The sequence below is a fragment of the Dasypus novemcinctus genome, chromosome 13 (assembly GCF_030445035.2).
Source record: "Dasypus novemcinctus isolate mDasNov1 chromosome 13, mDasNov1.1.hap2, whole genome shotgun sequence".
In the NCBI taxonomy this organism is placed as follows: Eukaryota; Metazoa; Chordata; class Mammalia; order Cingulata; family Dasypodidae; genus Dasypus; species Dasypus novemcinctus.
The window spans coordinates 46,661,747-46,727,574 of record NC_080685.1 but is presented as its reverse complement, the minus strand read 5'-3'; the positions used below and the strand labels follow the sequence as shown (position 1 = coordinate 46,727,574).

Below are 65,828 nucleotides of genomic sequence, written 5' to 3'. Positions count from 1 at the left end.
AGATAAAATTTTAAAATCCTGAAAGAAAATAAGCCTTCTCAGAAGTTCTCATTTAGGCTTTCTGCTTGTTTTTCTGCAATGTAAACAAAGGTCTTCCATCAGAGGCAGTACTAGGAAAAGGGGCTTGTTAGGCAGAATTTAGCCCCCCACTCAACTGGATGAAAAGATTCTAGAGCTCCAAACTGCACCTTAGACTATGCACCTGCAGGAAGAGTGGGTGCTAATTAGTCGAGATGATAAACATAAGCAAAAATAGAGGGAAAAAAGTATAGGCAAACTGGGTCCCAAATTAAAATATACCTGCAGTTCAATAGTCATAAACCACACTCCATTCTGACTCTACCCCCCTGAGTGGAGGAAGAGGGCTTAGAACTCATCAGCAGGAAAGAGGAATTTAATTTGGAAGGCAGTGGTAAGGAGCTCTTGTTGTGGACGTAACATTGAAAGGAATGGGGAAATGAAGGAAAAAGATGATCCTTGGAGAACTAGTAAAAGTCTCTTATGTTTAATTAAACCTCAGTGGGAGAGCTGGTTTTTCAGAAGCTTTCTATCTTCCTCACTGACCTCAATTAGGGCACTTCACAGAAGGCTCTGGCTCTAGAGGGTACTCTTCCTCTGCTTGTGTCCAAATGTAAGGAAGATTATCCATGGCCCACACTCATTTCTGCCTAGTTTCAGATTAACAACAATAAAAAGCCTTTGTCTAAACTGTCTGGATTATTATCTCAATTCTTCCATTCTGTCGTGAAGCCCCCTCTTAAACAATACTTTTAAACTCTTTCCTCTAAGGTGAACGACCAGCCTACCACATGCTTAGGGGAAGAGGGAGGGAGGGAAGAGTAAGAGAAAGTATTTCTTGGGAAGCTGCGAGCAGAATCTTGGTGAACAAAGAAGATTATGGCAAGTTTAGAGTCAGGTGGGGAAGGAGGAAGGGAGCAGTCTCACAATGTGTATTCATCTACAAGATGATGGTTTCCATCTTTTGGGAGCAGAAGGACATCTTTGTACCATAACATTACCAGTGGTCCCAGTTTGCCCAGGACTGTTTGGTTTTAACACTGAAAGTCCCTTATCTCTGGAAACCTTTTTCCAGGATGCAAAAAACACTTCAATTATGTTGGGTGTGGAAGGTTGGCAAGAAGGTACAAAACCCATGCAGTGACCCCCAAAATAAGGACTGAAAGCACCACTGTTTTTAGCGCCAAGTGGATCCATCATAGAATATCCATCCTCCTTCTGGAGTTTTTGTTACTATTTTTTTCCCTGACCACTGATATTCATAGCCACTATTTGAGGTTCGCAATAATGGATCATCCATTGTTGCATTAATTTCGGTGATAAGGTATAAGTGTGCAACTTAAATGCATTGTAATTATGAGCTCGAATATAGTCCATTTCTTCATTTTTGCCTGTGGATTAACTATTGTGCCTTGTATCAAGATAGTACTAGTTTGGGAAGTGGATGTGACTCAAGTGATTGAGCTCCCACTTACCACATGGGAGGTCCCTGGTTTGATTCCTCCTAGAAGAGGCAGTGAGCTGGCACCACAGGCAGGTGCAGCAAGCTGGCACAACAAGAGACACAAGAAGAAAAACACAGTGAGAAACACAATAAAGCAGGGAGCAGATGTAGCTCAAGCAATTAGGCACCTCCCTCCCATGTCAGAGTCCTTAGGTTTGGTTCCCAGTGCCTCCTAAAGAAACAAGGAAAATGAACGGACACAGCACGTACAAACAACTAAGGGATAGAGAGAAATAACTAAATAAAATAACTCTTTGAAAGAAAAGAGGTAGTACTAGCTTAATTTTTTAACATTGTGACTACTATGACCATGTTTTCTCAGAGTTCAGATACTGAAAATGAAAACTACTACAATACCTAAGCCAGCATGCCCCAGATATCACCGATAAAGAAGGTTAAATGACAGATACATACAACTGGATGAGGAAATGTAAATAACCAAAACAGAACATGCTCCAGCACAACATGCAGAGAAGAATTTGGGACTGGGGACAACGAAAAAGGGGATAGGAAAACAATGAGACTAATTTTCACAGATTGAGGATGAGATAGGCAAGTAAATAATTTAAATAGCAAAGTTTTTTCAGTTCCCAAAGAGACACCAATGCTCAGTCAAAAAGAGCAGCCACTGAATTAGCTTGGGCATAACACACAGTCAAAAAAAGCATTATCATATCATTCTCTTGATTTCTCTAAGGAACTGAGTAAAGTTGCATTTTCTCATTCAGATACTCCAAATAAAATGACAGAGCCTACCAACAATCAGGCTTTCTACAGGGGATAAGAAAGTGATAGGTAGAATCAAGGTAACAACAACGGGTTCCCCTAGCTCTATTTTGATTTGTAAAAAAGGAGTTCCAACCATCTTTTTGAAGATTTTAATGAAACCACAGAAAGCATAAAACAAAATACTGTTAATATCTTGTCCAAACACAAATCACACTTCGCTCATCTATATGCATATTTGGCAGACAGTACAAATGTAAATTTTGGCAAATTCTAATCAGTTCATAAGCTCCTTACCAAAGAAAATGAAAATATCTGACCTACTTGTCTTACACACCTTGTACACTGCACTACTGAAAGGTAGTGTGATTTGCTTATCTGTGGCGTTGAAGCTTTCATAATGAAGGCTTTTGGTCACTTTTCTGGTCCCTCAAATTATGCGGAAGCACTTATAAGATGTTTTACTTTCTAGGAATGGAAAAAGATAGTCTACAGACATGTGGCCATAAAATAATGATGGATGGTGGTGATAGATGGTGATGAAGGTAGCACAGCATTGGGAATGTAGTTAACAGCACCAAAATATGTATTTGAATGTGGTTAAATAGGGAAATACTAGGTTGTATCCATGGTAACAGAATAACATTTTTTAAAAAATCCATGGAACTGCACTACAACAGTGAATCCTAAATTAAACCATGGATTATAGTTAATAGTACAATTATAAAAATGTGCTTTAATTACTTAAAGATGATGTAGAAAGGGATTTTGGTTAGTTAAGGGAGGACTTTGGTCACCCAGGAAAGACAGTTGGCTGCACTGACAAAAAACAAAACTTCCTTTGGTGAGGTCTCTATAGTTAAACGTCTGACCTTCAAGAGAAGAGGCACATAAACTCCATCTTTTCAGTGCCCTGAAGTTGATTTAACTTAGGAATCTGATTCAAGCTAACAAAGCTCGCAATAAACCAATTTATGAAACCAGAATGTCAAGGTATTCATTTTAAATAAAAACTATGCTAAGTGTATTGAATGCTTGCATCCACCTGACCATGCCCTTCTCTCTTTTTTTTCCTCAAGGAAAACCTAATTCCCAAGAGGTTTCTTGGTGACAGTGAAATTAGAGCATGGGGAATTGAAAGACTCAAATATTCAATGGGCATCAGGCTCTGCTATCTGATGCTTCCATTTCTCCAGTAGGAATTTGCCTGTCAGAAGAAGTAAATGCTTACTTGTGGCTATCTAAGCCCCGCTTCTCAAGAAAGGGCTTGAATGACACACTGCCAATAGCTAAACCTCTTACTCAATTTCTATAGTACTAAGGCTGATGACCTTCACATACAGTCTAATTGACATATTCTTTAGACATGTTAATTTTCTTCAACCTGGTTACAGTTAATAGTCATGTTTGTCTGTATGACAATCATTTTCTTTAAGATGACCTAGTAGTCATTATATTGACCCTTTCTGAGCACATGATAAAATGACACTTCATGGCCCCTTTGAGTTTGGTGGGGCCGTGTGACTATCTGACCAATAAATTATAAGTGGAAGTGATGTCATTTATAGATCAGAATATTTAAATACAAGCATAAGGTCCTCCTGATTTCTCTTACACTGCCAAAACACCCAACAGTAGACAATGCTCCAGGTGGCAGTTGCTCTGGGTTCCAAAGGGAAGAAAAAGTAGAACATAGACTTCCAGATAACTTGCAAGGACATATAATATAAATAGGAAACAAGTCTTCATGTTTAAGTCATGACTATTTTGGAGTTGCTCTAAGCTATTGTAAAACCTACCCTATCCTAATTAGTAAAATGGCCTTCCATATTTTACCTATGCTATTTAGGTTATCTCTGGCAGCAATTTTATTTCCCCTTTTCAAAGTTTTTAGCAAATACTTGTCTCCATGTATCACCTATAAAGTCATAAGTAAATAATAAATTCTATATATGCAGTGTTTATGAAGCTAATGGGTACTATTTTTGTTTCACACCTGCTAAAATAAATATCATTCAATGGGTTGGCTTAACAATGTAAATTTATTGGCTCGTGGTTTCAGAGACAAAAGGCTTGCTTCATCCCAGGTTGGTATTTTCTGGCTGGCCAGCAATCTTGGGGGTTCCTTAACTTTTCTGTCTCATGGCAATGCATATGGCAGTGTCTTCTTTCTCTTCTGGATTCTGTTGACTTCCAGCTTCCGGCTGCCCCCTGTATATTCTCTTTCTGCATCCAATTTCTTTGCCCTTAAGGACTTCAATCATATTGGATCAAGACCCAACTTCCTTCAGTTTGGGTACACCTTGACAAATAACATCTTCAAGCTTTTATTTACAAAACCCACCAAACCAGGTGTTGACTTGCACATATCTTTTGTGGGAGACATGATTCAATCCCCAATAGCTACTTACCTCCATTTATATACCCTGACCTGCAACAAAAGACCCATTACTTCAAACATTCCAATCCAGTCATTATTGCCAAACAATTTGACGTTTTCAAACAGAATTTTATTTGCCATGGTTTTGTTGCTATTGTTGAAGAAGGGGATCTCATCAGAACTGTATCCAATGAATGCTTTATTTGTCTGATTTGGGGATAGAGAGGTCTGTAAAGCTGTTAGGTTAACTCCTCCTATTTTATACATGCCTAGTCCATAAGGTCTCCTCTAACCCCCAGACTCAACTATCAACCTAGACCCCCTAACATTGGAGGAGATGTCACACAACTTGATAATAACAAGATTCAGCCCCCTATGAAGGAAAATTCTTTCGTGCATGGCTTAATTAAGGACACCTGAATCTTTTCATCCTTCCCTCTTTCCTGATTGCATCTTTAGCATCGCCATCTTTTTCTCTTCTTTCTCTGTTTGTGGAAGAAAAGAGAACAGAGAAGATACCTTAAAGGGAACTCTCCCTACCAAATACGTCTGATTTGCTACAATTGCATCAGGAAACTGTCCTGACTCTTTTTCAAGAAAACTTCAGCTCTATGGGGACACAGAGCAAGCATTTTGGATAAAGCACTTGAGATCTGTGAGTATAATAGAAAAGTTGTCATTTTTAGGAAGAAGTAATTTTAAGTCAGATATATAATCAAGGCATACATTGTCTTTGATGTATAGTTTTCATGTGATTATAGTCATAATTATATTAGGGAAGTTAATTTCTCCTTGTAGTTTCTTTTTTTCCTCTGATAAGTTCTTTTGAGATGTGTTACTTAGCTGCTCAGAAATTAAGGCCATAAATAACAAAAGAGAGAACGACTAGACTTACAGCCTTGGAAACATTTCCACCAACTCACCAAGTCCTTCACCTCAGTGCTTCTGGTTCACATCCAGCCAATTCTGGCAGCTGGCAATAAACTCATCCCATCATCCCATTACTTCTCCTTAGCTTTGAAAAGATGAGTTAAGGATTATTTTTACCAATTGCCAGGGACTCCTATACTAAACACTAGTATTTCATGACTATAATGCAAATTTAGGGTTAGAATGGCCAAGGATCCAGAAAATCTTGAATACAAGGGAGATTAAAAGTCATCTAGACTAGTCTCTGAGCCAACAAGAAATCTGTTCCACAGAATCCCTGACAAATAATGTGTTAAAGGGATTCGGTCATTAGGTCTTACAAGCAATAGTCAATAGCTATGATGGCTATCACTTATTCAGTGCTTTCTATAAACTGGACAATGCATCCTCACCAAAATCCTCTGAGAGAAGTTCTTTCAATGTTCCCATTTTGCAAATAAGGGCCTTAAGGATTAGAACAATTAAATAATTTATCTGAGATCTCAGAATATTTGAACCCAGCTCTGTCGGTTTCCAAATTTTATGATATAATCCCTAATTTACTTTGCTCCCAACAGATAGCCGCTGAAGATTTTGAAGTTCAGAGTAATATAATGAGGCTTTTAGTTTTAAGAAGATGACTTTCACAGCATAGAAACAAAAGAATTTATAAAATGCCAGAAAAGCCCTAATAGCAAAAAGAGAGAGGAAACATAACTCAAGCATCATATTAAAGTTTTGGTGAGAAATTAGTTGGAAAGTAATATTTACACAGCATCTTAATATTCAAATTTAACAATAGGTAAAGGGGAGATATAACTGAAATACATAAAATTGATTTTTGTAATTCCCATGACTATGTAAATTAGCTTCATTCCCTTATATGACATATTCTCCATAAATAGGAGTCCTGTGCTTCTTTGGCTAGGGACTGCATTTTGTCATTCTTGTTCATCATTGTAAACTCATGGCCTGGCAAATACCTATATGAAAACACACTATAAAGAATAATTCATGGACAAATGGTTCAAAGAGTGGCATTAAGCTCCTCATTGTTCTTTGGTTGGTTGATTTTTTTAAAACAAGCATTCCATTTGCTTCAAGGATTCCTGTAGTAAAGGCTTGAACTGAACCAATATTATCCTTGCTTGTATTTGTAAAGAATATTTATATTATTTTAATCTCATAACTGCCAAAATTGCTATGTTGAAGACATTTTTAAAATTCATATTAGGGCCTTTCTCATTAATAATATTGAACGAGTTTGGAACATAGATAGATATAAGAAGACACTGAAAATTCTCATTCAAACCCTTATACAGTCTTAGCTCGCTCCAAAGGCCAGATGACTTTACTCTGTTCCTTTAAAATTGTCATTATTGGGGAAGAGATGTAGTTTAAGTGGTTGAGTGCCTGCTTCCCATGTACAAGTCCAGAGTTCAATCCCTGGTACCTCCTATAAAAGAAAAAAAAGAAAAAAGAAATAAAATAGTTGTTATCACTCACCAGCGATAATTCTCTCAAATATGTGTTTCGAAGGACAATAAGCAATATCAAATTGATCAGTTCAGAGAAACCATTCACAAATTAGAAAATTCAAAGAATATACACCTTTCACATAGGGATCAGTATTGTCCTCTCAGCTTGGTAGCAAGAAATATGGGGGGCATGATTTTTTCCCCATGATACACAATGCATTCCCATTAATAGTGAAGCAGCATAATTGACTGCATTGATGAAGTATGACAATGATTTTTCACATTGTTAGCATCCACTGTTTGGAAACAAGGGTTGGATAAATGTGAACTCTCAAGAGAAAAGTCAGGCAAAGCTTCTGGAATCACTAATAAGTTGTGAGTCACTCAACTCATCTCTAAGTAATAGTCTTAATGTCTTGTGCTGTTGTGATATTATACAAACCCAGAGAGGGGAATGGAAAATTATTAATGGAAAATTATTTCTTGGCTGGGACATAAAACACTTAGAAACATCAAGGTTTAATATGGCAACTGATGCTTTATTGTACCCATATGGCCCAAAGAAATAAATAATTGCCTCTCTAACTCACTTTCTACTGGTAGGTCACGTGTATAGGGGACCTTGTGCAACTTGATGAGTTCAGCTGGGGAACATTTGGCCTTGTTCTCCTAAATTGCTTGTTCTGTTGTCATCATGTTTTGAAGGAAAAGTTTTTTCTTCCTAAATGAACTAAAAACAAAATTGTTGATTTGACCTCACCAACCGACTAGAAAACTTAATGAAAAAACCATACCAAAAAAGGCACATGAACAGGTAATGAAAATACCTGTGACACTCTTCGGGAAGTACATGCTCCCTTGCCTTATCCACATGACACTTGATTTTGGAAGGAGTGGCCACATAAGCACAATGTAAACACACTCTCAGCCATGGCAGATTCGTCCACAGGTAAATAACTGGCCAAAGAAGATGAGTGCATTCCCCTGCATTTCTTACCGCAGAGGGTGGGAGTGGGGCAAAGTTAACCAGTCTCTTCCTGGTGATCAAAGTTGTACGGTATAAAACTAAAAATATGTACACAGCCATATTTTCTGTTCTTTAGAAAAACCAATTTGTAGGGAAAGAGGAGAAAAACGCTGACATGGGGGTGGGCAGGGGATGCGGGTGGAGAGCAGAAAGAGTGCATTCCGGTCCTAACTTCAGTTGTTCCTGAGGGTCAGCTTTAGCCAAGTCCTTGTTGTTCAACCATTTCTTGAAATCTATTATATAACCTAGTATACTTTCAATAAAATCTCCTTTTAATTTAAGGTATTTTTCACTTGGCTTCTTCTAGCCTTCATGAAGGAGTCAATTTCTGTATCAGAAGTGACAAGGAAACTTCAAATGGCCTTTAACTATAAATTTTCATTTCTTGCTCACACTCCATGGTCCAGGTGAACTAAGTGGGGGCCTCTGTTTTTCATCTACTTGCAACCCAAAGAACACTGGCAATAGGTAATGGTTATGCTGTGCCTTCTCCACTCTTTTCACCCTTAGTATCAGTATGTGTTGTTTGCATGCTAAGCACTTTAGCATGAAAACTCAAAAACTTAATTAAACAGTGCTCACTTCAGCAGGACATATACTAAAAGTGGAATGATACAGATAGCAAATGTAATAGCCACATGTAAAAAGATCATTGCTGGGGCAGGGGGAAAAAGGGAGGATGTTGGGTATAGGGGAGTCCCCTTCATTCTATATGTGTCTTTATTGTGACCTAATACTTAAAAAAAGATGTATGGCGGTGGACTTGGCCCAGTGGTTAGGGTGTCCATCTACCACATGGGAGGTCTGTGGTTCAAACCCTGGGCCTCCTCGACCCATGTGGAGCTGGCCCATGCACAGTGCTGATGCGCGCAAGGAGTGCCCTGCCACGCAGGGGTGTCCCCTGTGTAGGGGAGCCCCACGCACAAGGAGTGCACCCCATAAGGAGAGCTGCCCAGCGCAAAAGAAAGTGCAGCCTGCCCAGGAATGGTGCCGCACACATGGAGAGCTGACACAAGATGACGCAACAAAAAGAAACACAGATTTCCATGCCGCTGACAACAGAAGCGGACAAAGAAGATGCCGCAAATAGACACATTAAGCAGACAAACGGGGTGGCGGGGAGGGGAGATAAATAAATAAATAAATAAATCTTAAAAAAAAAAAAAAGATGTAAGACACCGAGGAAGAAATGGAAGTGATTGCCTTGCCACTGCATACAGGGTAACACCTATTACACTGATAAAAGGCAAAACATTTTTAAAAATTTATGATATTTTTCATTTTTTAAATACCCCAATTTATTTTTTACTTTATCTTGTTTTTCTAAATTATTATGTATTTTATTTCTATACTTTAAACCTATCATATCATTACTATTTCATTTTCCTATTAATTGAATTTGGCAATATATTAAGCTTCATTTTTGAAGAAGTTTTGGATCACAAAGGGGTTCAACTATGGCAGGGGAGGAGCATTGGTGTGGGATGTCATCAATGGGGGATGTATGGGTGGGAGGGAATTCTCAGGGCACACAAATAGGTTAGATAGATATGTTTAGATGTTCATTGGGTATTGACTTAGTGGGTAGAGTTTCAGATGACAACTGAGGGAGTGCTGGGTTCCCATCTGGGGGAGCTCTGTTACGTTCCCCAATGGAGCTCCTGAGTTCCTGAGTATGATGGACTTGGACTCAGATGTGACTTCTCTACACATACCTCTTCTGTCGCTTTTACTGAACCTGTGGTTGGTGCTGTGGTTGGTACTGGGGTTGGCGTATGCCCAGGAGACTTGAATCTCTGGACTGTCCATGTGCCAGCTAGGCCCTGAGCCTCAGCAGAGTTGCAACACCTACTCTCTAGTTCATTGGACTTACCCAGGTCAGTTAACAAGGAGGTGAGGATGGTCAACCACCACACCAAGGAACCGAGAGAGTTTACAGCTGCAAGCAGGAGAATCCCATCCATCAGCCATGTGGGATGTAATCTCCCTCTCAATTTAGAGGTGGAGTGGGCCTCACCATCCCAGGGTCCTCAGGATGGAGGAATAAAATATGGATTAGAGTGGACTTACTGGTATTCTACTATAGAATTATTGTGACTCTAGGAATGGAAGAAATTATATCAGGAGTTGCTGAGAGGGAAAAAGAGGTGTGATATGGGGGCATTTTGGGGACTTGGAGTTGTCCTGAATGATATTGCAAGGACAGATGCAGAACATTATATGTCTTGCCATAACCCACTGAATGGAGTGGGAGAGAGTGTAAACTACAACGTAAACTATAATCCATGCTATGTAGCAGTGTTCCAAAATGTATTAATCAAATTCAATGAATGTACCACATTAATGAAAAAAGTTGTTGATGTGGGAGGAGTGGGGTTATGGGGAGTGGAATATTTGGGAACCTTTCATATTTTTTAATGTAACATTTTGTGTGATTTATGTATCTTTATAAAAAGATTTAAAAATTTATTAAACAATTTATTTTCACACTTAACATTGTCATTAGCTTTATTCAACCAAGTATCTGAGCAGAAAAGAACTCACTGCTGAAACTATCTTATTTTCCTAGTTAGTAAACTCTAGCCTGAATGTGACAGCAACATTACACCACAGCTGACCTTGCTGCCTAGGGGCTGAGCCTTCGTAGCCCACAACAAAATGAGCAACACAAGAGATTTCCTGTGTTGTTGATTTCATTTTTGTTTTTGTTCTGAAAAAGCAGTATTTTCTTGTCTCCATTCCACTCAAGATTGCCTCTCCTCATTTCTTGCCGGAAAAGGCGCAGGTAGGTTAGGCAAGGCAGGAAAGATGTCATATATCCAAACTCATAGTTGAGAGGGATATAAATATTGTATTATTCAATAGCTCATATTATGATTTGAATGACTCTGAAAGAATGCAATTATTTTACATGCACTGCAGGAATATTCTCTGCTTGCCCTGGAATCTCTTAAACAGCTTATTAATGACACTTAACGTTTATTCCAAAGATAAATCAATAAAACTTGGGGCACTCCAAGGACTTTTGAGACTAATTCTTCAATTGCTCCAAAATTTCTACATGAAATTTGGGAATTTAATTCTAGGATTTTAGTCTTGGATAAAGGGAAGCTAGATGAAGTTTCAGAGGGAACAAGAAGAGTTAAAATCAAATATAAAAATGCACATTACGTTTGATCCATATAATAAGAATATAAGTTCAGTAACATTGAAGTAGGGGAGTGGTGGTGATCAAAACTATTTCCCGAATATTTCTAGCACGTCACCCTCTAGTCACATGACAGAATTACAACTCCCATTCCCCTTTGTGGTTGGGTAAGTTGTCTCTATTTCTAGCTCATAATGGTAAAGTGAGATTCTGCAGAACATTCTTTCTCTTTGCCACAGTGGTCAGCAGCATTTGAGACGGTGGATGCTCTAGCATCCTGGATTCCACAGTGAAATGGAAAGTAGAACCTCCAGCCAACTCACTTATAGTCTGAGCAAGAAATAAAACTTTGTAGTTAAAGCCATTTGCATTTTTTTTTTTTTACTTCAGCAAAACCGGACTTTCTATATGATGCAGAATTGAAACTGTTATTGGAGACTGGAAGAATGCCAACCCATGTTATTCAGTGGCAAAACATTTGATAAAAAGCTGCCTGTAATAACCTGGAAGGCAATTCAGAATCTTAACGAACCTTTATGTCTTGGGGAAAATGTTGAACAAAGGATGTCAGTAGTAGGTGTTTGTTACACTGGTTGCATTTGACAAAGTATTATTGGAAAAAAAAAAAAAGATAAGCCTAGGAGAAGTCACGAAGAGAATCTAGGATTTCGAAAATATGTAAAGTTGTAAGAGGCAACTTCTTGTTATTCAAGTCAAGAAAAGATAAAACTGAGAGGGCCTTTGAGCCTAGTAGAATTCAGCCTTGAGTTAAGGATCAAATCAAGGCTGTGGTACTTAATTTTGTGTCAAGTTGGCCAGGTTATGCTGTCTTATTGTTTGCTTGAGCTGTTGCTGGCCTGATGGTTCCTTTGAGAGTATTTCGGAGGACCCAGATTTAAATCACTAGATTGCATCCAGCGCTGAGTAAATCTACAATCCACAAAGTCTACAGCATTGCCTTCTGCAATGAGAGACACCTCCCCATCCAATCAGTAGAAGGTCTTTAAGGGAGACCTGTAATTTCAGAAGTCAGAAAGAAGAATTTCTGCCTCTATTTCAGCCTGCCAGCTTCTCCTAGGAAATTCCTTTTATCTTTATCATAGTTCCCAACTTATGTCTTCTCCTGGGAAATTCAAGGTCACCATCAAGTTTCCAACTTGTGGCCCTGCCCAACAGAATTTGGTCTGGCTGATCTCCACAATCACATGAACCAATTCCTCAATTACTAAGATAAATTTCTATATATATTTTTTTCTGGAAAACTCTGACTAATACAAAGGCCATCATACCCATTTGTTAAAACATCTGAATGGAAAAAGGTATTTCAGAGCAAAGGTTAAGCTTGTGATACGCAGTAAATACATCTAAGACAAGTGGGCAAAATATCAGAAAAGAAAGAATAAAGGTGTGTGTCTCCCACTGAAGCCTGATAAACTGAAAGGGCTTACAAATAAGGTGAAAGAAAGGCATGAGATAAAGAAAGCATACAAATATAGCAAATATAAGAAGTATGTCTAGAAAATAACAATTGGCGCCTGGGTTGTCTAGGATCAAATTGATAAGAATCCTAATGTTTTTTGCTGTCGTTGTTGTTTTAAGAAGCTATTGTCCTTTCAGATAAAATAAGAGTTTTGAGTTCTGGCAGAGGGGCAGGGTGAAAACTCACCATACCTTAGAACTCAAGTGAAGCCTAAACTACAAGAGTACATGCAAATGAGCCTCCTTTACAGAGGAGGGTGGGAGTGGCAAACAAGGGTGTGGACAAGGACTCTCACCACCTTTGTCCCTACCTCCTGGCTGTCTTGAAGCTGGCCAGAGGGGACCAGAGTTAGGGGCCTGGAGCTGGGGGAAGCCTGGAGGACATAGAACAGCCGAGCTCTTTGAGGACCCAGAGATAAACGAGGTGCTTGTGTGGATAACGTGGGCACACCGCTGCCTAAGGCTTTTTCTTTTTCTTTTTTTTAATTAGAGAAGTTGTAGATTTACAGAAAAATCCTGTAGAAAATACATAATTCCCATACAACCCCCTATTATTAACACCTTGCATTAGTGTGGGGTACATTTGTGACAACTGATGAAAGAATATTATTTTTGCAATTGTATTATTATCTATAGCCCATGGTTTACGTTAGGGCTCCCTTTGTGTGTTGCTGTTTTTTTTTTTTTTCAATTTATTCTAGTAACATATATATATATATATATAAAACCTAAAGTTTCCCCTGTGCTGCAGGGACAGATGCTTGACAATGGTCCACTGGGTGGCCCACTGGGTGGACTGGGGGAAAGTGTAAACTACAACGTAAACCATTATCCATGTGGTGCAGCAGTGCTCCAAAATGTATTCACCAAATGCAATGAATGTCCCATGATGATGAAAGAGTGGGAGGAGTGGGGTGAGGAAGGTTAGGGGTATGTGGGGACCTCTTATATTTTTTGAATGTAACATTTAAAAAAAAATAAAGAGAGAGAAAAAAATATATACTTAAAGAGGTATAGTGCCAAATATACTATGAGTATGGACTCAAAATGTTTATGTCTAAAACTTAATACTTGGACCCCACAAATCTATGGAGAGTGTGCTGGCTGAGAAAGTTGCTCAGAGTACAAGGAGGGCATGGTGATCAATCTCCATTTTGGATATGTCTATGTTGGATAATGGAAAAAGAAGAATCTAAGAAGGGGTCTGAACAGAGAAGGTCCATGGAGAACAGTGGATGAGGGAACTACTCCAAGGGAAGAGATTAATCGCCACTTCCAAAGTAGAGGGCCTCCCCAACATCACCCTCACAGGAGTTCAGAATTACTCACACTGACGACTACAGACTCTCACATTCTTTTCACTGCCAAATCAGAGTATATATTTTGGTCATCCTGTTTCTATTGGGTATAGGGATGGGGGCATAAAACTTACCTTTTTAATTCATAGGTCTTGGGTCAAGATGAGTCGCGTCCAGACTGTTGCAGATACCATTGGGTATCACCATTTGATATAGGGACCACCTCATATCACCCAGAGATGCTAAACTTTTAGCTTGATGTCATGTCTAGTAGCTTTTTTGGTTTACCTCCCATGGGAAGATATGAAAGTAACTTGCCTGTGGGAGGAGGAAATGAAACAAATAAGAGAGGTGGACCCTGGAGATCTTCAGTGCTGTTTACCAAGTATGATTTGGCTACACAGGCACATGGTAGGATTTCATTTCTTTGCCCTCTTTTGGTTGGGTGAGGCATATAAATAGTCCTGGCCAATGAGTTGGGAGCAAATGTGCCATTTGTGGTTTCAAATTGGAGCATTTAAATATTGGTATGGAACATTCCAGAACTCTCTTTCCTTTTGTGACTGCCAACATTTGAGATGGTGGCTGATCCATCAGCCTGGTTCCCAGTGGGGAAGCAGTGAGGAACAGATCTCTCAGCCTATCTGGAGTAGACATATAAATCTTTGCTGATATCCAAGTAAGTTTTGTTTTGTTGTTATTGCAACATAACAGCCTTCCTGACTGATACAATCTTAAAGATCAAGACCTCATAAAAATATGCTGAGCACTGTGAGTGGATATAAATTTAAACCTTTATAGATTAAGGCACTTAATATTTTCAAGGAATTTACAACCTGGTAAAAGAGCCAGATAGAGTGGTCAGTTCCATGTTTGACTGTACATCAGAATTAACCGTAGAGTTTGTGCGTCCCACCCAAGACCTTCTGATTCAGAGTCTTTGGGCAAGAGGATGATGGTTACAGCTGGAAATTTGTTTATTTTAACAAGCTCAATAAGATATAGCTAGGTTTGGGATCCACTGATCAAGACCAATTATCATCAAATGCTTTTAGCTAAAGAACTCCTTCAAATGGTATCCTTTTGAGAAGCCTGAGATGTAAAACAGTAAACATTAGATATGCCGAGGCTGGTGCAGTGGGATGTCCAGAACCCCAACCTCATGTTCTACTCACCTCTGCAATGAGTCCTACGTCCTACTAAGTAACCGCCAAGAGACTCTGAAGAGCACAGTTTTAAAAATAATGACCTACTGTTAGATATAATGTGATTAGACGAAAATGTAGTCTTTGGGGAATTCAGAAGAAGGTATAATCATAAAGGGCTAAATTCAAGAAGGCTTCATGGAGGAAGAGGCATTTAAGATAAGCTTTAAAAGATTGGTAAGACTTCAACAGATAACAAGGGTGTGGCCTTCTCCTCCATGACTGTTCATTAGTAGAGCTTCGTAATTAGTCACAAGCCACAAGACTCAAGCTCCACAACAGCAGAGACTTGATCTGCTATGCCCACGGTTGTAGCACCAACATGTAGAACAAAAGAATGTTTAATAAATAATTGTTAAATAAAATGATGTCTGCCAAGTATCTTTGGCCTCTAGTGGCTGTTCCTCATCAAAGCTCTACTTTTGGTTGAGTTTGGGATGGAGAATCTATGTAACTGGGCATACTTCAACTTTAAATATAAAAACAGGGCTCTAATTTGCCTTTTTCCATCTTCAACTGGAGGCAACTTCCGTCTTCAACTGGAGGCAAAGTAAATATACACCTTTACTTTAAGCTTTTGATACTTTGTTCAGCATACATTTTTTCATTAATTTTTATTCTTTAAAAAATAACATTACAATGTTTATCTTAATTACTGAGTTTGGGTTTTTTGCTTGTTTTTTGTTTGTTTGCTTGTTTGTTCTGGTGCTTTCTTCAATTTTGTACTTGAGGAGAGTGCCTCACTTGACTTACCCTACTCTTGGCCCTGGAAAGCTACTATCTACATATTTTTGCACTATGTTAAAACCGAACATCCACTAGAAGGTTGGAATCATTTAGACCAATATTAATGTGAAAAGATTTTTACCATTTACATTCCCAGATAAACTATTTATACTCTTCTAAGACCTCAGAACAGAATTCTTGAAATAAGCAGAATAAATAGCCTCCTGTCACTTCCTCCTGCCCCATGATCTTAAGCCCCCTGAGACTCAACAGGGATGGTTTTAAAACATGGGGGGTAGCACTCTAAACCAGTTTTCTCAAAACTAAGAATGCTTAAGAGCTGCTTATGAAGACGGTTGAAAATGCATAAATACAGGGCCCCCCTCCCACTAATTCATAGTTTCATGAATCTGGGATATGGTACCAGATTCTGCAGAAACCCAAGGGATTCTGTTGCAGGTAGTCTATCTATTATGATTTGAGAAAGATTGCCAACTCTTTTCTGTGGTCATCTTAGCCATATTTGAGCACTAATGGAAATCACTTGGCAGTCATGGCATTGAAAGTAATTGACAGCTGATTTTAAGAGGTAAAATGCAATGAATAAGTGATTTGACACAACATAAATTTCTTTCTAATCATGTAAAAATCATGTAAAAATAAAAACAATAAAAATTTTAAAAAATTCAAAAAGACAAAACATGGTTTCTAAGGTCACCCTGGGAAACTGCATTTGGGAAATGGATCAGCTAAGAAAGATAGTATGAAGGTTTACACAAGAGGGCTTTGTATGGGCCAGGCCTACAAATGGCATACATCACTTCCACCCGAATTCCATGGGTCACATGAGCACAGGGAGCTGCAATGGAGGCTGAGAAATATAGTCTCTGGTTGGATAGCTTCTTCCCAGGAAAGACTTTACTGTAGAAAAGGGAGCCCACATCATCAGTGCTACATAAATCTATAATGGAGAATGGGGCTCAAGCTAGGGCTGTGATGACTGGGGAAAAGAGAGGATCCAGAGCGAAATATTCGCCCCAATGAGCAACTTCCATCAATCACCAACTTAGCCAGAATTAGCCTGTGACGATAGGCTAATTCAAAGTTTATAAGATTAGTTTTCTTTCAGGCCACACTGAAATTTGGAATACCTTGCAACTGAAATGAACCACGGGCTTTAAATCTGACAGCAGGAAGAGAATGCAAAGTAACATAGTTCAAATAGAGTGTTAATACAGTTAACTCATGGATGAGGCATCTGAGGCCAAGGAGGTTAAGTGACTAGGCTAAGAACTCACTACTAATGAGGAGTAGACAGGAAACTAAAACACATGTCTCCTTGCAATGTTCTTTCCAATACGTCATTTAAACTTAGGGGGATTTTTATTAGGTGTTCACGGGCTAGAGATGGAAAGGGGAGTGAGTTAGAGACAGAAGAGGAGAATATTAGAAAATATCATTTCAGTTTCCCTGCCCTCTGACATAAACACTTCGCGGCTTTTAGGACCCCATTTTCACAGTAGGAGAGCTCAGTTTCTAGGGCAGTGAACTGGCATCCACTTCTCCAGCCAAGAACATGAGTCAGCCCAGAGCAGTGAGCATCATGGGCCAAGAATGCATTATGAGCCAGCTATTCGTGTCTTTACTCTGAGTTTGCAGGTGGATCAGCAAAGTTTTCAAAAGAGGAAAGAACCTCGAGTTTGGCAGGCAAAATCTGTAGAGATTAATGGCCCTTTTAGACTTGGACCTAATTAATTGATAAAATGATGAATGTGGCTGAGTGCTGTGGTTTGCTGCTCCAAGGCTCCCAGATTCCACAGCAAGGTGCTCTTCATCCAGTCATCCAACAAAGTCACCCCAGTGGAGGGCATATTATCCTTTTCTCCCCAATTCATAAGGACTGTAGAATATGTGCCATTGAACATCTCAGAATCAAAAAGGAGTCTCTCATTGGAATCCAGAGCTTCCTATACCCAGAGTAGTCTGAGGAAATGAGAAATCAGCAGCTTGGCCTAGGGGTGACATGATGCATCTCAACAGGGGAAACACTTGAATCCCTGAGCTCCCAAAAGGCCAGATGTGCCTATCTTTAATACTTAGTCAGGAGAACTGTCTTAAGTATCAACTCTCCCCAAACTAGTTTGATAATTTACTTGACACCCGTGGACTTCAACTTTTTTTACCTTATAAAAGAGTACATGGGGATAGGTTGTGTAGCTGGGGCATTTCTTTTTCTTGTCTGACTTTTTGTAGTTTTTGTTCTAATTGTAATATAATTGATGGAGTGAAGCTGCAGAGAAGACAGAAGAGAGAGAATCCAATATGTTAAGCAGGGAAAGGGAAATGTCCTCCACTGAAATGGATAGGCAGAAGGAAGACAGAGGCAGAAGCAGATGAAAAGAAGATGGGCTTGTTGGGGTGGAGATTGAAGGAAGCTGAGCATATCATTTCTCAACAGCCACAGTGTCCTCCAAGACATGAAGAGTAAGGTTTCTGGGGGAGGTGAGGGCTGGATGCTTGAGGAGACTTATAAATGTGCAAAAAATTGTTATGAGAACAACTCAAAGAAAATAAGTTTGTTCATTTGTCCCAAGGAAGTTCACGAGGAGCACATAAAAGGTTTTCCAGGTAACACAAATTCATATATGAATTTTTAGAGCACAAATCCATAAAGTTGAAAACTTTTCGCCAGCAGATCTCAGCCTCCAATTTTAGGTACATAGAATGTGGGCCTTCTGATGCTTCAGGAATGGAGTTTTGCTGAGTGATTGAAGTAAAATGATATTGTTGATACCATTAATATTGCAAGTAACATGTTTACTCCATGCCAGGCTCTGTGCTAAGTGCTTTACATTCATTATCTCATTTAATCTTTACAGTGAGTCTATGTATTATGTTCTTATTAACCATCTTCATTTCATATGTAAGGAAACTGAAGCTCAGAGATAAAATAATTTATTTAGAATAATACACCTAGTATGTTGCAAAGCCAGGATTTGTATTTGGCATATTGGTTTACAAAACACATGCTTTTTTTTTCTTTAAAGAAATTGTAAAAATATCATGGAGAAAGTATAGTGTTCTCATATACCATATCTACCATATCCACAGTTTTCCTTAATATTAACCTTTTGTTACAATTGATGAACCAATAGTAATATATATATATCATTGACTATAGTCCATAGTTTACATTAGGGTTCATCATTTGTGTTTATAAATTTCCTGTTAGCCATGTTTAAATATACAATTCAGTGGTGTTAATTACATTTACAAAAAACACACACTCTTAACCTCTATATTGTTGTGTAGTGTAGGTCAAGGAACTTGAAGTCTTTGGTAAAACAATGGTTGGATTGACAGGAAAAGTGCCTAGACTTGATTGGAGAATTTATAGTTTTAAATAACAAGTCAAGGGCCCAGAAATCTGGAAGAGGCTGAAGAGACGTGTGATGTGGATAAAAGTAGCAGGAAGTACAGAAGTTTGTGATCAGAGAGTGTGCCTAAGTTTCAGCAGAAGAGTGGTTTTGGATGCTGCTTAAGTCCAGGGATCTGGGTGACTGAAATAAAGAGAAGATGAAGTTCACTGGGAGTTAGTGAATACAGTGAAAATTGGACATCATGTGGATAATGTGCTAACCCAGAATGATAATGGGAAATGAGGAGGAAAGGAAGACCACACATCAAATATTAAAGTCTTTCATTATTGCTGGGAAGTATCTTAGTTTTGTGTGCTTGGACAAATTATTCTATTTCAGTCTTGGATTACTCATCTAAGAAAAGAGGAATTATGTCTATATCACATATTTGTTTGGAGGATGTAAAAATTATTTATAGTTTTGTAACAAACCACTCTGAACTTATAAGCACAAAACAACAATTATTTATTTGTTCACAATTCTGTGGGTTTACAATGTTGGTTGGACTCAGCTGGACAGTTCTTTCTCTCCACATAGTATTTTCAGCTGGGCTAACTCATATGTCATTAGTTGGTGAGTGAGTCAACTGGTGGCTGATGGGCTATTCCCAGATGACCCCACCAACATATCGGGGACTTCAGCTTTGATAGCTGGAATGACTGAGACAGTTGGGCGTTTCTTTCCACATGATCTTTCCATCTATGTAGTATCTCATCCTTAAAGAGGCTAGAGTTGACTTGTTCACACAGTGGCAGTGTACCAAGAGAACAAGAAGAAGGTTCAAGGCTTCTTAAGGCCTTGCTCAGAAGTCAAGTGTCAAACTTTTGCAGCTTTCTATTGGTTAACAAAAGTCACAAAGCAAATCCAGATTCAAAGGGTAAAGAAATAGATTTTATTTCTGCATGGCAGGAACTGCACAGAATTTTCAGCTGCTTTCTAATCCAGCACATGCTTTCCACGGGTCACAATTATGTACAATTCTCCCCCATGCAAAATATTTTCACCCCTGCCTTGACCTTTATATTAGTCTGTCAAAGGGGTGCTGATACAAAATAAAAGAAATTGGTTGGTTTTATAAAGGGTATTTATTTGGGGTAGGAGCTTACAGATACCAGGCCATAAAGCATAAATTACTTCCCTCACCAAAGTCTATTTGGAGCAAGATGGCTGCTGACGTCTGCAAGCGTTCAGGCTTCCTGGGTTCCTGCGTTCCTGGAGCTTGCTTTTCTCTAGGATCAAGGTTCCTTCCTTCTTGGTGCTGGCTTTTCTTTCCTCTTTGTGCTGACTTCCCAGGGTTCTAGCTTAAGTCCTCAGCATCAAACTCCAATATCAAAACTCCAACATCAGAAACCTTTAACTCTTTCTTTGCCATGCCTTTTATTTGCCCGCCCTAATCATAATTCAATCATGCCCAGGTACAGATCAGATTACAAGCATAATCTAATATCTATTTTTGGAATTCATAACCATATCAAACTGCTATAACCTTCAAAATTTTCATCCCATAATGGCATCAGGCCCAAAGTCCCTCACATGATAAGATCAACTCTGCTTTTAGAGTCCCAGGAAAATCTCGGTCCCTTTTAGTCCCAGGCGTTACCAATACAGCTTTCTTTAAAACTATGTGGGTTTCTTATAAATCTCTTTCCTATTTAGGCAATGCTCCAAAAGCCAAATACACAATTCTTGTTTTTTTTTTTATTTTATTTTGTCTTTATTCATTTTTTTAAAATATTACATTAAAAAAATGAGGTCCCAATACACCCCCCACCCCCCTCACCCCACTACTCCCCGCATAGCAACATTCTCCTCCATCATCATGAGACATTCATTGCATTTGGTGAATACATCTCTGAGCATTGCTGCACTTCATGGTCAATGGTCCACATCATAGCCCATACTCTTCCATGTTCCATCCAGTGGGCCATGGGAGGACCTACAATGTCCGGTAATTTTCCCTGCAGCACCACCCAGGACAACTCTAAGTCCAAAAACGCCTCCACATCTCATCTCTTCCTCCCATTCCCCACACCCAGCAGCCACCAATGCCACATTTTCTTCAATTACTAATCACAATAGTTCATGAATAGAATATCAGTAACTCCACTCTAATCCATATTCTATTCCTCCATCCTGTAGACCTTGGATTGGTTGTGTCCATTCCACATCTATGTCAACAGGGGGTTTAGATTCCACATGGATGCTGGGTGCAATCCTCCTGCTTTCAGTTGTAGGCACTCTTGGCTCCACGGTGTGGTGGTTGACCTTCTTCAACTCCATGTTAGCTGAGTGGGGTAAGTCCAATAATTCAGAGTGTAGGAGCTGAAGTCTGTTGAGGCTCAGGGCTGGCTATCATATGGACAGTCCAGAGATTCAGATCCCCTGGGTATATATTAAACCCCAGCACCAACTACAATTCTGGTAAAGTAACGTAAAGTAACAGGAAAGGCTTGTGAAAAGAGATTACATCTGAGTCCAGCTCCATCACCCAGAAACACCAACTCCAAAGAAGGGCCAACTAACATGGCACTGAACTCCATCTGCCATGACCATAAACCTGTGGGTCTCTGTAGCCCTCAGAAGAACCAATACCTGGGGTTATATCTACTTTATCTGTCTCTGGGACTCTGCTCAGGTGTGCATAAGGGCAACCCCTCTGATAACCTCCCAGCTCTTTTTTAGAGACTCATAGCCGTATAAACTCATTTGTCCTTTCCATTTCCCCCTTGATTCAGGTCAAAAAGCATTTTTAACTCCTGGTATTATATGTAGACAGAGATATTCTGCTGGTCCGAGTTGAACCTTTAATTCAAGGTCATTTTCTAGTTACATCATCGGCTGGTACTTGGTAGTAATTCCTCAGCACCAGGGAGGCTCATCCCGGGGAGTCATGTCCCATGCTGGGGGGAAGGCAACGAATTTACATGCTGAGTTTGGCTTTGAGACTGGCCACATTTCAACATGGAGGCTCTCAGCAGGTAACTCTTAGGCCCACTGCAGCTCTAGGCCTTGTTTTTATTTCAGTTGCACAGGCTCACAAGCATAGTCATTAGTATCAGGGGCTCATTGTTGGACCTTCTTTCTTTTTTGGTCTTTGTCATTGCACTTGGGGGATTGTTGCTGTTCCTTTAGGGACTGTGATAGAGCTCCCCTGGCTAGGAACTCAGCACTCCCTCAGTTGTTGTTTTTAGTTGTTTCCACTATGAAAATACCCAAACATTTTTATGTACCCAGGATATATGCCCTGTAGAACTCCCTGCCAACCATGTGTTCCCTGTCAATAACTTCCCACACCAGTATTCCTCCACTGCCATTGTTGAACCTCACTGTGATCCAAAACTTCCTGAAAAGTGAAGCCCAATATATTGCCAGGTTCCCTTAATAGTAAAATGAAATATAGCGATGAGTTTAAAGGTTAGATATAGAATACATATTAATTTGGAAAAATTCTACATTCTATCTTTTTCTCTTCTTTTTTCTAAAATTCTTGTTTTTACAGACCTCTCTCTGCCTAGGACAGGTTTTACAGCTGAGGAAAATGCCTTAAGATATTTAGAAGCCCTTGTGTTGAACTGAAGGGGATCTCCTCAACATTAAATATTTTTAAGGTCTTAACAAAGGAACTTACAGTCACACCTTTGGGTTTATCTTTACCTTGAAGTTATTTCTTACTTTGAGAATCTTTGTCCCACTGGGGATACTAGGGATGAAAACCAGATTTATTTTCCAATCCAGCAAATACTGGGTCTTCTATAATTCTTCTAAATTCTGCTTGCAAACTGCACACTTCTCTCTTTAGCTCATCTGTCTCTTCCTGAACCATATGTAGCTAAAAGAGTCAATTGACCCTTTAACATTCTTCATGAAAACTTCTGTTCCTAGACCCCCGAGTTACTTAAGTACACTTTCCAGCTTCCAATTTACCCCAGGAGACATTCTTCCCAATTGTTTCACCACTACATAATGCAGATTGCTAAATAACAATTTCCTTGCTGCATTTCTTGTCCCTGCCCATCACCCAGTCTGAAAGCCAGTACCACATGTTTTAGCTTTTTTGTTTCAGTAGCATTCCACTTCTAGGTACTATTGTCTGCATCGGCTTTTCCTTGCTGGATAACAAACCACCCCAAAATTTGGTGTCTTAAAACAGCAACCACTTATTTTCTCACAATTCTATGTGTTTACAATTTAGGCTAAGCTCAGCTAAGCAGTTCTGCTACATGTGTGGTCAACTGGACTTACGCAATTTCTAGTCAGTTGGCAGGTCATCTGGGGGCCAGCTTGTTATGGATGGCTTTAATAACATGCCTGGGACATCAGTTAGAATTGTTAAAACAGCTGGCTGATATGGGGTTTCTTATCAACAAGAAGGCTAAACTTGTAGTTGTTTAAATGTGGCAGTGTTGACGCAGCAAATAGACACCAAGAACAGACAACCAGGGGAGGGGGGAAATTAAAATAAATAAATAAATCTTTTAAAAAAAAAAAAAAAAAAAATGTGGCAGTGTTTTAAGAGGGCCAGAGTGGAAGGTGAAAGTCCTCTTGAGACATTTCTTGGAAGTCACTCTAATCTGCCACATATATTGATCAAAGGCAGTAATAAGGACAGCCCAGTTTCAAGATATGGAGAAATAGTTTCCACCTCTACATGGGAGGGATTGCAAAGATTTTGTACCTATTTTTAATCCATCACAGAAAACCAAATGAGATAATGGTTATGGAGGTTCTTTATAAACAGCTCCAGGTATAGGCCAAATGGAAAGTGGTGGTATCATTATTATCATCAAAATAATTTGTGTGATTGTTAATATAGTATTATTTCTATAAATGCCAAGAAAAAATGCTTTAATTCTATGTCTAGCCACAATTTGAATTACCTATATATAGGCTCTTCTTGAGGAATGAATCTAATATCCTCACTGGAAAACATGGGCTAAAACTCCTTCAGGTATGTGTTCTACAGGTAAGATACTGATTATTTTAATTATTTCTCATACAAATTTCAGCTAGTTAGTTCTCACACGACTATACCATCCTTCTCAACTGAACTTTTTCCCCACAACACACAAAATGTTAACAAGATGTTAACACAATGTTAAGGTATCTGATCAGGAACAGATTCATCCATCCAACATTGAACACTGAGCACTTTGAGAAGAGGGATTTCTGTGACTAGGAATGCCAATACAAAGATGACGAAGATGTCATCTATTCTCCCAGACTGGTGGAAAAGATCAGAGAAAAACTCAGGTAGTCACTTATTTCTTCATATTATACCCTTTGGAAAACATTTCTCCTGCTTGGACCCTAACCCAACTCAGCTGCCTGTTTCCAAGGAACCTTAGGTGAAGGATCAGTTGTTTGAACTATGGAAAAAAATCAGAACAGGACTTCATGGTGGTGATATGCCACTCCCTTAGGACATTCTGACAAAATCTGTTTCCAGTGCTACATCCTCAGACTTTTACCACTGAAGCCAAGTACACAATAAAAGCATCCATCAAATGCAATGAATGTACCATACTAATAAAAGAAGTCAATGTGGGAAGAGTGGGGACTGTATGGAGTGGGGTATATGGGAACCTCTTATATTTTTAATTGTAACGTTTTGTGTGATTTATGAATCTTTAAAAAGAAAAGATAATAAAGTAACAGGATATTCGATTCTCCAGAATTTATAGGTAGAAAGGGCATTGTGGGATCATTGTCTTTTGCTTGTGACCCTCGTATCTCTGCAAGGATGTGAATGTGAAGATGGCTGCTTCATGAGACAGATTACAAATCTGATCAAGCTGGATGGTAGGTCTACATGTGTTTGTCTTATTATTTTCTACAATTTTCCAAGTACTGAAAATAGTTCTTTGTTTAAAAAAGCCTTCGAGGATAGTACAGAGAGTCCAGTTGAAAGAGATGTCACAGAAGCAATTAAAGAAAACTGAGGCAATGAAAAGGCATTTAAGAGAGAGATATGAACAGATATTTTGTAGGCAGAGGTATGAGCATGGAGGAATCCAGGTGAATGGCCTCCATGAGGATAGGAAAGGAAACAGAAAGGCTTATTGGGGAAACAACAAGTAGTCTAGTTTGGGTGGAGTTCAGAACATGCAAGTTTAGGCAGTCACAAACAGGAATAATAGCATCAATAACAGTGAGACCATTTTTTGGTTCATCATTATTGCCACTCTAATATGCCCAAAAGTGATTTAAAAGTTAAATATGGGTTTGTATTAGCGAATTGTTTATACAGTTTAAAAACGGTATTTTTAATTTCCCTACCTTAAAACCGTTTTTCCCTCAATCTTTCCCATTCCACTTGCAGAAGCCAAAATATAAGAATCATCCTAGGTGCCTCTCTTTCTCTCACTCCTCCCTTCCACATATATTTCATCAGCCAGACTTGTTACCTCTATGCCTAAAACCAAATAGTCTTCACAATCTCTTAGACCAGGGGTTGGCAACTTTTTCTGTTAAGGTCCACATCTGGCTGCTGGGCCAGAGTTTGCTAATCCCTGTCCTAGACCAAGACTTCATTGTTTCTCACCTTTATTACATGTGTACCCTCTTAAAGTAGTGCCTTGGATTCTAAATTTGTTGTCCTCTAGCCCATTACCCTCATAGTACCTAGAGTGATCCTTTTAAAACAAAAATCAAATTATCCTGCTTAAAATCCTAAAATGGGCTTGTCTCTTCTCAGCTTCATGAGACGCCAATAGCAAAAGAACGTATGCGAGGCCCTAGTGCACAGATGAGGATGTGACAGGTTTGGAGTGACAAGCAGCCCTGGAGCCAGTAGAAGAGTCAAATGGAAACTCAGAGGAGTAGAAGGAAGCCAACACATTTAAAAACTTAATAGATGGACCGAAAAAAGATGGCAGCAACAGACCATGGTACAACTTGCAGTCTGTCTGCCAGTCTCCATAGCAACCCCTTGCTCCACAAGTTCCACCCAAGAATTCTCAGAACATCAGGAATAAGCTTTCTTGCCAATTTTCTCCCTGTAGTGACTGCCCATGCCACCTTCTTAAGGGTGATGCTAACTACTTCTCTGTAGTAAAATTTCCTGTGACACTCTCCTTCCTCTACTTCCCTATACCCCCGTCACATATAGGAAAGCAGTATTAACATTTTTTATACTGCATGTTCTATTGTATTTCTAAAATTGTTTACATGGTAAAATAAAAATATGCTCTTGACATATTTTTTAAAATTCTAAAATAGATTTTATTGTAGTTAGAAGAAAAATAATCTCCTGGCCTCTAAAGTGACCCATGATTTGGCCTAGACTTTCCACTCCCACCTCATTTCCTACCATTCTCATTTCTACTAGCTACGTACCAGCTATACCTTCTATTCATCTCGTCTTTGAACTGCCCAATCTCTGACTCAGGCCTTAGTCCATATAGTTCCTTCTACTTTAATGGCCTTCTCTGGGCAGTTTCCACCTTATCATTTATATCAAATATCACCTACTCAGAAAAATCTTTCCTGATCAACTTGGCAAAAATACTCCTTTGCATCCCCACCCTTTCCAATCACTCTTTGATCAATTAGCCTGGAGACTTTCTTCACATCACTTACCACAGTCTGGATCATTTCATTCATTTATTTGTTTACATATTAAGGTCTCCTCCATGTCTGTAAACTCCATGAGGGAAATAATTTTGATTCCTTTGTTGGTATATCTGTAGAAGAGTGCTGGCAAGTAACAGTACTCAGAAAATATCTGTTGAATGAATGAATGAATAAATGAATGATAGATATCCAATGGTTTGAGGATGAAGTTCAATGCCAAAGGCCCTCTCTCTATCCTCTTGATTCTTCCACTCTTCCATCAACAAGTGCCTGCAACCCTTCTTAAAGATATGTGGAGTTATATTGGACACAGTGAAACTTTGGTCAGGAAAAAAAATCCATGCTAATAATTTAGCTGTCTAATTGATGTTTCCCTTCCCAGTATCAGTATTATTATATCTTAATTCAGTTAAGGGATGATTCTAACTGACCAAGGTCAAACACTGGGTCGAGTAACAGTGGAGATATTTTTTGGTCCTGTGGACCTTTGAGAATCATGCAAAGTCCAACATGCATGGGGCCAGGACCATGACATCTGGAGTCAGAAAAGCTGGGGTGAAACCCTAGTCTGCCATTTACTGATGTGTGACCTCAGACAAACTACTGAGCCTCTCATGAGCCATGTCACCACTTATAAAGTGGGATAAAGAAAGAACTCCACAGATTGCTGTAAGAATTAATGCAGTTCTGTATGTAAAAGGGCTTAGTAAGTGCAAAAATGCTGTCCAATCTTAGTTGCTGTTAAAATCATGTTTTCTTTGCCTAAATGGTCTCTGCTGTGCAAATCCCATACAAGGTATGACTCATTTTGTCTTTTGAACAGAACTGGATCTTTGTGGTTTTTAATGTGAGTTTAATGTGTTTGCAATTTAACAGAAGCCTTCAATTAATAAGGAGCTTAACACAAAGGAATAAATGCTATGGTGGGAATTTCAGGTACCACCCAAAGTGGGTATGGGTGGGTGACTTTAAAAGTAGCACTGGCTTTGGAAGTAAGCGTGGCTCTAAATTCTAGTTCTGACATTTATTAGCTGAATGACCTTGGAGAAGTTACTTAGACTCTGAGTTTCAAGTAACTAATGTGTAGAGGGAAGATAATAACTCCTACTTCAGAGATCTGTTGAAAAGATAAAATGAGAAAATATGGGCAAAAATACTTGGCACTTTGCCCAGCTCATAGGAGGAACTGAGAAATTGTGTTCTATTTGCCATAATTTATATCAGGTAGCATAGCAACTGCTGCTTCTATTCTGGAGGAAAGAGAGTCTGAAAGAGAGTGCCCTTCAAGGATCTGTGAGTTCAAATGGGCTGAGGAAGGATTTGGAAGGAAAGATCAGGGCCATGAAGTGTTTCCTATGGTGGTAGAGTCACAGAGGGTAGGGTAGCTGCTAGTTGGGTTGCTAATGTGAGGATCTGGAGTCTAAGGAATAGAGGGGAGATGGACCTAGTAAAGTGGGACCAACGACAAATTGTCCATTTCTCAGATGTCCCCAAGGGTGTGCTTTTGTGCAAGCTATTTTTTCACCTTAACCAGAACAAGTTGGAAGAGCTCTTGTTCATCCTAATTCAACATTTACTGACTTACATCTACCTTTGAAGTTAGGTGTACCTCTGTGGTGAGAGGAAGTTTGCTAAACCCAGGCCTCATTCAGGCATGAACTCTACCTAAATATGTGGGATAGGAATATGCTAGGTGAAGGCATACACACTGCATGGTAAGGTATAGGCTTTGTGCCAGACTTGATGTTCCAAATTTGCTCAGCCAATTGCTTTTAATTCAGCTGCTAATTAGTGGGAAATTATTTCTAATTTAGGGAACTCTGTGTCTTTGTGCCCTTTCTTCTGAAAGGAGCACAATCTTTCCTTCTGATTAGTATCCAACTGTATAGATACTTAACAGAATTAAAAACATGCAGGTGTGCCATATAAGGAGAACTCGGATGAACTGCAACCTAAAATAACATTCTTTTTTTCAAAGACAGATTTTCAGGCTGCATAAGCAAACCTTATCTGAGTCTATAATAGGGAAGAGGATGCAGTGAAACTTGCCTTTAAAGGTTCATAAGGAATCACCATTACTGGTGACATGGAGAATGGTGTGCTTGCTCAATTTTACTTACCAAGAAACCAGGAGCATGATCAAGCAGCACATATTCTCAGTAAGAAGCAAGAGCCATGGATTGCCAGGTACCAGACTAGAGATTAAAAATGCCTTGATGTCTTGAGGTTTGAACCAGTGAACAAAATGCATCTTGTTTTATCAGTGTCAGAGACATATTACAGGTTATTCCAAGCCACGAGCAAAATTTCCCCTGGGAGGCATTTGTGTACTTAGGGCTAGCCAACTCAGGTGTGTTCCTTGTAATAGCTCTCCAAAATACCTCTGCCAGGTGAACTACTCTGGTTACATCTCCAGAAAGCTATGGAGTTCTAAGACTGAATTGTCCCAATACCTGACCCAAATAAATCTATTTAGGAAGGAGAACACAAGTGATGGTTTCGAAAGTATCTAAGTTTTTAACTGCCTTGATAAGGAACTGAGAAAAGAATTACCTATGAGGAATGGTCTTTCCTTCATTATTTACAATCCCAATCTTTATGCTGAAATAATATCTTAAAGTGGAGGGTGTCTGCTTTTTTACTGCTTCTTTGAAACCATAAAAATTCGAGTCTTGTACAGTCCTATGGTCTCTAGTCTGGCAGCCTCAAAGCATGACTTGGTTCCCTCCTTTGGTAGAATGAGAGTTGATCAAGGAGTTCTAATATTTATCTCAAAGACATTGACCTTTTGGCCGTGCCGCACAGATATCTAGATCTAATTCGCTCTTAAATCTTTAAAGTTTCTTCAGACATGTTTCTAAGGTGAAAGTACACAGGCAAAAAAACCACCAACAATGCACGTTACTTAAATGCATTTATTCTATTCATGTACTTAGATTAAATAATGATTCATACTCATGAGAACAAAATTCAAACAGTACAAAAGTCAATCCCCCTTGTACCCAAGTCTCATCTGAGAAAATAAATATACCAGCTTCTCATGCATCTTTCCAGAGAGCTGTATTAAAGCATGCTTGAAAAATGCAGAAGAAAGTATATTATACATGCTCTTCCGCACTCTGCTTTTTTCATTTAATAATATATCTTGAAGATAATTTTACCTCAAGAGATATTTATTCATTTTGATGGAAGTACTTTTTGTATGGATGAATCTGTAGTATTGATGGATCATAATTTATTTAACTAGTCACCTATTAGTGAACATTTAAGCTGTTTCTAATATTTTGTTACTACAAACTAGGCTGCCATTTTTATATTGAAGTTGACATAATTTTCAGCAAAGATAATTGTGCTCAGGATCTCAGCCCTCAAATCACTGGTCAGTTTCCTGTTGCCACAGTGTGTGCCAAGGAGAGTATCTTCAGCACAGTAGATAACCTGATGAAATGCATATACTCTGTCTATGTAATAAATTTGTTATAATTCCACCCATCCCTATATGTGTGCTCCTCTGTAAAGTGACTATGCCATTCCTCCCTTCATAAAAGGGAGCTCATTTTCCTACCCCTTCTATCTGGTCTGGCTTTGTGATTTGCTTTCTGCAATAGAATATGGCAGATGTGACACTGTAAAATTCCAGAGCCTAAGTAAGGTCTGGAGAGCTTACTCTTTTTGGCAGCCTCTCCTCTTGTCCTCTGGGAATGCTGCCTGAGACCATGTAAAGAAGCGTAGTGTGGCCTCCTGGAGGATGAGAGGCCAATGGAGAAGAGCAGAGGAATCCCAACCAACAGCCAGTGCCAACCCTCAGATGCAAACAGGGCCACCTGAGGCCCTTGAGCCCCAGGTAAGCAGCTGATGATTGCAGCTGCACAAGGGACCTCAGACAAGACCAGCAGATTCTAGCCCAACTACTGACCCATAGAATCATAACAAGAAAATGGTTAATCACTTACATTTTAGGTTGTTTGCTAAGTAACAAAAGATAAGTGATACAAGTAGCTAATGATTCGGCCCAAACCTCTATCTCAGGGTTTTTTTAATCGCCAGAACCATCTGTGTCAGATGTGGATTGCTTTTAAAATGCAGATTCTTGGCTCTAAATTAGAACTTTAGGGAGAAAGCCTAGCCAGATGATTCTTTTTTAATGTAATATTTAGACTTGACATTACATTATTTATGCTACATATAACATATGTATTATATGAGGTAATGGTGCAAAATAGGAAAATAAACATCCATGAATCTAGTGCAGTCTTTTTTTTAATGGCCAATTGATTTTTTTTAATTTTTTAAAGAAATATTTAGATTACATAAATGTTACATAAAAAACATAGGGGATTCCCATATGCCCTGCTCCCCACACTGCCCACATTTGCCCCCATTAACAACATCCCTCATGAATGTGGTACATTCACTGCAATCGATGAACACATTTTGGAGCATCGCCACTAAGTGTGGATTAAAGTTTACATTGTAGTTTATACTCTCTCCCACATAATTCTGTAGGTTATGGCAAGACATATAACAGCCTGTATCTGTCATTGCAATGTCCTTCAGGACAATTCCCAAGTCACAAAAATGCTCCCTTATCACAACTGTTTTCCCTCTCCCTGACCTCAGAACCTCCAGTGGCCACTGTCTCCACATCAATGATATAAGTTCTTCCATTGCTAGAATAACAATAAGTCTACAGCAGAATACCACTAAGTCCACTCTAGTCCATATTCCATTCCCTAATCCTGAGGGGATTACCCAAGAGGGGGCTTCAGTCCCATATGGCCGATGGATGGGACTCTCTTGCTTGCAGTTGCAGGCTTTCTCAGTTCTTGGTATGGTGGCCGTCCACCATCACATCCCTGCCAGTTGTCCTGTGTGAATCCAATGAACTGGAGAGTAGGTGTTACAGCTCTGCTGAGGCTCAGGGCCCAGCCCAAAGATTCAAGTCTCTTGGATGTACACCTACCAATTCCAGCACCAACTACAGGCTCAAATAGAAGGGACTGAAGAGCCATGGGTAGGGAAACCACTGAGTCCAACCCTGTCACACTGGAGAGCACAAACCCCAAAGTAGGGCCCAGTTACAAGGCATCAAACTCATGAACTATCTACTCTGACTATAGTGCCTGGGAGTCTCCAGAGCCCTCAGGAGCCTTGTTATTTAGGGTAGTGTCTAATTTGGCAGCCAATGAGATCCTGCTGACATGTGCATAAGCATAACCTCTGGAATGAACTCCTGGCTCACTTTGAAATCTTTTAGCCATATAAACTCATTTATCTTTACTTTTTCCGCCTTTTGGTCAAGGTCTTTTTCCAGTTGCATTGCTAGTTTGTGCTAGGCAGTAATCCCTCAGTGACAGGGAAGCTCATCCCTGGGAGTCATGTCCCACACTGGGAGGAAGTTATTGCACTAATATACAGAGTTTAACTTAGAGAAAGCCCACATTTGAGCAACAAGGAAACTCTCAGAAGGTAACCTTTAGGAACCCTGTACTACTAGGCTCAATTTCAATTTCAAGAGTAAAGTTTCATAAGCACAATCATCAATATCAAGGGCCATCCTCCTTCACTAGCCTTTGCCTCTGTACTTGGGGGATTCTTGCTGTTTCATCAGAGAATGTGGCAAAGCTCCCTAGGATGGGAATTTAATATTCTTCTGATTATTGTGTGAATCTCCACCCACTGTGACAATGCCCCATGAACATTTAAATACATTTATATGCCTTATATGTATGCCTAGGTGAACCTTCTCCCATTTATCCCCCTTTCCTGACACCCCATACAAATGATCTTCACCTGTCACAGTTGTAACCTTCTGGGATCCAAAACTTTTTCAAAAATGAAGCCAATAAAATAGCCAAATAACAATTAATAAGAAGATGACATAGTAATGATAGTTTTAAAAATAGGAAATAAAATACAAGAAAATTTTTAAATAAAAAAATTGACATAATAAAAAATAATGTAAAATACAAAAATTTTTTGACATTTTGACTTTCATCATTGTAAGATCTGTTGTCCTGTATGTACAGTAATATTTTCTACCATTTATTCCTCCAATGTCCTACTTTTTTCATTTTGTCTTCAAAGAAGTTTTAGTTTTCTCTTCACAGCAAAGTCATGTACAGAATATAGGGTACTCCCATATTTCCAATATCCCCCATTTTTCCTCCTTCCCCTATTAATAACATTTTATATATGGATGGTACATTTGTTATAACTGATGTACAAATATTGAAACATATCTACCAACCATGGTCAGTGGTTTTCATTATGGTTTACATTTGGACCATACACTTGTATAAATTTCGATGAAACTTAACATGGCCTATCTCCATCACTGCATGTAGAACACTTCCATCACCCTCAAAATGCCACCTGTTCCATCTATTCTATTCTTCCCTTCCCTCCCATGGCAACCACAAGGCTTCACACTTTGCAGGACCAGATTCATAGTTACTTGCAACAACCCTGAGGGCTTGACACACTGGTCTGTCCTCCCCTATTGGGCACCACCCATGCTCTCAAGAGACTCTTGCCCTTCTATTTGAGAACATAGCAGGCTTTCCCAGGATGGGAGTCCAGCACCTTTCTGTTCTTTATGTGGGTCTCCACCCATTGATATAGCACACTATGTCAAGACAAACTTTCGCACACTCCCTAGAAGCCTGCCCCGGTGCACCCTGTCCTGAATGCCCTAAACCAGTAACCCTACCTTGTCCTATTACCAAGAGAGCATTCCCAACATTGTAGTTTCAACCTCATGCCCTATAATACTATTCCAGTGTTCATCTGCTCCATCCCCAACCCCCCAGTTCCATGGAAAGTCCAACCCCCACTCCACACCCTAGTACCCTAAAATACCTGCACTAACCCAAAATTACCCAAAAATACCACTGCACCACCGACACGTCCCTCCACTGCATAACTACACATTTCCACCTTATCATAGATTTTGCCCATATGGACATTGGCTAACAGCCTTCTTCTCCTTTTCTATTTCCTGAAAACCAATCTTCCAGACTCTGGCTCAGTGAATCTGCTCAATTTGCTTAATTCGTATCAGTGAAGTCATGTATTATTTGTCCTTCAATGCCTGGCTTGCTTCACTCAATGTAAGGTTGTCGAGATTCATCCATGTTATTCTGTGTGTTAATACTATATTCCTCCTTACAGCTGAGTAATATTCCATTGTAAGTATACACCATATATAGTTTATCCATTCATCTGTCAATGGACATTTGGGTTGATTCCAACTTTTGGCAATAGTGAATTGCACCCCTATGAACATTAGTGTGCATTCCATAGATGCTTCCCTACATTATCTTCCAAGGTCTTTATGGTCTTGGCTCTTATATTTAGATCTTTGATCCATCTTGAGTTAATTTTTATAGAAGGTGAGAGATGGTGTTCCTCTCTCATTCTTTTGGATATAGATATCCAGTTCTCCAAGCACAATTTGTTGAAGTGGTCATTCTCACCCAGTTGAATGGGCTTGGTGGCCTTGTTGAATATCAGTTGATGGTATATGTAATGATCTACATCAGAACTCTCAATTTGGTTCCACTGGCCAGTAGGGCCATCCTTGTGCCAAAACCATGCAGTTTTGACCACTGTAGCTTTGTAGTATGCCTTAAAATCAGGTAGTATGATAGCTCTGATTTTGTTTTTCTTTTTCAGTATGTCTTGGGCTATTCAGGGCCTCTTGCCCTTCCAGATAAATTTCATAGCTAGTTTTCCCAATTCAGTAAAAGATGCTATGGTGATTTTTATTGAGATTGCATTAAATCTATAGATCAGTTTGGGTAGGATAAACTTCTTAATGATGTTAGTCTTCCTATCCATGAGCAGGGAATATTCTTCCATTTATTTAAATCTTCTTTGATTTCCTTTAACAGTGTTGTGTAGTTTTCTACATATAAGTTATTTACATCTTTAGGTAAATTTATTCCTAGGTATTTGATTCTTGTAGTAGCTATTGTAAATAGGATTTTTAAAATTTCCTCCACAGATTGTTCATTGTTGGTGGACAGAAATACTACTGATTTTTGCACATAGATCTTATAATCTTGACTTTACTAGACTCATTTATAAGCTCTAGAAGATTTGCTGTAGATTTCCCAGAGAATTCTATGAATAGGATCATTGACTGCAAATAGTGACATTTTGACTTCTTCCTTTCCAATTTAGATGCCTTTTGTATCTTTTTCTTCTCTAAGTGCCCAAGCAAGTACTTCTAACACAATGTTAAATAGTAGTGGTGAAACTGGGTGTCCTTGTCTTGTTTCCAATCTTAAAGTGAAAGCCTTTAGGATTTGTCTATTGAATATGATGTTAGCTGTGGGTTTTTCATATATACATTTTATCATATTGAGGAAGTTTCCTTCTATTCCTTTTTTTTTTTTTAGTAGTGTTTTTATCCAGAAAAGGTGTTGTATTTCATCAAATGCTTTTCCTGCATCTATAGAGATGATCATGTGATTTTTTTTTTCTTTCAATCTGTTAATGTGGTGTATTACATTGATTGATTTTCTTAGGTTGAGCCATCCTTGCATGTTGGGGATGAAACACACTTGGTCATGGTGTATAACTTGTTTGATGTGTTGATGCATATGATTAACAGGTATTTTGTTGAGGATTTTAGCATCTAGGTTCATTAGAGAGATTGGTCTTTAGTTTTTCTTTCTTGTGACATCTTTGTTTGGCTTTGGTATTAGGGTGATGCTGGCATCATAGAAATAATTAGGCCATGTTCCCTCCACTTCTATTTTTTAGAAGAGTTTAAGCAGGATTGGTGTTAGTTCTTCCAGAATGTTTGGTAGAATTCACCTGTGAAGCCATTTGATCCTGGGCCCTTCTTAGTTGGGAAGTTATTGATAATTAATTCTATCTCATTGCTTGTGGTTTGTCTGTTGAGTTCATCAATTTCTTCTTTCATCAATGTAGGCTGCTTGTGTGTTTCTAGGAATTTGCCCATTTCCTCTAAATTGCCTATCTTGTTGGCATACAACTTTTCAAAATATCCTCTTATGATACTTTTTATTTCTGTGGGGACAGTGGTGATATCTCTTTTCTAATTTCTTATTTTATGTATTTGCATCTTCTCTCTTTTTTTCTTTGTTAGTCCAGCTAAGGGTTTGTCAATTTTATTGATCTTCTCAAAGAGCCAGCTCTTGTTTTTTTTTTTTCTTCTAGTTTCTACCTTTTGTTTTGTTTTCTATTTAATTTAGTTCTGCTCTTATCTTTGTTATTTCCTTCTTTCTATTTCCTTTAGGGTTTGTTGTTCTTTTTCTAATTCCTGCAGGTGTGAAGTTAGGACTTTGATTTTAGTGCTTTCTTCTTTTTCTAATGTAGGCATTTATGGATATGAACTTTTTACTCAGTACAGCTTTGCTGAACCTCATAGGTTTTGATATATTGGGTTATCATTTTCATCCATTTCAAGGTAATTACTGATTTCTTTTGTGATTTCCTCCTTGACCCACTCTTCATCCAAGAGTATGTTGTTCAAATTCCGTTTCTTTGTGCCTAATCTGGTTCTCTGTCTCTTACTTATTTCCAGCTTCATTCCATTGTGGTCAGAGAAACTATATTGTATAATTCTAATCTTTCTGAATTCATTGAGAGTTGTTCTGTGGCCTAGCCTGTGTTCTATCCTGGAGAATGATCCATGAGCACTTGAGAAGAATGTGTATCCCACTGTATTTGGGTGTATTGTTCTGTATATGTCTATTAGGTCCAGGTCCTCTAATATATTATTCAAAGTCTTTCTTTCTGTATTGATTCTCTGTCCAGATGTTCTATCTAATGGTTATAATACTGTATTAAAGTCCCCCACTATTATTGTAGAGACATCTATTTCTCCACTTAGTTTTTCCAGTATTTTCCTCATGTATTTTGAGGAACCATGGTTAGGTGCATAAATGTTTATAATTGTTCTTTCTTTTTGATAGATCACTTCTTTTATTAATATATAGTGTCTGTTTTTGTCTCTTACAGTAGTTTTGCATTTAATGTCTATTTTGTCTGATATTAGTATACCTACTCCCACTTTTTGGGAGTTATTGTTTGCTTGTAGAATTGTTTTCCAACCATTCTCTTTCAGCCTCCCTGCATCCCTGTGTCTTGTAGATAGCATATAGATGGGTCAGATTTCCTTATCCATTTTGCCAATCTGTGTCTCTTGAATGATAAGTTTAGTCCATTAACATTTAATGTTATTACATCAAGGAATTACTTACATTAGTCATATCTTCTTTAGGTTTGTGTATACCATATCTTATCTTTTTAGTTGTTCTTACACTCTCCTCCAACTTACCCTTGCCTGTTTTTTCCTTTCAACCTACAGAACCCCTTTTAGTATTTCTTGAAGTGCAGGTTTCTTATTGACATACTCTCTTAATTTTTGTTTATCTGTGAATATTTTGAACTATCCTCATTTTTGAATGCCAGTTTTGCTAGGTAGAGAATTCTTTGCTGGAAGTTATTTTCTTTTATCTTTTTTCTTTTTTTTAAATAAAAAGAACCCCACAGCATTTATTGTGATAAATAAGGGTAATAAAAAAATGGAACAATTGTTTTAGAACTTCTAACAATTGACACCTAAAAAAATGCATTGACTTCTCAACAACTTGTCACTCCATTTCTAGTTGGAAACACTTTGTAGCAGAGTAATATTATCTCCTTTTAGCATGATCCAACCCAGTTGTTTTCTTGACTTTGTTTTAGAATGAATCTCTTCCACATCATCTAATACAAGGTTCATGTACTCATCAAAACCAATAATACACCCCTCTATCTGCATATTTACTTGCTAACAGAACCACACCTGAATCCAGGATCTATTTTGCAAATATCTGAAGATGAGGTTCTGCACCACAGTGGTTAAGAAAAAAATACACGAATAGCAGAGGCTCTGCTTCCCGAAACTGGCTGCTCCCACCCCCATCTCTTTTTTTTTTTTTTTTGATTTCCTGAAAGTGAGGCCTGGTACCTACGTGACTGAAGAGTGCCCGAAAAGGCAGTCAACAAGGGTTCCTAAAGATCCTGAAGGAATGAATCCCTTCCGTCTCCCTTACTCTCCAGGGATTTCCTCGGCACTGATATCTTCCTCCTTCCCCCAACCATAACTCACAATTTAACTCTAATAAGTTGTCTTCTCTCTGCTCACCTCTCGAATTCCTGCATTTCCCACCTCCCACCAGTTCTTCAACCGGAAATTATTTTCTTTTAGCACCTTGTCTATGTCATACTACTGCCTCTTGCCTCCATGGTTTCAGATGAGAAATCAGCACTTAATCTTATCGTGCTTCCCTTCTGTGTAATGGTCCTCTTTCCTCTTGCTGCTTTCAGTATTCTCTCTTTGTCTTGAGCATTGGACAGTTTGACAAGTATATGTCTTGGAGTAGGCCTGTTAGGATTTATACTATTTGGGGTGTGCTGTGCTTGCTGGACATGCATGTCCATGTCCTTCAATAAGGTTGGGAAGTTTTCATCCATTATTTGCTCCAACATTCCTTCTGTTCCCTTTCCCTTCTCTTCTCCCTCTGGGGTGCCTGTAATACATACGTTTGTGTATTTTATGCTAGCATTCAAATTCCTGAGTCCTTGCTGGATATTTTCTATCTTTTTATCTATTTGTTCTATCATCAGTTTGATTTTGGATGTACTGTCTTCCACATTGCTGTTTCTTCCCTCTGCCTGTTCAAATCCGCTGTTATGTGTTTTCAGTGTATTTTTGATTTCTTGTATTTTGCCATTCATCACCATCATATCCATTATCTTTTTATGTATGGTTACAATTTCTTCAGTGTGTTTTCCCAATGTCCTGAAAGTTCCTGCTCTGTGGGTTCCCAAAACAGCTCACTGGGATAGGATTTTGCACCTTCCCAGCCATTTTTTTGTGAGAGAGGTGGGGAGTACACACCTAAGCCAACACCATCTTGCCAAACCCTAGCACAGTCTTAAAACTAGAGGTCAGCCTTGCAAATGTATACCCATTACAATTTCATAACCTTATCATAATAATCATTTATTGGACACTTAATATGTACCATGCATTAACCTATAACTTGCCCAAGGTGGCAGTAGTGAGTGGTGAAGCTGGGATTTGAACCTAGAGTTCTTCGACTCTAAAAACCATGCTTTTAACTGACCCGGACCGCCCGCAGCCCGGGCCAACATGGGGGGAATCTAGAGCAAAGTAAATGACGCAAAGACAGGGACAAGAGACGCGAAGAATGGAGACAAGACAGGATTCTGATCAAGTCTCGTTTATTAAGGGTCAATCAGAGGTATTTATAACCAGGAATGAAGGAGGTAGTACATACTGACGACAGTGCATGTGTCAGTAAGTGGTTGGGTAACTAGATTTTCGATTTTCACGCCACACGCATGTGCAGATGGTTGTTTGGCAACGTCCACGGAAAAACTTTCGCACGCTTTAGGGAGTGCCCAATCGGAGCCCAGGGGAGTGGCTTAAGGAGAAATAGAAACTTAACTTACTTCAATGAGGATGGGGGAATAGAAACCTAACTGGGTTAGTATCTAAGATGGCGTTCGGTAACAAGATGGTCGATACAATACTAGCACCAGAGGCAGCTTCCAACATTTAACCACTACATGCTTTCTCCATTTATTTGCTTATAATTAGTATATGAGATAATATATATGAAGGACCTAGCCCAATGAATAGTCCATAAATATGACTATCCTCCTTGGCTCCACTGAATCATACAATAAATATATTATATGTAAACCAGATGTAAGAAGAGAAGCATCAAATCCCAAATGGTATTTTAAGGACTGAAAGAAGATGGTCACCTGGGTTAGTGAAGGTAGTAAATATTTATGTGTTGGTTTTTGTCCATACTTAGTCCAAGAATATCTTAAATACTCTGATATCAGGGAATAATTAAGAAATAAAATAAAGGAAACAGGAGTTAATAATTATTTGTTGACTATTACGTGTTCTGGATGGGTACATGAGCAACATATCTTCAAGACTAAGCTTACTCAGATTATTAACGATAACAATAATGATTAATATTAACTTTATTAAGCATCTCTTATAAGGCAAGTACTGTTTGAGATATTTTGCATACAATATCTAATTTACTCTTTATGAAAACTCAGTGGTCTCATCCAGGACAACGAACATGGACATGATGATGGACAACTATCATACCAAAGAACCAAGAGACTCTACAACTACAAGCAAGAGAGTCCCATGCATAGGCCCTATGGGAACACAGTCCCCTCTCAATTAGAAGTTGAGTGGACATCAGCATCCCAGAATCCTCAGGAATGGGGAATGAACTATGGGCTAAAGTAGACTTACTGGTATTCTAAATAGACTTATTGTGGTTCTATTAATAGCAATGGAAGAAATTATATCATTGATGTGGAAGCAGTGGCCACTGGTGGTTCTGAGGGCAGAGAGAGGGAAAAACAGGTGTAATATGGGGAGCATTTTTGGGACTTGGGAATTGTCCTGAATGACATTGCAATGATAGATACAGGCCATTATAAATCTTGTCATAACTTACAGAATTGTCTGGGAGAGAGTATAAACCACAATGTAAACTTTAATCCACACTTGGTGGCAATGCTCCAAAGTGTGTTAATCAATTGCAATAAATGTACCTTACTAATGAAAGATGATGTTCATGTGGGAAAATGTGGGAGGTGTGGGGAGTGGAGCATATGAGAACCCCCTATATTTCTATGTGACAATTGTATAATCTCAGTAACTACTAAAAATAAAATAAAATTTTTAAAAAGCTGAGCCTAAAACCAAGAAGTCAAAAAATGGCATTGCATGAATGCCAGTTCAATCAGGAAAGATTCTCATAGATGCTAAATATATTTAGTTCAAGGCCCATGTTACTAGGAATGTAAAAAAATCATAAATAAATATATATGTATGTATTATTCTTTTTAAACAATTCCAAGTACATTTTAAAATTAGCAACTATCCAAAAAGTCCATAGGTAGTTACAGCCTATCTTACTAGTCCTTAAATGGCAATTGTTTAAAAAACTTAGGGTTACAGAGATTATTCATTTTTGAGGATTTTTATACAAGATTGTTAGAGTTTGGGGCAAAAGAACAATCCTAGCAAAATTTCAAAAGAATGAAAAATAAATCCTCAAATTTAGAGAGTTGAATAGTTATTTAAGTCCTATGTAATCAAGAGTAGCTCCTGGGAAGCAGACTTGACCCAATGGATAGGGCGTCTGCCTACCACATGGGCAGTTCAAACCTGGGGCCTCCTTGACCCGTGTGGAGCTGGCCCATGCACAGTGCTGATGCGCGCAAGGAATGCCCTGCCACGCAGGGGTGTCCCCTGTGTAGGGGCCCTCACACGCAAGAAGTGTGCCCTGTGAGGAGAACTGCCCAGCGCAAAAGAAAGTGCAGCCCGCCCAAGAATGGCACCGCACACATGAAGAGCTTACACAAGAAGATGACACAACAAAAAGAAACACAGATTCCCAGTGCCGCTGATAAGGATAGAAGCCGTCATAGAAGAACACACAGCGAATGGATACAAAGAGCAGACAGACAACCGGCGTGGGAGGAAAGGGGAGAGAAATAAACAAATAATAATCTTTAAAAAAAAAAAAAAAAGAGTAGCTCCTGAAGAGTTAAGACATAAATGAAACATAAACACTATTTTTTAAAGGAAAAAAAATGTCTGTGAGCACCTCAGCCAAGATAGTGATGTAACATACTTTAGAGTGCCATTACCCCAGAGGATCTTTGAACACCTAGTAAAAACTGGCAAAGCCTCAGAATTCTGGAAAATAGTTAAAGAGTTACAGGAACTGGGCAAATGCTGAATCAAGAAAATGCAGTTTTAAAAACAGAATAAGCTTGGTGGCCCCTCCCAAACCTCTCCCCTGCCTGGTGTGGAACCAGCCTACACTCTCATTGAGGGTTCCTATCTCTGTTCTGGAGGGAGCAGAATAATGTTTATGCACATACTTGGGTGCCTGTATACTCCTGTCAATTCTGAAAGTCCGAACCAGAAAATTCATCTCTGGCTCCCCTTCCTGCAACTTGCCTGCAGGCAGAAGTAGCTTGCATACAGATAAAGCAGTAAAAGAAACAATTAAGCCAAAGCAATCTGGAGCAAAGAATTACCACTCTAAGTCATATAATAAAGCACCCAGGAATGGGAAAAAGTCTATTTCATAGGGAGTAGAGGAAGCATTCAAATTTCTATAATTGTGGGAATTCCAAAAGCCACAAGTAAGCACAATCCTAAGCAAGCAAAGACAAGACTTAGGCTCAGAAAACACGGAAAGGACCCTGTACTTCACTTTCCTCTCAGGCTGATCTACTTGATAGGAAGACTAAACTCTAAAGTGCACCAGCCAACAAAGAGCTATTTTGCAAAGATAGTGAAAGGTGAACTTTTTGCAGGTTTGTTTGCTTTTTGTTAGCTCCTGGCACTCAAGGAAACCTTTTTCATATCACTAGCTGGATACAAACATAAAGAAATCACCACTCGGGGACTAAATCTCAGAGTTAACACTTTAAAATATTAAAATGTATAGTGTGCAACAAAAGATTACAAGATAAATGAAAAATCAGGAAATGAGGGTCCACTGAAAGGAACCACATACACACTCAGAAGACATCAATAAAGAAGACCAGACCTGAAAATACTAGACCAAGGGGTAAAATAAAATGAGCCTCAGTATTCTCAAAGAGATAAAGAAAAACATGGAGAAAGAACTGTAGGATATCAGGAAAGCTATGAATGAACAATATGAGAATCTCAATAAAGAGCAGGAAATTTAAAAAGGAACCAAACAGAAATACTGGCATTAAAGACCACAATCACTGAAATGAAATGAAAATTTCCTAGAGGCTATCAACAGCATATTGGAGCTGGCAGAGAAAGGATCAGTGAATTCAAAGACAAGATAATGGAAACGATTCAGAGAAGAAGAAAGAAAAAAAAAAGAAAAAAGTAACAGAACTTCAGAGATACATGGGGAACTGTCAAGCACATCAGCATACAAACTATGAGATTCCCAGGAAGAGAAAAAAGACAGGAGCAGAAGGAATACTCAAAGAAATATTGGCAGAAAACTTCCCAAATTTAATGAGAGACATGAATATGTACACTCAAGTCCAACAAATCCTAAACCAAGTTAAACTCAAAGGTAACCATGCTCAGACACATAGTACTCAAATTGTTGAATGACAAGGTCAAGGACAGAATATTGAAAGCTGCAAGAGAAAAGTAACATGTTATGTTCCAGGGAGTTCCAATAAGGATAAGGGCTGATTTCTCATCAGAAACCATGTGAGCAGGAAGGAGGTGGGTGGAATTTTTAAAGTTCTGGAAAAAAATGTCAACCAAAAATTTTACATCTGGCAAGCAGTGTTTCAAAAGTGAGGTAGAGATTTATACATTCCCAGATAAACAAAAGCTAAGGGAGTTGCTCAACACTAGACCCTCCCTATAAGCAATGCTAAGGAAGTTCTTCAGACTGAAAGGAAAGGACATTAGGCAATGGATCAAAGTGGCATAAAGAAATGAAAACCTCTGGTAAAGGTAACCATGTGGTTAATTATAAATGCTGGTACTATTGCACTGCCTTTTTTGGGCATGAACCTCCACTTTCTACTTTTTATATGTTCTAAAGTGCAAATGCAATAAAAAAAATGATAAATCTGTGGTTTTGGACATGAACTATAAAAAGATATAATTTGGCGGCGGACTTGGCCCAGTGATCAGGGAATCCGTCTACCACATGGGAGGTCCCGGTTCAAATCCTGGACCTCCTTGACCCTTGTGGAGCTGGCCCATGCACAGAGCTGATGCACACAAGGAGTGCCCTGCCACACAGGAGGTGTCCCCTGCATAGGGGAGCCCCACGAGCAAGGAGTGCGCCCTGTAAGGAGAGCCACCCAGAGCGAAAGAAAATGCAGCCTGCCCAGGAATGGTGCCGCGCACAGGGAGAACTGACACAAGATGACGCAACAAAAAGAAACACAGATTCCCATGCCACTGACAGCAACAGAAGCGGACAAAGAAGATGCAGCAAATAAGACACAGAGAACAGACAACCAGGGAGGGGGCAGAAGGGGAGAGAAATAAATATATAAATAAATCTTTTAAAAGAAGATATAATTTGTAAAAAGTACAACAAAAAGATGGGGGGAAGGAAGAGTATAGGAATAGTGAATGTGTATGCTAGTGAAGTTAAGTTGGTTCCAAATCAAATGTGATTTTTATAGATTTAAGCCTTATATTAACCACATAGAAAATATCTGAAAAATATATACAAAAAATTAAGAAGGGACTCAAAATGATACAATACAAAAAATCAAGTAAATGTGAAAGTAAATGTTAATTGAAAACAAAAAAGGCATAACTTAAAAAGACTAAAGTACCAAATGGCAAAAGAAAGTCCTGCATTATCAGTAGTTACTTCAAATGTAAATCAATTAAACTTTTCAATGAAAGACAGAGATTGGCAGAATGGATAAGAAAGCACAATTCAACTACATGGTGTTTATTCACCTTAAATTCAAAGATACAAGCAGGTTGAAAGTAAAAAGATGGAAAAAATATACACTGCAGAAAAAATATACACCAAAAAAAAGCTGGGGTAGCTGTAATAATATCATATAAAATAGACCTTAAGTCAAAAAATGTTATAAAGGTCAAGGAAAGTCATGATATACTAAAGAAAAAACGATGTAACAAGTATAAATATATAAAGAGAGAGCTCCAAAATATATGAAGCAAAAATTGGCAGATTTGAAGGGAGAAATTGATCACTCCCATCATTTCAATATACCGCTTTCAATAATGGATAGAACATCTAGACAGAAAATCAGTAAGGACATAGAAAACTTGAATGATACTGTAAACTAGACCTAACATACATAGACCACTTCACCCAATAGAAGCAAAATATGTATTCTTCCCTAGTGTATATGGGTCATTCTATAGGATAAGACCATATGCAAGGTCACAAGAAAGTCTCAAAGAATATAAAATATTGAAATTATATAAATGTAACTTCTCTGTCCACAATGGAATGAAGCTAGAAATCAATAACAGAGAGCAACCTGGAAAATTTACATATATGTGTAAATTAAGCTACATACTCTTAAATATCCAAGTTATCAAAGAAGAAATCACAAAATAAATTAGGAAATATCTTGAGGTTATTGAAAGCAAAAAATAAAACATACCAAAATTTATGCAATGCAGTATGAGCAGAGTTGAGAGGGAAATATATAGCTTTGAAAGCTTACATTAAAAAAGAAGAAAGTTCTCAAATTAGAAACGTAACCACACAACTGGAGGATCTAAAAATAAGAAGAGCAAACTAAACCTAAATTGAGCAGAAGGAAGGAAATAACAAATATTAGAGCAGAGATAAAACAATATAGGTAATCAACAAAACCGAAAGTTGGTTCTTTAAAAGATCATTAAAATCAATAAACTTTTAGCTAGACTGATTTAAAAAAAAGAAAGGATGCAAATAAATAAAATCAGAAGTGAAAGGGGAAACATTACTACTGCCCACACAAAAATAAAAAGAATTACAAGAGGATCTGTTGTATGCTAACAAGTTATAACCTAGATGAAATGGATAAATTCTTAGAAACACACAAAGTACCTAAATGACTCAAGAAGAAATAGATCTCAACAGACCAAGAACAAGTAAAGTGATTGAATCAGTCATCAAAAATATCCCATAGCATTGCTGAGAGCAGGGAGAGGAAAGAAGAGATGTGATATGGGGGCATTTTCAGGACTTGGAGTTGTCCTGAATGATATTGCAGTGACAGATACAGGACATCATATATCCTGCCATAATCCACTGAATGGACTGGGAGAGAGTGTAAACTACAATGTAACTATAATCCATGCCGTGTAGCAGTGCTCCAAAATATATTCATCAAATGCAATGGATATGCCACATGGAAAAAAAAAAGCTCCCACAAATAAAATCCCAGGACCAGATGGCTTCACTGGTGTATTTTACCAAACATTCCACAAAGAAGTAATATCTGTCATGCTCAAACATTTCCATAAAATTGAAGAGGAAAGAAGTTAGTCTCTGAGGCCAAGATCACCCTAACATCAAAGCCAGAAAAAGATGCCACAAGGAAAGAAAATTAAAGACAAATATACCCCATGAACATAGATGCAAAAATCCTCAACAAAACACTAGCAAACTTGACCCAACAGCACACTAAAAGAATTATACACCATGATCAAGTGGGGTTTATCCAAGTATATAAGGGTAGTTCAGTGTAAGAAAATCAGTTAATTATACATCATATTCATAGAACAAAGGAAAAAAAAAAAACATGATCATCTCAATTGGTGCAGAAAGGGCATTTGACAAAATTCAACTCATCTTCTTGATTAAAACACCTTAAAAACTTAGAAGGAAACTTCGTCAATATGATGAAGGGCATATAGGAAAAACTCACAGATAACATTATACGCAATCAAACACATTCCCATAAGACCAGGAATTAAATAAGGATGCCCCTAATACCTTTTGTTATTCAACATTATTCTGGACAGTCTAGTCAAGGCAATTAGTCAAGAAAAAGAAATAAAAGGCAGCCAAATTGAAAAGGAAGAAATAAAAATTTCCTTATTTGCAAATGATATGATCTTATAAATAGAAAAAAACTCTACAACAAAGCTACTAGAGTTAAGAGCTAATACACAAATTCAGCAAAGTGGCAGAGAACAGATTAATATGCAAAAAATCAGCAATGTTTCTATACACTAGGAGTGAATAATCTGAAAGCGGAAATCAAGAGTATATGTCTTCAATTTTATGGAACAGTTGGAGCAGGATCACTATTACTTTTTCTTGGGATGTTTAGCAAAATTCACCAGTGAAGTCACCTGTTTCTGAGATTTTTCTTTGTTGGGAGATTTTTATGACGACTGATTCAATGTCTTTACTTGTTGGTCTGTTGAGATCTTCTAATTCTTCTAGCATCAGTGAAGGTACTTTGTGTGTTTCTAGGAATTTATTCATTTCATCTGCTATCTTCCTTGTTAGCATGAAACAGACCTCTTGTAATCCACACCCACCCCCCCCTTTTTTTTTTTTGAGATTCCAAGGCTGGAGATTGAATCCCCAGGACCTCATATGTGGAAAGCTAGCACTCAACCAGAGCTATATCAGCTTCTGTGAGTTGTTTTTTTTGTCATTTGTTTTGCTTGTTTGTTGTTGTTGTTTGTTTTTCACAGAGGCACTGGGAACTGATCTGGGACTTCCCATGTGGGAAACAGGTGCTCAACTGACTGAGCCACATCCACTCCCCTCTTGTTAGCCTTTTTATTTTTATGTGGCCAATAATAATGTTCTCCCTTTCATTTCTGATTTTATTTATTGCATTGTCTCTTTTTTCTTTATTAGCCTAGCTAAAGGTTTATCAGGTAAACTGCATATCCACATGCATACCATAAACAAAAATTAACTCAAAATGGAACAAAGACATAAATATAAGAATCAGGACTATAAAACTTTCAGAAGAAAAGATAGGGAAACATCATGAGGTCTTGTGGTAGGCAATGGTTTCTTAGACTTTATACCAAAAGCATGAGAAACCAAGGAAAAAATAGATAAATGGAATTTCACCAAAATTAAAACTTCTGTGCATCAAAGTTCTTCACATTGAAAGTAAAAAGACAACATATATGTGAAACAGTAGCTTTGAAAGTTTGAAATGTTAAGTAAATGTTTTTCATTTAGTGTTTTCTTGTAGCATCAACTGTGAAAAATGTTAGCCAAGTTTTAACAGTGTTTGTCTTTGGGCCATGGGATTCTCATTGTCTTTTTTGTAAATTTCATTTTTTTTAAATTTTCTTATAATAAGCATATTTTGCTATTGTAATAAAAAATAGAGAAAATTTCTACTTTAGAAATATCTACCACAATTTCTTACAATTTTTAAAAATAAAAACTGTATCATTGAAAAAAAAGAAAATAAAGAGGAGAAATTATTCTGAAACTACATTCCAAAAAGGGTTTATTATCCAGAATAAATAAAGAAATCCAAAATCTCAACAGCAAAAACACAAACAACCCAATTTAAAAATATGCAAAAGTCTTGAATGACATTTCTCCAAAGAACATATACAAATGGTTATATAGGTACATGTAAAGATGCTCAACATTTTAGCCATTAGGGAAATGGAAACCAAGACTATAATAAGGTACCATTTCACACCCACTAGAATGACCACTATGAAAAAAAAAAAACAGAAAATAAAAAGTGTTAGAGAGGATGTGGGGAAATAGGAACACTTGTTCATTGTTGGTAGGAATACAAAATAGTGTAGCAACTGTGGAAAACAGTTTGTCAGTTCTTCAGAAAATTAAATGTAGGATTAACAGAAAAACTGTCAATCCCACTTCTTTGTACATATTTCAAATAATTGAAAGCAGGTACTTACAGATTTTACACACCAGTATTCACAGAGACATTATTCACATTATTTGTTAAAGGTGGAAGCAACCCAAGTGTCCATCAACTGAAGAATGGATAAACAAAATATGGTATATACATACAATGGAATATTATCTGGCCATAGAAAAGAGTGAAAGTCTGATATATGGGACAACATGGATGAGCCTTGAAGATGTCATGTTGAGTGAAATAAGCCAGACACATAGGAAAAATATATAATTTCACTGAAATAAAATAATTAGAATAAGCAAATTCATAGAATCAGAAACTAGAGTATAGGTTACCTGGGGGTATGGAATGAGGAGATACTGGTTAATTGGTACAGAGTTTTTTGGGATGATGGAAGTTATGGTAATGAATTGCAGTGCTAGTCATAAAACAGGGTGAATGTAATTATCACCACTGAATTATATATTAGAATGTGGTAAAGGAGGGAAGTTTTGGCTTTGTGTGTGTGTATATATATATATATACACACACACACACACATATATATATAATTGTAATAAAAAATGGTTTTAAAGAAAACCAAAGGACTTCTGGGAAGATGGCAGACTAGAATGATACAGGACTCTATTCTCTCCCAGAATAATAGCTAGAGGAAAAGCAGAAATGGCCTGGGGATGGTGGTGAACTTCTAGGGTTTAGGAAACCAGGGGAAGGCTGAACACCACTGGAAGAGAGAGGGGCAAAGGAAAGAAGTATCACAGCAAAACTGTGAGTTAAAAGTGGCAGCTGCAACTGTCACCATCCTCCCCATCCTATAGACACTTTCGAATTCTCAGGCCTCCTGGACAACAGCTACAGACAAAGGGGACCCCAGGGATTCACCTCTCCAGGAAAGGGGAGAGAAAGGGCACAGCCTAAGGCTGACTCAGCTTTTGATGCACAAACTTGGTCTGCTGTATTCAACTAGCCCTTCCAGGCTGGGTGAGGTGGTGCCACTGTTGACCTTGGAAGTCAGCAAGGGATTAAATAGATCCAGTTCTCTCAATCTCACTCCCTGCTAACTGGGACTGGTGGTCGAAAACAGAGAGAGGAGTGGAATTATTGCCTACCTGGGAAAAGGGAGGGGGCTGCCAGCAAAGGTTGGAGAATTACCTCTGAGAAAGTATGAATTATGAGGCTCTTAACCTCCAGGCAGGATATGCTATCACATTGATCTGATCCATGTTGTGGCAACAAACTCCAGCCATGATTTGAACTGAGAGGGCTGCCAAAGATCACCATCTGCTGGTGAACCAAGAAAGTGCATGTGAGGAAATTAAGTGCAAGACTGTTTCTGGCCTTTACAGCCTCTTCCCCAAGGCACTTATTAGTGGGTTTGCAACCCATTACTGGGTTTAGGACCAAGATTTGAGCACCGAACAGGGACAATCCTAAAGACCCAGATCAGTTTAAGCCAAGAAACAAAGAATAACAGTAACTCTCAGCCTTCTGTCACTAAATCCCTATGAAAGAGAGAGAAATTGAGCATCTGAGTAAACTTGCCACCCTAATCAGATGCCTAGGCACCAGCAAAAAACTACAAGCTATCCTAAGAAAATGGAAGAAATAACCCAAGAAAAGAAATATATCAGTCCTAAAAAAGACACAGGATTTGAGACAACTAATCATCAAGATACACATAAATTTCCAAAATAAAATTAATAAGTTGAAAGACAATATGGCTAAATATATAAAGTACATCAAGAAGACAATGCATGAGCATAAGGAAGAATTTGAAAACCTGAGTAAAATAGTAACAGAGCTCATGGGAATGAAAGGCATGATAGGTGAGATAAAAAAACACATCAGATGCATGCAACAGCAGACTTGAAATGAAAGAAGAAAGAATAAGTGATACAGAAGACAGAACAACTGAAATTGAAAAGAGAAAAGACCTGAGAGGAAAAAAATGGAAAAAAATTGAGCAGGGGCTCAGGGAGTTGAGTGATAACATGAAGCACAACCACATACAGGTCACGGGAGTTCCAGAAAAAGAAGAGAAAAAGGGCAGAAAGAGTATGAGTAAATAATGGCTGAAAATCTACCAACTCTCATGAAAGAAATATACTTACATGTCCAAGAAGCACGATGTAGGCCAATCAGAATAATCCAAATAGTGAAGCGGACTTGACCCAGTGGTTAGGGCGTCCGTCTACCACATGGGAGGTCCACGGTTCAAACCCTGGGCCTCCTTGATCTGTGTGCAGCTGGCCCATGCGCAGTGCTGATGCACGCAAGGAGTGCCGTGCCACGCAGGGGTGTCCCCCGCGTAGGGGAGCCCCACGTGCAAGGAGTGCGCCCCTTAAGAAGAGCCACCCAGTGTGAAAGAAAGTGCAGCCTGCCCAAGAATGGTGCCACACACGTGGAGAGCTGACACAACAAGATGATAAAATGAAAAGAAACACAAATTCCCATGCCACTGACAACAACAGAAGTGGACATACAAGAAGATGTAGCAAATAGACACAGAGAACAGACAACCGGGGCAGGGGTGAAGGTGAAGGAAATAAATAAATAAATCTTTAAAAAAAAAAAAAATCATGAGCCATTCATATGCTGCCTACAAGAGACTCACCTTAGACCCAGGGATACAAACTGGCTGAAAAGTGAAAGGTTGGGAAAAGATGCTCCACACAAACAGTAACCAAATACAGCAAGGGTAGGTATCCTAATATTAGACAAAATAAACTTTAAACGCAAAAAGAGTTATTATAAGAGATATAGAAGGCCATTATATACTAATAAAATGAACAATCCACAAGGAAGAAATAACAGTCATAAATATCCTTGCACCTAACCAGGATGCCCCAAATACATGAGGTAAACTCTGGCAAAACTTAAGGGAGAAATAGTCATCTCTACAATAATTGTTAGAGACTTCAACACAACATTCGCATCATTAGATAGAACAACTAGTCAGAAGATCAACAAGGAAACAGAGAACTTGAACAGTATGATAAATGAGCTAGACCTAACAGACATACAGAACATTGTACCCACTCAGCTGGTTATACATTTTTCTCAAGTGTTAATGGATCTTTCTTGAAGATAGACCACATGTTATGTCACAAGGCAGGTCTCAATAATATAAAAAGATTGAAATTACACAAAACATCTTCTCAGATCATAATAGAATGAAACTGGAAATCAATAATTGACAGGAAAGAGGTAAAATCACAAATGTATACAGGCTAAACAATACACTCCTAAATAATCAGTGGGTCCAAGAAGAAATTGTAAGTGAAATTAGAAATTTATTGAGACAATGAAAATGAGAACACAACTTATCAAAATTAATGGGGTACATTAATCAGCAATGCTGAGAGGGAAATTTATAGCCCTAAATGCTTGTATTAAAAAAGAAGAAAGAGCTAAAGTCAAAGTTCTAACTGAAATGGAGAAACTAGAAAAAGAACAGCAAACCTTTCCCAAAGCAAGCAGAAGGAACGAAATAATATATTTGAGAATAAATAAATGAAATTGAGAACAACAACAAAATAACAATAAAGAAAATCAACAAAACCAAAAGCTCATTCTTTGAGAAGAGCAATAAAACTGACAAACCCTTAGCTAGACTAACAAAGAAAGAGAGAAGATACAAGTAAATAAAATCAGAAATAGGGAAGCAGATTTGGCTCAACTGATAGAGCCTTGTCTACCACATGTGATGATCTGGCCCACGCACAGTGCTGATGCATGCAAGGAAAGCCCTGCCAAGCAGGGATGTCCCTCGTGTAGGGGAGTCCCATGCAAGGAGAGCCACCCTGCACAAAAAGAGCACACCCTATCCAGCAGTGACACTGCACACACAGAACACTGACACAGCAAGATGACGCAATAAAAAGAGACACAGATTCCTGGTGCTGCTGACACAAATGCAAGTGGACACAGAACACACAGTGAATGGACGCAGAGAGCAGACAACAGGGTGGGGGGGCAAGGAAGAGAACAAAATAAATCTTTAATAAAAAAATTAATAAATTTAAAAAATCAGAAATGAAAAGGGTAAGTTACACTGACCCCACAGAAATAAAAAGGATCATAAGAGGATATTATTAGGAAATGTATGTCAACCAACTAGATAAACTAGATGAAATGGAAAAATTCCTAGAAATACACAAACAACCTGCACTGACACTATAAGAAATACAAGAAATTAACAAACAAATCACATTTAAAGGAATTGAATCAGTCATCAAAAATCTCCTAAGGAAGAAAAATCCAGGACCAGATGGCTTCACAGGTGAATTCTATCAAGCATTTTGAAAAGAATTAACACCAATCCTATTTAAACTCTTCCAAAAATTTGAAGAGAAGGGAAAATTACCCAATACATTTTACATAGCTAACATCATCCTAATACGAAAGCCGAATAAAGACAGCACAAGCAAAGAAAATTACAGACCAATCTCGCCAATGAACATAAATGCATATCAAAAGACTTATACACCACGACCAAGTGGAATTTATTCTGGTATGCAAGGGTGGTTCAACATAAGAAAATCAATTAATGTAATACACCACATTAACAAACTGAAGGAAAAAAACCACATGATCATCTTGATTGATGCAGAAAAGGCATATGACAAAATCCAGCACAACACAGTGAACCCTACAGTAAACTATGGGCTATATTAATAGTATAATTATAATATTGTCTCATCAATTATAACAAAGTTACTACCCTAATGTAAATTGTTAATAATAGGAAAAAGTGTGTTGTAAGAGGGTATATGGGAATTCTATATTATCTGCATGGTTTTTCTCTAAACCTACAATTTATTTATTAAAAAGAATTAATCATATTAAAACCCCAAGAGATTGGTAATGTATCTCTATTTCACACAGATAGAAATGAAGATTCAAAGTAGTTAAATATCATGGCCAGGATTACAGAGCTGGAAGATAGTAGAAAGAGATTTAGGACCCAGATCTGCCTGACTCCAAAGCCTTCTTTCTTTTATTTAACATTTATTTACTGAGTGACACACAGTTGTGAGGCTGCAGGAGTACCATACTGAAAAGGGCAGAATTGTGCCCCTCACAAATTCTTCAACAAAGGAGGGCATATCATTATTTACAAATATTTCTATAAGTTAAGCAATATAAAAGGGGCACATAGAGTATTATGGGAACTTACGACAGGGGGATCTAACTTAGTTTAGGGAGTCAAGAAAGACTTCAGTATGAAAGAAACTTTTTATTTGAAGTTTGAAGATTGAGCAAGAGAAAACCATGTGAAAAGGAATAAAGAACTATTTGGGACACAGCAAAATCATGATTAAAAGCCTGGAAACAAGACAATATGGCTCATTGGAGGAATCCTACAGTCCAACAAATCTGGAGCACAGAGCTCCATTGCAAGGAGTTTGTGAGAGCCAGGGCTCTCGGGGGCCAGAGATGAAGAATAGAAACAGACAAGGGCCAAATCCTGATGGCCATGCAAACCACCTTAAGAATCATGAACTATATACTAAGGACATACAAAAAGAACTAAGAACTTTAGGGACATCAGAATTACGTTTGGAGAAGGACAAGAGTGGTTGCCGATAATGGCTTGCTTTGGATACTTAGTGAAGTAACAAGTAGAACAGAAGACATTTTTCACAAGAGTCTTGGTTTCCAATAAGAAGATATAACAATAGGTAATATGTATGGAGAACCATGTGCTATTCTTTCATTGGACAGGTATTTATTGAACACTTATTTTGTGCCTTGCACTCTTCTAGGTGCTGAAGAGGCAGTAGTGAACAAAAATACCCGTGGTCATGGAGCTTAGATTTGAGAATTAGATGATAACCACTTATTGTACAGGAATTAATAAATTAATCATCACCATGGCCCTATAATATGGACTATGAGATTATTCTCACCTCTCAAACAAGGAAACTGAGGCACAGAGTGGTCAAGGACTGCCAAATTTGCCTGCAGGGCTATAAGTCTCCCGAGCTGGTAACTCCCTGTGGGATAAATGCAAGGGAATGGCAGGAGAACTCAAATGAGGAAGCTGAAAACACAGCACCTCAAGTGACCGCAGTGGTAGGAGAAGCTCACAGGGAACACACCCAAAAGCTCTTAATTCATTAGTGTAAATGATCCTTTTGAAGATTTAAATGAGTTTTTATTTTGTTTTTACAACAAAACCACAGTGTCCATTTAATTACAATATTTCCACTGGGTAGATTCCACTCTGCTTGGTACAGAAATTAACCATGCTCTCTGGAGGCAATACATTCATTAGGCAGTCTCCATGAGGCATTATATTGTAATATATCAGTTTGGGGTGTTCTGACAGGGAGACAATGCCTGTAGCTCCTCTACTGACTTTCCTTTAACCCAATTCTCCCTTCAGCCTATCTCATTCCTGAGTCTATAATGAAGGAAACTTTGCATTGCAGATCAGGAACCAGGCTCCCTCCCTGTTTTGCTTTCAGCATATAATTAGGCTTTCTTAGCTTCTTAGTTCTCAATACCTCTCAGGCACTAGGTTCTAGAGGCTTCTGGAAAATGTGCTTCAGGACAGCCCCTTTGAACACCTATACAGTTACTGGCAATGACCTTTGGGAGTCGGCTGCTTGGGTAGCCCTTAAATGGTCATGGCACGTCCGGGCATGGTGTTCCTCCTCTGCTTTTCCTGCCCCCCCCCCCCCCCAGCCCCCATCGTTAATCCGACTGGAGTCAATTGCAGGGGTTTACTCACAGTGTTCAGGCGCCTTAGCCAAGTCCTGAGATACCTGTGAGAGGTTTTCAGTGAGAAGGTGAGGGGAAAAAAAACATATCCCAGTGAATATATGAGATTTAGGGTGGGTGCATAAAAGGATAGCTAATTTGCCTATTACAGTTAAATTAGATAAAAGTTAATTAGGTTCTGATTTATTCCTGAACTAAATGAGAAACTTCAAATATGCCATGTTCCCTCCCACTGAAAAATATTTGCACAAAATTCCCTGTGTCAAGATTTCACCCCTCCAAATCCCACCCAAACTCCCCTTTACCAATTAACTCGTGCTTACCCATCAGTTCTCAACCCAAGATTTCAGGCTACGTGGGCTCCTCTTACATATACTACCACAGTATCGGGCACCTTTCTTCCACATTTGTAACTTTTTGAGTTTTTACACGTTTGTGAGTTTCTTTCGTTAATCCAGTGTCCCTTGTTAGACCATAATAGTGGGAGTGGTTTGGTTCTATGCATATATTTGTTGAAAGAAGAGAGAAACCAGATTGCCAAAATAGAAGACTATTTTTTTTAAAAAAAAGCCTTGAACAGTAATAGGAGACAGACTGAACTTTGGGTCAGGAAAAACTGGAGGTTTGCAGTGAGGCTCTGAGGACAGAGTGTAAGGTTGTCCTTGAACACAGTCAACCTTCCACCTGCTTTCATGGTGTCCTTGCGTACATTCTTACATTGTCCACTAATCGACCTGGGCTATCAGCTCGCTGCTGTTCCTCATAAGTCTGCAGAGGTCAGATTTGTTCCACCGAGCTCTGGATCAGTAGGTCTTTAGGTGTTTAAATGTTCAACAGTTACCTAAAGTCAGAAAAAGATTGTAGAGGAAGTACTATAAACATGGCCCTTGTCCTCAAGGCACACACACTACAGTCTATGGGCTTTAAATCTAAGTCTGATTTATTTATAACCGATTGGTTAAGGAGTATCAATTTGTCAGGTATATAAACATGAAATTGTTTTGTTTCTTCCAATTGTGGTCCTCAGCTGTGCTATGTTGAACACTCCCTTCTAACTGGGTAGAGGGTTTACACAGAATAACATGCAAAAGCTAAAACAAGTGATTTCCAACCACTTATTCGAGGACTGTGGGAACAAGGTACACATAAGAGGGTTTAAATTAACTACCTATTTGACTGAAGCAGATCTCCTTATTTCTCTCCAAATACTTATGTAAAAAATGTAGTCCCAGACAAGAGCACGCATACCATTTAGAAAGAAATTCTGTGCTTATGTTACTAGTATTTGAATTAGGTGTTTGGGAGATGATGCAAGTTGTATAAAGGCAGTTGTGAGAACTGAGTTAGATTGTATATCTTCTAGTACATGGTAGGCCTTCAAAAGCCATGTGTTAAAACCAGGTAGAGCCATAGAGCGTACTGTAGGAGATTATAAATATCATGGAAGGGAAAAGGTTCTAAAAATATGTCAAATAATGGAAAAATATATATCACTGTTTGACAAGGTTTGATTCAGTAGATATGAAATCATGCTTAGTTGAAGGTCAAAGGAATATTGTTACAACATTATTTAGTCAAATGTCAGGGATAGAACATTTGATTTGCTTCTGTCAAAGTTAGAGATGGAACCCTTGATTTATTTTAAATGTTGATTAGGAAGGCCAGAATAAAGATACTTGTTAATGATAAATTTCTTTTATCAAATCTTTTTCATCATAAATATTTGTGTCTTTAACTTTTGTTTAGTCACATTACATTAGTCAGAGGATCTAAGCATCTGAGGCAAATCTTGTGCATCCTTCAAGGCTTTCTAAAGTTTGTTCATTTACTCAACAAATATTAAATTAGTTCCATAAATAATTCTGAACATTTACTATAGACAAGACAATATGCTAGTTATTCGAGGATGCGAGGATGAATCAGACATGGATTGTTAACTCCCGCAAGGGTCTTATAAATCTATAATGCCATAACAAATGTGCTAATAAAAAGTTATAGGAATCCAGAGCAGAAGAAATTTTCATAGTATTGTACATTTTAATTTACATTCTTATGTCGCTTTGATGGAAGGGTGGGTTTTATTATCTTTATATCTGCATGGTCAGAAATTTAATGATCATTTAACAAATGTTTATTGAAGGAATGAAGGAATGAATATTCTAGCATGGTTATTTTTCAAAGCCATGCTACTATAGAACGATTCTTCACATGTATATTTTCAATGAAATAAACTATTATCTCCTTGAGGGAAAGGACCAGGACATGTCTCATTTTATATTTTTCACAGAACATAGTAGATACAGTTAATGTGCAATAAATATTTTTTGGATAAAATGAATTAATTTATCAGAACGGATGCTTTAACAATGCATAACAGAAAATCAACTCTAATATACTTGCCAAAACTCAAAAGAACTCTAAGTTAAAAAATGATATATTTTAATGTACATAAATTTATCTCAATAGTCACTTAAAGAAATTCTAAAAGGTTTAAATAATAAGAAAATTCCTTATGCCATATAGAAAAAAATCAAGAGTTTGGGTGATTCAAGGATCAGTTGATTTACAACTTGATAATAACATTGAGGATCCTGGTTCTTTCTTTCTGTTCTGCCATTTTGGATGAGTCATTCTGTCCTCAACCTTCTTCTCATAATTGCAAGAGTCTATAGTAGTTCCGACATGAATACATACAGAGGAAGGAAAAAAACATTTCCTTTCTGTGAATCATTTTAAAAACAAGTTAATTTTTGCCAGTAGCCCCCAGCAGACATCTTCTCATGTTTCAGCAGCTAAAATCATCACTTGTTCATGCCTGAGCCAAAGACCCCTAAGAGGATAGAACCAAGCTGATTGGCTTAGACCTTCAGCATCTACTCCCCACCCTCCCCATCTCCCAGAGAAGGCTCTATACTAACAAAATCAAGGAAGATTTTGGGGGAAGAGGAGGAAGTATGGATGTTAAGTAGGCAATCAACAGTAATTCTACAAGAAATGGGCTTTCCAAGCATTGAAAAATGTAATGTTCATTTGTGATGAGAACTTGAGGAGAACTTGAACCCAGGTAAAGTACATCTTTGACATTTCTCCTCATCACCTTTCACAGTGACCCTCTCCTCCCTCACAGACACCACTTCACATCCAGATGTTCTGCCCTCAAGTTAATTCCCAGTTACCCAAGGAGGACCCCCAAGGTACCTCATTTAGACCTCCACTCCCAGAGCCAGGCCTCACCCACAACTTCCCGCCATTACCTCCTCTCCCATTAAAATTTGCCTGGACTCCCTCCTGTATCTTAGGGTACTTTCCTCAGCAATCTAATAGACTATATCTTATCAACCAACCAACCCCCCACTTGCTTTTAAATTGTTTTTAGAAATGCTGGTTACACGGTGTAATCCCTACCAAGCCATGCATTTTTCACTATGGAGTAAAACTGACCTCAATTCAGAAATTAATCTCATCTCTGACAGCGGTATCTATGACCCTGTGGCAGGCTGAGGGGGAAGAACTGGGGGAAAGGGAAATTTCCCAGAGGCCCTCTATGTGTGCACAATCACCTACTGCATCATAGACCCTCTCTTTCCTAAGCTCTGTGTCATCTGTTCTGCCTGTATTAAGAGTAGGTGAAGTAAATGGAATGTCCTTTACATTTATGACAGCTGGAATGCTGTGGGACAATGGGTAAGGGATGGCAAAGGAGGGGTGTGGGAAGTAAAAAGGTCTAACTGCCTTAAATGCTACAGCTACAAGCTGTTGATTAGATGAGCTCCCCCTAGAAGACTGCATGTGACATGGCCCTTCGATTTCACCCTGTCCTGCACTATCATGGATTATGTCTAAACCCACAGTCATGAGCACCGTACCTAGCCTTCCTATAAAAAAACTTTTTCCTTGCCTTCTTTAACCTTTACAGATAGACTCAAATATCTGGGAATAAAATGTTTCCTAAATTAAAGAAATGAATTCTAAACATCCCAAGTAGGAAGGTAAAGTGAAAAACTTCCAATGTCCCCTTCCAACTCTAAGATACCATTGTCTCTTCTGCCAGATTGCAAACTGTTCACATGTGATATCCTGGCCTTAGCTCATCTATGATCTATAAAAACACACATCTGTGATTAGAGAAAACCAACTGGTGAATCTGGGACATAGGGTAGAATGTGCATTTATCACCTTTTGTCTGGAAACCTTCAGACAACCCAAGGCTAGTGACTCCTAATTGTTTATTCAAAGAATAATCTCAGTAAAAAGTAATACAAGGTTTTGCCAAGTTGTGTTTGTCATTTGTGTGTGTGTGCGCATGTGCACATGCTTGTACAAACATGAATCAAAAAGAGAAGAGTGAAAGAGAGCCAGAGGGAAGAGGATGCCGTCTGTTTTGTGTTGTACTATATTGTACTTAGAGAAAACGCAAGCAACACAGGGATGAATTCCTTATTCCAGAAACCACTTTCATTTTATTCCAACTGTTCACAATTAGGCAACTGACCAAAGCCTGACATCCTACTCCTAGATTAGTTGAGAGGTTTAGTCCAACAAGCCATTAAATGAGACTTAGCTGAGTGCCCTTATTTGATGATGAAAGCAAGCAACATCTCCAAAGAAGTTTATTATTAATTTATGTTTAAATTATATTTTCTACATTCCAAACCATTTTCACACTAAAAATCTCAAAACTCAGATCTTCTTTGTTGAACATAGGTTAAATATTGCTGAGTTATTTTTGTTAACTCAATTTCCACGAGTTTGCATTGATTTCCTTCTATTTTCTTAGGAAGACTGTCAGCAGACAATGCTATCAGCTAGGGACCTGAAGTCAACAGGTTGGCGTTACAGCCAGTTTTTGCAAATCTGCTGGGAATTTATAAAATTTTCTAACAGGGACCAGTGGTAAAATTTCATTTACTTCATTTACATTGAATAGTAAAGTGGTTCACTTAGTATTTGTTGGGAAAAAGGTAAAAAAAGCATATAAAATAAAATAGATGAATGTCATAGGCTACAGAAGATCAAAGACCTTTACTATAGACATAATCTGGAAGAGTCTAAAACCCTTATTTCATGGTGCTTTCAGATTTTTTTTTTTTTTTTTTTTTACAAAAATCCCAATTGTGGGGAATTGTGCTTGCTTCCTATAGTGCTGGCTAAAGAAAAACACTAAAAGTCAAAGAAGAAAGAACACAGAATCCCTCCAATGCACAAGTCGAATGGTGGAAAAAGCTTTTACAGACTTGAATTCAAATATTCAAACAGGCACTTTCTAGATGTTTGGGAAATTAACTTCCCTGAGCCTTTCATGACTGTGAAAAATAGCAGAAAAAATGTCTGTAGAATACCTAATATTGTGTCTTTTTCAGATAGTCTTTATTGTTATATGTAAATACTATGAAAACATCAAAGAGAAATAGAACTGTGTTATATCATCTTTCCTGGTGTCATCAAACAGTACAGACCTGGATACCTGGTAATCTGGTTATGATTTGAGTAAGGGATTTATAAGAGGGAAAAGATTCCCTATTACATTACTATTCTCTGCATCATTTGGCTTCCTAAAATAGGAATTCTGCATCTTTTAGCAGAAATAGATGTCTGAGATAGCTGTTAAACTGTTTATGAGTGTCCAAGTCATAAGTACAAGGTAAATTAACCCAAAATAGAGCCGATGAAAGAAAAGACCAAGAAATGTGACTATTCTATAAAGGAGATGGTGCTCCTATGTGGGATTTCTCCTGGCTTCTTGGGAAACAATTTGGTAAGGGGAAGTAAGACCTACTGCATGAGCTAGCCTACATTTCTCACACAGTTTTTCCATTTACTAGCTGTATGAATACAAACAAATTTACTTTCTTTGCTGCTTCATTTCCTTATTTGTAAAATGAGAATTATGCTCTTATTGCTTCACAAGGATTATTATAAAACCAAAAGAGATAATGTATCAGGAGGTCTTTTGCTAATCATAAAGTTATAGACATATGTGTTCTCCATCTCATTGATCAAGTCACTCCCATCCAGTGATGTCGGAAAGCACAATCCAGCAGTCATCTCTGAGTCCTGTCTCTCTTAATTACTTACCACATCCAATCCATCAGCACGTCCAGTCAGCTCTACTTCCTAAACATATTCTATATTATTTCTTTCTACCTCCTGGTCCCTCCCTGATCCACAGCACCATTCTCTCAGCCACTAAAATTACTTCCTAACCGACCTCCTTGTTTACACTTGGACTTCACTAAGAACCATTCTTCAAACAACAGCAAAAATTACCTTAAGGCATAAATCATGAGACAATTAAATGTCGTATACCTTATCTGGAAGTAGTCAATGACATGATGAAATATTCTTGACAAACAAGCTAAAACTGAATCTGAGTATCCTTCTGATTCCTTGAAATCCATGAGAAATATAGGGGATAGTGGAACATATTAAAGGACATCACAATAAAGCAATCAGTAAAATTCAAACTGGTAAATTCAAAAGGACAAAACACCCAATGTCATCAATGAATAAGTTGTAAGATACATAAAAGATGGAAGGACAAACAAACTGAGAGTTAAGAGGCATATCAACCAATTCCAATGTATGAAATATATTAGGATCTCAGTTGAAATAGGGATTATATAAAAAAGAGGTGTTTGGAGAAATTTAAATACTGGTGACATATTGGATGGTAGTAAGTAATTGCTGTTTTTAGGCATAATAATCATATTGTGATTATGTTTTTTTTTAAGAGAGTCCTTATAGTTTAAAGATACATACTAATATATTTATAGGTAAGATGATATGATATCAGAGATTTATTTCAAAATAATCAAATGGGGGTGGATGTTAGGGTACAGATAAAATAAATTTAGCCATGATTATAAAAAAAAGTTGAGGCTGTGTAATAGTTACATGGGGGTTCATTATACTGTTCTCCTACTTTGTATGTGTTTGAAATTTTTCATAATGGTTTTTTAAATTGTATCACATTACTCCCTTGCATTGCTATTCTATTACATATAAAATCCACATTCCTTATCCTGACTTACAAAACTCAGCAGAAGTGCTCAGCCATGGTTTGGCATTGTTTATGAATTCCAAAAATAGATATTGGATTATGTTTGTAAACTGGTCTGTTTCTCTGGGCATGATTAAACTATGATTAGGGCTTTGATTTGGCCATGTCAGTAAGACATTGATTTCTCACCCACCAAGGGGTTGGGCACTCACAGAGAAAATGAATTGGCAGAAGAGAAAGTTAGAGTTTAGTGCTGGAGCCCTGGGAAGTAAATAGAAAAGCATATATGTAAGGAAAGAGAGAAGTCTATTCGATATGGCAGAGGCCCTGGGAAGAGAGGCATGCCATTCACCTGATAGTCTACAGCTGACCTTGTAGAGAAAGCAGAACAGTTGAGCCTGGAGGGAATTGAGCCCTGGGAGAGAGACAAGACTCATCCCAGCCTGCAGCTGATATTGGAAGAAGCTAGAAATATGGAGCCTTAAGAGGAAGAAGGCTGAGGGAAGCAGACTTGGCCCGGTGGTTAGGGCATCTGTCTACCACATGGGAGGCCCGGGGTTCAAACCCCGGGCCTCCTTGACTCATGTGCAGCTGGCCCACGCACAGTGCTGATGCGTGCAAGGAGTGCCGTGCCATGCAGGGGTGTCCCCGCGTAGAGAAGCCCCACACGCAAGGAGTGCACTCCGTAAGGAGAGCTGCCCAGTGCAAAAGAAAGTGCAGCCTGCCCAAGAATGATGCCGCACACAGAGAGCTGACACAACAAGATGATGCAACAAAAAGAAACACAGATTCCCATGCCGCAGACAACAGAAGCAGACAAAGAAGAATATGCAACAAACAGACACAGAGAACAGACAACTGGGGTGGGGAGGAAGGGGAGAGAAAAAAATAAATAAATCTTCAAAAAAAAAAAAGAAGAAGAAGGCTGAACCCTTGCTGATATCAGCAGCCATCTTGCTCCAACATGTGGCAAAAGACTTCGATGAGGGAAGTAACTTACCCTTTATGGCCTGGTAACTGAAAGTTTCTACCCCAAATAAATACCCTTTATAAAAGCCAACAGATTTCTGGTATTTTGTATCAGCACCTCTTTGACTAATACAGAATTTGGTACTGGAGAGTAGGGTCATGCTTTTGTAATTACCAAAATGCTGGACATTTTTATAAATGGGTAAGGGGTATTTTTTGGAGGAATTGTGAGATACTTGCTACAAAAAACTTACAGTGCTCTGAAGAGACTGTTGATAGTAATATGGATTCTAAAGAGATTTTTATGAGGACTTAGAAGTAAATGATGAGGGAAACAGACTTGGCTGAATGGATAGAGGATCCACCTACCACATGGGAGGTCCAGGGTTCAAACCCAGGGCCTCCTGACCCATGTAGTGAGCTGGCCCATGCACAGTGCTGATGCACGCAAAGAGTGCCGTGCTATGCAGGGGTGTCCCCCGTGGAGGGAAGCCCCATGTGCAAGGAGTGTGTCCCGTAAGGAGAGCTGCCCCATGTGAAAGAAAGTCCAGCCTGCCCAGGAGTGGCACCACACATACAGAGAGCTGATGCAGCAAGATGATGCAACAAGAGACACAGACCTGGTGCCGCTGACAAGAATATAAGCAGACACAGAAGAACACACAGCAAATGGACACAGAGAGTAGACAACTGGGGGGGGGGTGGAGAAAGGGAGAGGAATAGATAATAAATCTTAAAAAAAAAAAAGAAGTAAATGATGAAACTATTATTGGAAACTGGAGGAAAGGCAATCCATGTTTAAAGTCTCAGAGAACTTAGCAAGATTAACTCCTGATGTTTTAAGGAAGGTAGAATTTGAAAATGGTGAGCCTGGGCATTTAGCTGACAAACTTTCCAAGGTAAACTCAGAGAATGCAGCTTGACTTCTTCTTGCAGCTTATAGCAAAATTCTAGAAGAAAGAGATAAGCTGAAGACTGAACTGTTGGGCACAAAGAAAACAGAACTGATTCTGGAAATTCCAAGCCTCTGGAAATCAAACCTCCAGATGATAGTGCCCCATTTGAGGACTTAACTAAACTTGGAACTTGTAAATCAAGATTGAAAATACAGTAATCTAGGAAAGACTTGTAGAAAGTCCTGCTGTCTAATGGCTTGGACCCCTGTTTCCTGTATGCTAAACCAACAAACTTTTTGAGAGACCTGTATGAACAATACTGTCAATTTGGACAAAAAGGGACATGGAAGGGAGAGATTGAAGGGGAAACAACTTCAAAGGGAAAACCATGGAAACTGGGATCTGGAATTAAGACATCTCTTTGGGCCAAGAGAGGAACCCCAGCCATGTCTACAGAGAGGGTGAGTTTGCCCCGGCAGTTGATGAGGGTGAATGTCCCCACCTGATGTTCAGGGATAGTTTTGCCATCCCAGGGTACAGAAAGAGTGGAGCACATTCCTCAGGGATTAGGGAGGATGAGGTCGATGCCCCATAGGTCTGAGAGGGGTTGGCCTGTCCCCCATGGATAAGGGAAGGCCAGGTCACTCATTGTTCTGAGAGGGTTGGGACCTGTATGCCAAAGGTTAGGGAGGATGTTGTCTTCACTTCACTGTACCAGGGAGGTTAAGACTCTAACCCAAAGATTAGGTAAAGTGTGGCCATCACCCTGATGCACTAGGAGAGTGAGGTCTGGAACTTGGTCACCACCCAGATGATTGATGAAGGTGGAACCAAGAAAATGGCCATTGGGCAAGCCTGAGGAAAATGTGGGTCCTCATGAGGTCCCAGGGAGAAGAAACCACCATCTTAAGTGTGTCTCTCAGACTTTGAAAGTGAATGGAGTATGCCCTGCAAATTTACTGACTGTGGAGGACCCATGACTCATGTTTCCCTCCCAATTTCTCCTTAGGCTAATGAAAATATTTATCCTTTGTCCATTTGTGTATTGGAAGAAGATAAATGGTTTTGTAAGTTTCAGAGGTCTACAGCCAGATAGAACTTTGCCTTAAGACAAACTGCATTTTTAAAAATTGATTGTGATGTGATTCTGTATTTAACATTGTTACTGATTTAAGGTTTTTTTGAATATTGTAATGTCCTTTTGAAATTCAGATAGTGGAGCGTAGCAGTTTGGCATTGTTTATGAATTTCAAAAATAGATATTGGATTATGTTTTTAGACTAATCATTCCTCTCGGCATGATTAAACTATGATTAGGACTTTGATTGGGCCACGTCAGTAAGACCTTGAGTCCCCCACCAAGGGGCTTGGGGACTCACAGATGAAACAAGATGGCAGAAGAGAAAGTTAGAGTTTAATGCTGGAGCCCTGGGAAGTAAATACCTACAGAAGCAGATACATGAGGAAAGAGAGAAGTCTCTGTTAGATATGGTAGAAGCCCCAGAAAGAGAGACAAGCCATTCACCTGCTAGTCTACGACTGACCTTGTGGAGAGAGCAGAACAGCTGAGCCTGGAGAGAATCGTGCCCTGGGAAAGAGACGTAACTTATCCCAGCCTACAGCTGATACTGGAAGAAGCTGCAACCATGGAGCCTTAAGAGGAAGAAAGTTGAACCCTTGCAGATATCAGCAGCCATCTTGCTCCAACACATGGCAACAGACTTCAGTGAGGGAAGTAACTTATGCTTTATGGCCCGGTAACTGTAAGTTTCTACCCCAAATAAATACCCTTTATAAAAGCCAACAGATTTCTGGTATTTTGCATCAGCACCCCTTTGGCTGACTAATACACATGGCTTCATTTAGAACTTGCAGGGGAAGCTTCAAAATTACTGATCATTGGGCCCCTCTGAAGATAT

The 65,828-nt window shown here is 38.5% G+C and overlaps 1 long non-coding RNA gene across 2 annotated transcripts; it reads right to left on the bottom strand.

Moving 5' to 3' along the window:
- Positions 1-6,777: 6,777 nt before the first annotated feature.
- Positions 6,778-55,859, bottom strand: LOC131273145 (uncharacterized). 2 transcript variants are annotated; one of them, XR_009180306.1, is made up of 6 exons: positions 55,762-55,859; positions 55,055-55,088; positions 54,228-54,314; positions 14,102-14,285; positions 7,606-7,745; positions 6,778-6,993 (listed from the first exon to the last, which is right to left on the bottom strand). It is a non-coding gene; the product is annotated as an uncharacterized lncRNA (long non-coding RNA). The 2 variants fall into 2 exon arrangements; XR_009180307.1 differs by lacking the exon at positions 7,606-7,745.
- Between the last annotated feature and the right edge of the window lie 9,969 nt (positions 55,860-65,828).